At 50.7% G+C, this 52,459-nt stretch overlaps 2 protein-coding genes across 3 annotated transcripts; both read left to right on the top strand.

The window, feature by feature from the left end:
* Positions 1 to 1,865: 1,865 nt before the first annotated feature.
* Positions 1,866 to 28,638, top strand: LOC144723058 (SITS-binding protein-like). Its single transcript, XM_078601600.1, has 10 exons — positions 1,866 to 2,794; positions 4,682 to 4,832; positions 12,686 to 12,947; positions 13,814 to 13,976; positions 16,357 to 16,530; positions 17,141 to 17,415; positions 19,000 to 19,136; positions 21,887 to 22,005; positions 24,226 to 24,405; positions 26,659 to 28,638. The coding sequence occupies exons 1-10, from the start codon at positions 2,030 to 2,032 to the stop codon at positions 26,842 to 26,844; spliced, it is 2,412 nt and encodes an 803-aa protein (XP_078457726.1). The 5' UTR covers positions 1,866 to 2,029; the 3' UTR covers positions 26,845 to 28,638.
* Positions 28,639 to 33,232: 4,594 nt separating this feature from the next.
* Positions 33,233 to 51,968, top strand: LOC144723059 (uncharacterized). Of its 2 annotated transcripts, none has more exons than XM_078601601.1 (4): positions 33,233 to 33,793; positions 48,902 to 49,298; positions 50,076 to 50,255; positions 50,872 to 51,968. In XM_078601601.1, exons 1-4 carry the CDS (start codon positions 33,653 to 33,655, stop codon positions 51,237 to 51,239), a joined length of 1,086 nt encoding a protein of 361 aa, XP_078457727.1. In that variant the 5' UTR covers positions 33,233 to 33,652; the 3' UTR covers positions 51,240 to 51,968. The 2 variants fall into 2 exon arrangements, with proteins under 2 accessions (XP_078457727.1, XP_078457728.1); XM_078601602.1 differs by lacking the exon at positions 33,233 to 33,793 and adding an exon at positions 42,848 to 43,509.
* Positions 51,969 to 52,459: the final 491 nt, after the last annotated feature.

A 52,459-nucleotide genomic window follows, 5' to 3' on the forward strand; every position in this document is an offset into this window, starting at 1 on the left:
GGACCAGGCCCCCACATTACCCCTGAACAACTAGACAAAGGCACAAGCTGGTGCGTTGCATACAGGCACATAGTGAATTCATCCCACTGCACCCCAAATGTACAGCATTACACTTAACACTAAACTGTGGATGAGATACTTCGTCATCACTCTCAGGATCGCAACATAGGCACAAGTCTGACTCGACCTACTAAATCACAAGTAACATCCACAATAAGGAAAGTCACAGGCTTCGTTACTAACTAGGCCTCGTATTTACTACAACAACTTAACGGCACCATAACGGCATTTACATTGCTATAACGGTCATTCCAACATTACAACAGCATTTCCAATATTATAGGAATATAAACAACTTACAGATAATGCTTCTTAAGCTCCCACAATGGACAAGTGCGGCTGTGGTCTCACTGAGATGCAATGCGTGCCGCCATCTTGACTTATCTGTGTAATGGCCGACGCCCGCGTGGTACAGTGGAAATCTAACATCGTCACTTCCTGGTCACGTGACCAACATTAGCATCAAAAAACAGGAACTTCCTGTGAACACACGCTCCACATCTGCCGTGAGGCAAGACATCATCAATATCATCATGCTTGGGGATTCATAGTAGCAGCCAAATCATCTAAACGCACGTTGATTCTAAATGTGGAGGGCGGAAACCGGACGACTCGGAGAAAAATAAACGCGATCACGACGGGGAGCGAGAGAACACACGGACTCGAAATATACAACAGGCATCGTCAGGGTCCGGGATCGAACCCATGGGTACCAGGCGAGGGAGATTGCATCTCCTCGCCACCGCGGAATGAAATGGGAGTCCCCTCCGCACGTTCCTCTTCCCGTCTCTCGGCGTCATTCCAAGCATGCGTCGCTCCACCCTTTTCTGCCTTCGGTGTAGCTAATAACTGCATATATCATATATATTAATATGTTATTATATATGTCCACGATTATAGCCAACGCCGTGCTGCTGATGAGAAGGACTGTGTTTCACCTTGTGCGTCCGCGTGTTTTGTCGCTGTTTTCCGGCGCGCATTCGAAATGCATCCTGCACTGTATCCATGTCGCAGCCTCTGCACCTCCACCCTCTCAAAAGTCTTTCGCACCCAACCGCTCCCTGGCAATAGTCTGGGAAGCGCTTGTGTGTTATAGCGGAGCGTTGTTTGTACCGCGTGTGTGTGTATAGAGAGTAGTCGTTTAGCAGATAGCGCGCTGCGCTACGAACCCAACCACCCGAGTTCGATTCCCGCTCACGGCCAACACCAGTGACGATTATCTTAACCGGTCCTGGGCATCCCCTAGGTCGACTCAGCCTCAAATGAGTACCGGGTGCGATGTGTTGTAAACATCGCCATTAGGGAGACGAAGGCGGCCGGGCGTGGTGCTGGCCACTCACCCCCTCGTGTGCCGTGCCGGCCTTCATATAGATGCTCGCTAACAGCACTTGCCCCAAGATTTTGTTAAAATCTATGGGGGGGGGGAGGGAGTCTTTGCCTTTGTATGCTTGTGCACGTGTGTGCACATGCGCGTGCCTGTGTGCGCGTGAGTACCGATGTGTAAACATAAATACTGGGGAGACAAAGGCCGCCGGGCGTGGTGCTGGTCACCACCCCCTCGTGTAGCCGTTCTGGCCTACATAGGTGCTCGCTAACAGCACTTGCTCCAACAGTCTGTTAAGGCTATACGGGGATCTATGTCTTTGTGTGTATGTGCGTGCTGTGCCCGTATCCTCTTACATAACTGAGAGGCGGGCAGTCAAAAGGTGGTTGAGTGGACAAGACTCTGCGTCACAGAAGGAGTGGTTGACGATGGCGGTGGGCAAGACGTATAAAGCTCTGCGCCACCCGCAGCCGCCACCAGAGCGGAGCAGATACGAACACCCCCCCCACTCACGCACCAATTACCTCCGCACCCTTCTTCCATTCGTCCTCGCCACCTGGATCGTCTCGCAGGCTACACCGCAACTCCATTCACCTGCCCCCCCCCCCCACACCGCCACACACAAAGATCTCACTCCCAACCCAAATGTCTCGGCGCTCTTCTCGCCCCGACACGGCGCTCTACCCGAGCCGCGGCGAGATGCACGAGTCGTGGCGCGGCGGCGTCGCGTGCCTCTGCGTCGCGATCTTCTTCCTCATGACCGTCGCCATCATCTACTGGCAGGTGGTGGACACTCCCGACAGGGCGTGGGCCCTCAAGGCGACGTCCCTGCGCAGCGGCTTGGCCTGGGACGCCCGCGCGCTCCGTCTCGTGCTGGCTCGGCACCACGTTCAGCGCGACGATCGCGATGATGGCGGTGGTGGTGGTGGTGGTGAAGACGCGTCGACAGAGGTGGTGGAGGAGGAGGAAGATGACGATGGCGGCGGAGATGCTCCGATTTCGAGCGCCTCTCAAATTGGAGATCTCCTGGAAATCCGCTGCGCCGCGGTCAAGGTGCCGGACGCAGGAGAGGAGGTGAAGAAGGTTGCGTGGAACTCGAGACGAGCGACTTGTGTCGCCAGGGAAACTGGTCAACAGCAGCATCAGCAACACCAACAACACAATCATATTAATCACCAACATAATCGTCAAGAGCGCGCTTCGCCGTCTTCATCAACGACATCGCAAAAAGCATCATCATCATCATCGTCGGCAACATCGACATCGTCGCCTTCGTCGCCACCCGAGTTCTGTGAGAGGTGGGAGGCTGGGGAGGAGCTGCGCGTGAGGGCGGAGAGCGTGGATGCTGGAGGACACTTGGACTGTTACCACGTGGAGTGGACCTACCCGGACTGTCGCTCCACACTGCAGGTACTGCATGCGGATGGAGCTGTGTGTAAGTGTTTGTCTTTGTGCGTCTACAGGGAGCGGTAGCGTAGTGGTTAGCGCGCTGCGCTACAAACCCGGCGGCCCGAGTTCGATTCCTGCTCACGGCCAACACCGGTGGCGATTATCTGAACCGGTCCCGAGCCTTCCTCCTAGGTCGACTCAGCCTCAAATCGTTACCTGATGCGGTGTCTGAGCACTAGCTATGCTGCCGGGCTTGGTTCAGGTCACACCATCGGAGCTCACTCACAGCCCTGGCGGAAGGGAAATCTTTGTATGTACGTGTGTGCTAAAACTTGACTTAAAGTTTTCGTGACTGCAGGAATTCATTTGAGTCTTTCAAGAATACGTGTGTGCTGTTTATACATATATATGTAAAAACATTTCGATTTAAAGCTTTCGTGACTGCAGGGATTCATCTTATTTCCCTTCTACGTGACTTTACCGAAAGAACCAAGAAGATGTAAAAACATGTTTCCACTCCACTGCTGGATGACGGCCTCTCCGCACCCGTGCTGATCGTGGGGGGAGGGTGCTGTTATTTTTTCACCACACGTCACACCGGTCAGCGCCGATTGGTGATGGGCAGCATCGGCGTGATGGCTATAGAAGGATAGCACAACACTCTTCTGATAACGTAGCCCTGCAGCAGCCTATAACACCTTCTATGCACGGCGGTCGCCCGTCCGGGCACTGTCCAGGCTCAACTCAGCTTGGCTTCTGAGATCGGGCGCATGTATGAGTGGATTATGAAGATGGATGCACTCGGCCCCGCCATAGGAAATGTGTAATTCCCGTCACTGGATAACGTTGGTTTGAGCACAAATCAATAATCACTTGCGTGTGTGTGTGTACGTATGTAGTCCCTGAGCCCAAACAAGATACTACACTTATCGGTACCCACCTGACCGAGCGTGATATTGGTCGTTCCAATTTCTTTATGTGGCCAATAACAGTACATTACGTGAAAACCAATTAGAAATGAGAGTGTTACCAAACAATTAACTTTTATTAGCCATGGAAATGCATCGGTACATACTATGACAAGTGTGTTACCTTGGGTGGTACCAACTTTTGCTGAATAATATTCATTAATGGTACATGGGGCATCTATATCTTCAATGTGTCACTGTTGAAAGGTGTAAGCCTCCTAACCAGTTCATTTGGAATGCACCAGATTTGGTCAGATCTCGGAAGCTACCCTCCTACCGAGGATAAATTAGCTTCAAAAAGTAATGACACGGTGATTTGGGACCAGGACACACCTTCCTGCATTGCATTGTGCCAGCAACATTTGATCGTTTGACTTGGACTAAAATTACTTATTGAGTTTTTAATGGCTTGGCTGGTACTCAACGGTTACTATTTAAAAACTGGTGAACAATAAACATGCTCTAAATGCATTTCTAATTAGGACCCATGGTGTAAAGTTCAGTCGCCAAACCTTATTAACTGCATCTCTCTGGGCTATTTTTACGTGCTATGAAGAAGGGCCCTTGCTCGAAACGTCGCAGATTTGTGGTAGGTGGTGTAATGTGCAAACAGCACCCGTTGGGTGTGGTGCCAACCTTGATATGGGCTCGCTACCAACACTTTCCCTCAACATCGACTCACGATTATCATGATGAAGGCTGTTATTTGTTTTTATGTATTCTTGTAACGGTGACCGATGCTTCTGAACATCAAACCAATGATGACTAAGACACTGGTGGTGGTGATGATAACGTTGTGATGATGATTGATAATGATGATGAGGGTGAATATTAAGTATCCTGTTGCTGCTGCTGCCGCTGCAGATGATGATGTTGCTGCTGATGATGATGTTGCTGCTGATGATGATGTTGTTGCTAATGATGATCATGTGTCTTGTAGAACTGCTTCGTGCTGCCGAACGGCACGTGGTTTGGCTGGTCCCCCGATGGGCACGCGTCCTGGCCCCTTGCGGTCTCGGGCTCACAGCCGGACGGGAGACACAGGCGAGCCCCATGGCACGCGCGGGAGGGGTACTTCTTGGGGTCCACAGGTACCGAACCCCTTATTCTCTCCCCCACCCTCCCCCCCTAGCACCCCAGCTACCACCTCCCCTCGCGCTCTCACGATGCAGCCGCTCCGTGTAGGTGGCTCCTGCACGCGAGCTTATTCCGCCGCTCCACATAAACACACACACACATACACACATCCACAAAGACAAATATCCCCCATATATCCTTAACAAACTGTAGGGGCAAGTGCTGTTAGCGAGCACCTATGAAGGCCCACACATACACATACAAACACATACACACAATGCGAAGTAGTGCTATACAAAACATTAAAAACAATTGCAATAATCAATCACATTTTCTTCTATCAGAGCTTTGAGAATCGAACTTGGGTTTTCCGGGATTCAAGATGAAGCGCTGTTGACCGCTGAATCTCTGTGTGTGTGTGTGCTTTTGTCAACCCCACTGTTAAATTGCTACGGCGCGTACACACAGGCGTGGCCCGCGCGTGTGTGTACACAGTGCAGGCGCGTGCGTGTGTGCGTGTGTGTGTGCGCGCATTGTGTGTTTTGTGTTTCCCCGCATCGCTGCTCCCGCATGCATTCGTGGTTAGAGCGCGATGGGCAAGGGGGGAGGGGGGACGAGGCGAGGGGAGGAGGACCTACAAGTGGGATGTCGTGGTTGGCATGCCCCCTCTCCACCCCCTTTGTAGCCACACGCCTGGGCAGCTCTGGCCCATAGACCACGCTGGATGCAATTGGACCGCCTGTGCACTCGCTAGCTTACGCCACTGGCTCCCAACTCTGTCCTCACCCACGCAAAAAGTGCTCATATCCAACGCCCCACCTTACCTCAAAACTGCCGACCTACAACGAGACCTTGAGCGGTTTGGCAAAGTTGTGTCCCGCATCATTATGCTGCCCTTGTACCCTCGGGACCCAGCACTGGAGCACATCTTGTCGTTTCAGCGACAAACTTTTATGATTTTAAATGCCAACAACACGGAACTGAATGTGAATTTTAAGTACACGACGGAAGGCTATGCCTACACTGTGTACTCGTCCACCGCGTTGCCGCGCTGCTACCTGTGCAGCGGCTTCGGCCATGCCCGTGCAAACTGCATGGGCAAACCAAAATTTAAAAACATGCAGCCTGCAAATAACGTCACGCACCAGCAACAGCGCCAGCAGCAGCAGCAGCCGCCACAGCCTGTGCAGCAGCAGCAGCAGCCACAACAGCAGCAACAGCAGCCACCGCAGCCTCAGCAGCAGCAGCAGCAACCACAGCACAACTGCCAGCTGTTGCAGCAGCAGGACGCTGATTCAGCTTCACCCTCGTCACCTCGCGCAAGCGCAGTGTGAAGCCCGGCCCCAGCAGAGGAGGCCACGCAGCCCCTAACTCTAAGTGCGTGGCCACTGCCAATTACGAGCCCGACCCACAGGTCGTAGAACAGGACGAGCAACGCCCCCCAGCGAGTGCCGTCCTAGACGGCGCTGTGGGGGGTATATATAAATACATGCTCGATGGCGACCTGCCTGAGGACAGCACAGTGGGAAAAGTGCCGCCGCCACCGCTGCACGCCGCCTCAGCAGCCTCCGGGCAAGAGGAACCACCAGCCGGTGCTGCGCCTAAAGACGCGACGCTGCAGGAGGGCGACAAAGGCCGGCTCACCTCACCAGAAAGGAGAGCAACAGAACCTCCACTACAAGAGGGCAGCCACCCTGTTCCCGATGGGGCCCTGCCATCACCAACGGCAAAAGAGGTTTCTGCCGAGCCGCAGTTTGACGAGCTGAAGGACTCTGATGACGAGGTCTCGGAGACCGAAGGAGAGGACAACGTGAGTGAGGTCAGCTACTCACAAGTCAACGGCGAGTGCCAATATTCACCTGGGAAAATCCACCGCTTCCTAGTTCAAACTTTCAGGAAGCGTAAAGTCAGGGTCGAGCCCTTATTCCCTCCCAACAAATTTTCCACAATTGCAACAGGTTTGAGTTCAAGACACAGGAATACTTCTGTCTAAAAGAGTTCATGCGCAAGGCGAAGAGGGAGCTTACTTCTGCTCAGAAGTAACCGGGCCCCCCGCAGTTACTGTTACCACAACCACCACAAAACAACATGATGGCTTCAGCTATTAATGTTGCTAGTCTGAACTGTACCAGCGCTCGTAGCGACAACAGGTGAGACCAGATCTGCCGCTTTGTCGGGAACACAAAGCAGGAAACTCACCTTGATGCCACTCTGGAGGCTCAATGCCAGCCCTTTCTAGGCGGCCGGGCCTTCTTCAGCCACACCGAGGACAACCTCGCCAGCGTGGCGATTGCACCGGAGAATGTCTCCTTCAAAGAAATTGTCAAAGGTCACTTGATTTCTGTTGACGTCATTCTAAATAACTTTGCCTGTGCTCAGGCGAAGATGGCGGTGTACACGATGAGGAAAAAGATGCTGCAAGGTGACACCGACGGCTGTCAGTGTTCAGGGGCCTGCTCAAGGCGCTGCTCCGGCTGCCTTCGTTTGTCGGCAGTGGCGTTTGTCGGCAGTGGCGACTCAGGGGCACGACGGAGAGCTCCGGTGGAGGAGGACCAAGAGCGGCCTCGTCATTCCCGATGCCGATGGGGGGCATTCTCCCCGCTGCCGCTGAGAAGGCCCTCTTGGCTTCGGCCAGGATCCGGGTAGCCACACGGAGCGACTGCAGCTCCATCTTTGCGGCCATCTCGGCCGGTCCGAGCCACTGGCCCCATGTTCCGGGCTCCACCAGATCTCCCATCCTGGTGAGATGCGCATTGGCGAGACGGCCCTCCATGCCGGAGGTGGTGGATGGCAGCTTTGTCTGCGGCTTCCTGAGGATCGGTTCAAAACAAAATCCTCAGCCAATCACGGCTGGCTCAGCCTCCTGATGGCGAGGGAGCTCCATGTCTCCAGGACGCTCCTGTAGAAAGGTGGCAGCTGTCCCAGTGGGAGGCCCTGCAGGTCCATGTAGAATAGTTCTTCGGAGCACTGCAGACCCCCCAGCTGTTTCAGGAGGAAGGAGGCCATGACGCTCTAGACCGGTGCAGGGATGGCGTGCAGGAACTTTTACGCGGCCTGCAGTCGGAAGGTGGCCAGCTGACTCTGCACGCACCCCGGCCCGTGACCGCCCTCGTCCAGTGGCAGGGCCAGGACCCCAGCCGCGACCCGGTGTCCTCCGCTCGACCAGAAGAAGTCGAGGACCCGCTTCTGCAGTGCGTTGACAAGGCTCATGGGTGGGTGCAGGGAGAAGAGTCGGTGACACAGCATGGGCGTCACCTCTCTCCCTCTCTCTCCTCGTCTCTCTCTCTGTCTCTCCTCGTCTCTCTGTGACTCTCTGTGTCTCTCTGTCTCTCTCTCTCTCTCTGTCTCTCCTCATCTCTCTGTCTCTCTGTGTCTCTCTTTCTCTCTCTGCCCCACCAGTACTTACGCTGCCAGCAGCTCAAACCAATGTTCCGCCTTTTGGGGGACATCTTCAGGAAACTGGGGGTGCCCTTATACAACAGCAGCTTCGTATATGGGGTGCCTTACCTGGCTAACAAGCGCCATGACCTTGCCAACTTCGTCTGTGCTCAGGCGAAGATGGTGGTGTACAGAACGAGCAAAAAGATGCTGGAAGGTGACACTGATGGCTGCTCTGTGCTTCCAGTGTTCAGAGGCCTGCTTAAGGCGCGGCTCCGGCTGGAGCAAACATACCACACACATATCGGTGATGTGCACGTCTTTTTAGAACGCTGGGGAGCCGGAAAAGCCCTCTGTACCAGCGTAGACGGCAACCTCATGTTCACCTTCTGAGACGCTCGCTCGTCACCGTGGTGTGCGCAATGACCACCACCACCACTACCACGTGGCTTTTCTTTCGTGTTGTGCGCGCTGCATTTAGCGCCACAACGCGTGGATTTATAGCGATTATTTGTTTGCTGGTGACTTTGTGTATTTCATATCGGAATCGCCTCCAGTGCTGTTGCTGCTAGCGGCAATGAAAGTTTTTTTAAAAGTAAAAAAGTCTCTCTGTCTCTCTCTCTGTGTCTCTCTCTCTGTCTCTCTCTCACAAGTCGCATCGTCTCGCAAGTTGTGCTGTCGCTCACTTAAAATAGGGTGCATCCGCCGAAACGGAAAGATATACCCCACAGCTGTTATATTTTTATAAATAAATAAAAAACCGAGACAATTTTTATTTCAGTTGTGCTACTGGCGTCATGTTACGAGGCGAAGATTCTATTTGGAACTCTCGAAGGGCAGTGCTAGAGAACATCCCGTTGAAAGTGATATCACGTAACGATATTGTGAGATCCCTGCAAGTGACCTTTTCTATTTACGAAAGGGCACAACTCCTCTTTACATGCTGCCACAAACAAATGTTAATCCAAACTGATTATATATATTTTTTTATTATCATAGATTTATTTTATGCCAAATTAAACGAAGAACTAAGTTAGGGGAGGGGTCGGGTTTGGGGATGGTAGTAGTCATTGGGCACTGGGCTGAGACCACTAACTCTGAAATCGAATTTCTTTATAACTGCTTTTTGTTCTTTACCCGCACCTCCGATTAGCACGGTTGGCTACGTACGGTGCAAAAGAAGTGCAACGTACACACATACAGAAGATCAACACACAGGTGGAGAGAAATCCGGATTCAAACTCAGGATTCAGAAGTGCCGGCTCAGTTCTATGATCCATCCAGCTTGCTTGCTCAGTCTCTGTTCATCATCAACAACAACATCATCATTATCAGCCACGATCAATCAACGGTTCGGCAAATACGTCCCCCAAACCTTCGTGTTACCTTTGCTTTTGCTTTACAATTCGTATATCACTTTAAAAAAACTAACTGAAATAACCAAGGTGAATAACATCGCAGTGTTTGGCTTTGGGGTGGGTGGTGCTTGAACAGCCCAAGGAAGGAATTGAAGATACAAGGAGGGACACCCACCAAAGCTATTACAGCCCTGGGCCCCTATCCAAACTTAATCTAATCCTGGATTGGAGATGTTTGTTTTCATTGCTGATATCCATTATCTACCTGCACTGCATCATCCGAGGCTGAAAACCCGAAGTGGATTTTATCCCCCTCTACAATCTCTGCATAGCAGGGGTGGACTCACACAGACGGCTTCCACCACCCTCCCCTCCCACCGCGTGCCCTCCCGCACTTTCCACATTCCCGCCCCCGCCACAAAACTGTGCGCATCTTTGGTCAACGCCAAGATGCGGGCATCGCGTTACCCCCCCAGCGGTGCCTTGATGTAGAGAGAGTGAAAGATAGAGAGAATTCCGAGCCTACTCTACCGCTTACTCACGCTCGGCAGGACCCCCTAAGATACCATCCAGCCGTTGGGATGACATGTTTACGCACACAGAGACGTGAGTTAAGGAACGAAACAGGGAGGATTTCTCCACAAATCTGGCTGCTGCCTGATGATGCCGGTTTTATTGGCAAAACGTCGTACTCAGATTGTAAATGTGGATTTGCTCTCCAGCACACCGGTTTGCTGTGCTAGTAAAAAATTGGCACGTTCTGTTTACGTGACAAACCTTACTAATTGGCTGTGTCGGGTGGTGGCGGGTTTAACGACGCCTATATATTTACGCGATCTAACCCACACAAAACCTATTATGGATGATATTGGTCGCAAAAGCCTACATGTTAAATCCATCGCGTAAACCTCTGTGGGATCGAATCGGCTTCTGTTGCCCAATAATTATTTGGCGTCTGATTTTTGGAGAAATAATGATAATTACAAAAAATAACGACGTGGATAAGATCGTACATTTGCTGTTTGCGCCATTCCCATAGTGCTAAGAAGGAGCCGCTATGTTTCACAGATGGGTAGATTCTGCCAATAAGGGGACCGATGCTGCTATGCGGTTTTACACAATTGACCTCAGTTGGTTTAACACGAAGGCTTTCACGACAAATATCATCCATGATAGAGGGTTTTTTTTATACATTGCGATTTTTTTATACATTGCGATCTAACCCAAAAAAAAAACTGTATTATGAATAACCTAAGTTGATTAACCATGCTTTGTAAGCTTGGGCCAATGAGGTGGCAGTAACAAGAATTGATTATTTAATCCATCTGTGCAGAACTTTGAGTGTTCTCCACTGTCCTTCCAGCACGAAGCCAAAAACCCGTCACTTGGAATTGGCCAAATATCTCAATGTATCAGGACCCTCCTCAATACGTGTTGAGGCTCGGCGAGTTCTAAATTGGCATTAATGAGAAATACGGTGGTGATAGAAAGTATCGGCCAAACCGGGTAATGGCATCACGAGATCGCTCCTCTTTGTGAATTTTAAAGTCTCTTTGTTCTGATGGACGCAGATTCGTACTCATCACAAACAGCCAGAGGACACGCAGGCCAGATGCTTTCATTACTGGAAATGAAGAGCTATTCAGTCCTGGGGTCATTTGTTAAATAAAGGTAACTGCCCTATATTTGGGACGTTAGACGTGTGTTGAAGTCACGTCGTAACGAGATCATGCTGGTTGTATTGGAATGGCGACGCGGTGGATGGCACACGGTGGTCTGAACCCCGGCCAGCCGAGTTTGACCGGCAGCAAGTGACATCCGATCCAAACCGAACCAGTCCTGGGCCAACCCCGACACCAACCCAAGCTGAAGAGCGTGGTGAAGTATGGCCAATTTAACGCCCCTCCCATGGCCGACACGGTGTTGGGAGGCCGTCGTCCAGCAGTGGATCAACAAGGAGACTTTAATATTATCGACCTTGTGGACAAATGTATGAACTCGGCTCACAAGGCCACCAGCTTGCGAATGGCGACATCATTGGGGTCTTTAACGTTAAACATTTCAACAAACACCACACCTAGGGAAGAAAGGAATTCTGTAAACGTTTATGGTGGTGGTTCCCTGGGGGAGGTCCCTGCGCTAATCAGCTGCAAGGCTGGGGGGCGGCGGGGGGGCACAGCTGCCGGTAATACTGCTTCCAGACATTAATACGGACAAGTTCCATTTATTTTTAACTTTCTCTTGCGGCAGCGCACGTCACTCGATCCTCCCTGCACGCGCCGCGCCTCCGCTCTCTCCCTCGTCCGCAAGCGATTGTCCCGTCGCATGAGATGTTTACGCAAAATCGCGGTGCATAACACCCTCAAAACAGCTGTGAGCGACTGAGTGACCGAGTGGGAGATGTTGGGTGACGGTGAGGTGAATAGTGGATGGGACCGGCCATTTCACCTCTCTTCTCGTTTCGCACGTCCGATTAGCACCGTTGGCTACGTACGGTGCGAAATAAGTTCAACGTACACACATCTCCCGCGAATAGTCCAATTCCTTACCCCGCCCCCCCACCCCCCTGCTATCGCTGACCCCTCGTGATCAACCCGACAACTACCTCCGCGACAACCTCCACAAATCTCCCACCTCCAATCAGCGGATGATTCAAAATGCCACTGACAGACTTCTCACCCGCATCCGTGAATGAGACCACATCCGATCCCACGACTGGCACCCTCCCGATCCAGTCCCAGATCAACTTCAAGATCGCTCTCGCCGACTTCCAGATCCTCCTTCCTCTCATCTCACGATCCTAACCTATACCCTCTCGTCTCACTCTACTCCCCTCCCCGCACTCTCCCAACTCCATCTACTCCACTCTCCACACTAACCCAGCGTTCTTCACACATTTTCAGGGGTGGGGTACTTTCGCCGCCACACATTGTAAACCATTGGGTGTTGATAGCACGATGGGATGTTTTCACGTGTTGTGTATTGTCGTGGGCCGCACATCAGCACGAAAGGCCACCAGGGGCTGCCCGTGTCCCGCGGGGCTTGCAATGAAGAACACTGCACCATCCTATGTCTTCCATCTCATCTCACTCTGCTCCCCTCCCCGCCCTTTCTGCTCTTTGATGCTCCAGGTGTGGCTCTGTTTGTCACGGACGGGATCCCCGTCCTCATCCCCACGTCCCCCAACACCAACGGAGGGGACTTCGAGCTGTGCCTGAGAGCGGTGGAGTCCAGGGATACGGAGGTCGAAAGGTCGTCTGTGGGGTCATCCGGAGGTCAACGGAAACTCCTGTACTCGGTGTGTGCGGCTCGCGACGTTCGGGCCGTGCACAGGGGCATGCGGGCCAGGTTCTACGCGGCGCCGGGTTCGACTCCCCTTCCAGACCTCCTCTGGTAACGGGCGCTGCACAGAGCACGATGGAACACGCAGCGTCAGGCCTCGGCAAAACAATGATGTCCAAAGATTGTGAAGGCCTGAAACACTTCTGGCTGCAAAATAAATAGGCAGACATTATATTTCCTTCTTAAATCTGTCCCGTCAACCACAAGGCCTTCTGGGAATGCATCATTTCAGGAGCCTTGGTTAAATGTATTATTTATTTAGTTACTTTTTATGATAATAATTATTTACATTTTAAAATAAATATAAATATATGCTTTGTTACTTACAGTCAACACAAAGATGCTCACGATTATTATTTAACATTTCTGTTAAGCTCACGAGGAGCACGTGGCGAGCCTCTCCCTTCACCTCGTCAGCCCCGCCCACTTTTAACCAGGCCACGCCCATTCAATTACTAGCACATCCCACACAGCGGAGTGGCCCTTTTCTGACACAGGCCCTCACCTATTCCCCTCTCCAAGCTCCCCTCCCAAAAAAAATCCCAATGTTTCCACATAGTGTATACATTTGGACACTGGGACAGACTTTCTGAAACAACAGGACTGTCCCGGCCAAACCAGGAGATGTTTGGTAGATTAAACAGACGAATGTACCGCTGGATGAGGGCCTCCACCATGGCGTATTTTCCCTGGACGCGGTTCCCTCCAGGCAAGGGATGAATGCGCCGTCTGTTGTGCCTTTACAGGATTTGAACCTCTGACCAGCCTCGTGCTTTGTCAAGTCATAGTCATCTGTTCAGAATTTGGCTTAATCTTTGTACACCTGCGACCAGCGCCACCTGTAGCTTGTGCTCCCCCCCCCCCCCCCCCCCGCGACCGACCCCCATGCTGGCGATTCGTGGCCGTGCCGCCCGTAGGAGCCTGCTGTGGCACCTGCCGCGTGCCCCGGCCGACCCTGCCGCGCTCCACCGGGCCGTGCGAGGGCTGGCGAGGAAGCTCCACAAGCACGCCATGGGAGACAGCGTCATCAGCCTGGGGGAGGCGGCCGCACATCTGCCACGAGCGGCGACATCGGCGCCGGTGAGCCACGCGGTGAGCCATCCGCGTGCGGCGGTGCCGCCCTCGATAGGTGCAACGCTGCTAACGGCGCTTGTTGATCTTGCGAATGCTTTTCCACGCGGCTGTCGAACGGTTAGAGCGCCAGATATGCAAGAACAAAAAGAAGAAAAAACACAAACGAGTATGTAAACATGTTCGTCATTGTAATATTGCGTGCGAGCGAGCGGACGAAAGCCCACGTAGCCACAGAGCCACGTGACAGCCTTCCTGCTCCGGCGCGCGCAGGGCAATCCGCCACGGTCTGCCGCTCGCCGCATTCACACGGCGGGCTGTCGCGAAGCAGTGCGGCCCCATCGATGTTCGGAAGCGGCACGCAACCCCCTGGTCACACCAGAAGCGGTTCAACTAACGGCGCTTGGCCCTGCTGGCTCCGGAACCGCGTGCGGCTCTTAGAAATTAGAACAGCAAAATGTCTCTTCTTCTTCTTATTACTTTGGTTGCAGACCCCTGACCATGGAAGTCCGTCCAGTTCACCAGGGGCAGGGGTCGACAACCTGTGGCTCATCAAGGACTGTTTCGTGACGTTATCTATTCAGGACCACCATCTCGTATTCACCACACAGTGCATCGCGGCTCTTGAAATGTAGTTTTTTTTTACCGAATTCCAAAAGAAATGGCTCTTCTTGTTGCGTTTTGGTTGCTGACCCCTGGGCTACACAGTATGGGGGATCGTTGTCGTTGCATATGTCTACAAATGAGGGTCAAAGGAGAGAGTGACTCTCACAACAACGAGCAAAGCGCCGGGGCGACTAAAACATCGCGAGGTGGCACACCGAGCAACGCAGGTGGAGCATCTGACCGTCATCTCGGTCAGTCAACCTGTGACACGCGGGTCTGCTCCTTGACCTGCTGCCAGCGAGGGTGTGACACTTCACACAGCCTCAAAATGCACCTAGCCTGGCACAGGTGTGTGGTGATGTTGCTTTAGTGGCGAACGGCGGTGGCTGTTGTTGTTTTACAGCGACGCCTCTTGGCCGAGTAACCCGAGTAAGTCACAAACTCGCGTGGCAAATCGGACATTCCCTCCGCTGCTAAACGTATTACTTTGCTGGTGTGAAGAGGCTATAAAAAAAAAAACCTCACCTCACTGGGCATAATGACCAGACGGCAATATTGTACCCCTTAAGCGATGAAATATCGTGGTGTACTGGATGGCACGCTGGACTGGCAATCTGGAGGGTCGCCGGTTCGATTCTACCTCCTGGCGCGGCAGGAGGCAGTGTGGTGGACCCCACCACGAAGCCACTGGAGCCGTGCGCTTTTAAATCTAGATAGAAAGCTCATTTCTTTAAAATCGCGTTTTGTCTTTTAGTTTGTTGTCCTTCCCCCGCACCTCCGATGAGCACGGTTGGCTACGTACGGTGCGAAAGAAGTTCAACGTACAGACAGGTCGCGTGTGGGGATGTCAAGTGTGGGTACTCTCACCTCTTCCAGTCAGTGTGGAAGAGTAGGCCAAGCAATCCTCTGGAGGGGCTGTATTAAACTCCCTCTGTTGAGGCCCTTCTGCCAGCAGTGACGTAAGCAGGTAATTGCAGGGCTACACCTTTGCCTTCTAAGCGATGACGAGTTATGTGTGTGTCTATGTCCGACGGCCTCGTGCATTAGCCCACACCACGTTGTAAATAATGAATGCTCGTTTGGCCATAGCATCGCACTTATCATAGGCGAATGCCGTCGATAAAACACGCACAAGTAAATCACGAAATGCGTTATTAAATACCAAGTGTCTATTTTACCAGCGAAAAAATAAAATGAAATTCCATTTACGGCTGTCACCTTATCGGCATATCCGGGAACAATATTTTTCCTCCCCGGCAGCGTTTGTCGAACGGGCCACACTCTGCTGATGAGACTTACAAAGCCGAAGACCAGTCCACAGCGTACCCTCCTGTTTGAACAAACTCTGCTGCAATACGTTGGTCTGGAAGGCTCATACGTTGATGGGACTTAGAACGTTATTTGTTGCTATTCATTGCTTTGACAGGCTATTGATTAATGTTTCTTTATTATCCAAAATCCAACTGGACATCCCATAATACATGTTAATAATGTTAGTGGCGTGCAGGTTAGTGACTGAGTCTTAAAACTCTTGCACAGGGATGTTCGTGGCCAGATCCTCGTCGAGTTGTTGATTTATTTACTAAAGCTGGAGGAAAAACTGAATGCCAGGAACCATTTCCTAATCAAATAAAAATGTACGCCTTGCATTGCTCCCATCCATTTATGGCCCCAAAGCCAGTGAGTGCAAACTCCACATTCGTATCGCGTGGGGAAGCTATCCGCCAGCTTCCGTATTTGCTAAATACGCGTAACTTTATTTGCCGATGTTTTGCCGTGCGAGCTGTTGGCGCAGGCGGTCGACCCGGCGCCCACGCCACTGCCGGCTGGCGTGTCGCTGTGCGTGGCCGCCTCTCCGTTCCTCCGAGCCGACAACCCCGAGTTCGACACCAGCCTGAGGAGCCGCGACGCAGAGCAGCTGTGGGTTTCGGATCCCGCGCCCCACGGAGGAGACGCGGTACTAAAAAAATCTCATTCCCCAGCGCCGGGCTTGTAATTCCACGTTCCTATGGCAGGGGTGGGGGAAAGTATTTCCTGCAGAGGACAACCACTGTTTGTTGAGTTCTCATGAAGTGGTTGCCTACTTATTTTACGATGATGGATATATCTGTAGGTTGCATCATCATCATCTGCTGCACGTTTCTCCATCCCTTTATGTGCATGGTAAGACTGACGCAAAACTTGAACCTGTGCACTTGAGGGCATCAGCCTGCCACGCGTTCTGCAGGAGGCAACCTTGTGCTCTCTCATATTCAGGCGTGATTTTTCGAAAATATTGGAAATATTCAGCCTGACAATTTCAATTATTATCACTTAATATCCCAGCCCCAGGCGAAATAACGTTCACACCCATCGTCTATTCCGATGACAGCGACGTAAATGCAGATGACGACGATGATGACAATCACGACAACGCTGGCGCCGGGATCCACGACCGCAGTGCCGATAACGACGCCGCCTCTACCACCCCGTGCGTCTTACCACGTGCGCCTCGCCACGTGCGTCTCGCCACGTGCGCCTCGCCACGTGCGTCTCGCCACGTGCGTCTCGCTCCGTGCGTCGTGCAGACGCCCCGGCTGGCGCGACGCGACGGCCGCCTGTCCCTCCAGCTGGACGTGACGCGGGAGATGTCGTGGCGCTGGCTGGAGTCGCACGCCGGCGCGGCCCTCTCGTGGACGGGCGCCGGTCGCCTCTCCCTGCTGCTCGCCGGCACCGAGCCCCCGGGCCCCGCCGTGCCGTGCCGCGGTGCGCGCGGAGAGGAGAGGGGCAGTGACGCCATGCGGAGGTTCTCGCGGATCGCCATGACCGTCGGAAACGGGACCGTCGTCTCGGACGCGTGCAGGTGGGACGGTCAGCCATGTGGTGCGAGGGGGGGGGGGGAGCGGTGGCGCCGCGGTTAGTGCGGCGCTATGGACCCGGCGAGCCGAGTTGGGTTCTCGCTCGCGACAGAATTACGGCGGCGAATATTTGAACCGGTCCTGCTGGACCTTGAGTGACTCGACTCGGCCTCAGATGAGTAGGTGGTGTGGTGCGCAAACATCATCACTGGGGAGATAAAGTTAGCAGCTGGACGTGGTGCTGGCCACCCACCCCCTTGTATGCCGTGCTGACCTTCATTGGTGCTCACGAACAGAACTCACCCCAACAGTTTGGTAAAGGCTATACAGAGGATCTTTTTAGTCCTTTTTGTCTTTTTTGTGCGGGTGAATGTTTAGCTCTGCAGTCACAACAACGTTCTGTTTGTAAGAGTGCTTTATTTTGGTGGCGTGCATTGGGGGCGGAACGGTGGTTAGCGCCTTGCATTGTGAACCCAGTGACCCCAGCCAGATTCCCGGCCGGGGAAAATTTTTAAATCATTGCGCGGTTTGATGCGTGTTTTAAAAACTTGAGACATTAGACGGAGGAAACGAAGGCAAGCGTTACGAATGAGACAAACGAGAGAGTTCAGTCGAGACAGACAATTTTGTTTGGGAAGGGTGCAAGCAAGACGGACAATCGAGCCAAGGCAGGCAATGCGAACAAATCACGCAAACACTGCGGAACAATACAAACGAGGCAGGCGGTACGAACCGAACACTACGATCGAGACAAATGAAGTCTTGAGCTTGAATCATGGGGGGGGGGGGGGTTGCAGGGTGATGATAGTGGAGGGGGTGGGGAGGGGGGTACAGAAGGGGTGAATCAATACACCCCTAATCAATACACCCCTAATCGCTCATAAACACTCCACCCTAACGCCCAACTTGGTTGCAAAGTGCTCATCGTCGTCGGCTGAGACGTTAGACAACAGGATATTTGTCTCACTTGCTCGCCCTACCGTAAGTGGCGCTTTGACGTTTATTGACGGTGTTTGCTGAACACTTTGTTATGCTGCACACGGGGTGGTGTGGGGTAGAACTTGACTTCGAGTCTTGAAGCGAGCCCCACTGTAGCACCCATGACAATTCTCAGGACGTTTTATATCGGTGTGTCTGCGGGTATCTCTCATGTTGCCGCGATAATTACAAAACCCCTCAACCTTTCAACTCACTGTGGAACTCACCGCATAGCAGATCAAGTACTGACCACAGGCTCATTAGGGGTGTGTCTCCTTCTTCGGTAGTGACCGCCTGACTCCCTGATTGCTAGCTCGCTATTTGAATGAGTGATTCATTCACCGACTCGCTGATTGCTAGCTCGCTAATTGAATGGGTGATTCATTCACCGACTGAAAGACAGGCTAACCCACTCATCGACTGACAGACTGACGAATTGTTCGAATAGACTGACCCAATTAACTGACTCGCTCTAATACTGACGAACAGACTGACCCCTCAACGAACAAACTCGCAGACTGCCCGAGCATTAACCGAATCACTCGGAGGCAGACTGACTCACTCACGGGTGGCTCAGCCGTCGGCTCAGTCGCCTTGTCTCTCTGCTCCAGGAGTAGCGAGTTCCCGCTATACGTGGCACTACCCGCACTGGAGTCCAACTGGGGTCCTCGAGGTATTGGCGCTCTCATCCCGTCGGCGCTCCTCGCCAGCCTGCACGGATACCGCTACTTCATCCCCGACGCCGCGGGTGAGAGATGACGCAGTCTGTCTCACGCACACATACAACAGGACACAACAACAACAACAACTTTGATGGCGCGTGAAATGTGAAAGGCTCGCTGCTGGCAAGGGGGCCACGGGACACACCCAGGTGTTATGAGTTGACTCAGTGATGTGAGTGGCAGAGATGCACCGTCATTGCCCTACAGCCCCTGCTGTGCCAAGTTGGCATCTATCGCAGCAACAACCACCTCCATTCGCAACTAAGTAGCGGTGACGTCACCACGGCACCCGTGCCAGGCCAGGTGCACTTTGAGGCCACGTGAAGTGTCGAAGGCTCCATGACAGATGACGGGTCAGAGCCAGGTTCCATGGGTTAACTGACTGAGATGACTGGTAGATGCACCATTTGTGCCTCTACTGTGCCAACTTGCTGAGTTTTTGCCGCCCGGCGCTCCGCTCGTTGTTGTGAGCGTCACTCCTCTGCCCTCCGTTGTTGCTGGAGAGCAATTGCTTGCAACAGCCCAGTAGCGTCCTTCACGAACCTCCTCCATAGAGGCCGATCTTGACACCGCTGGTGCCAGTCATCGACACGTCCACTCAGCTCCACATCTTCCCGTACCGCATCAGCTCCATCTCTTCTCCAGCCCGTGTCGTGCCTGTTTAGCCCCCTTTATGCGGCCAAACAGAAGCACCGATCACACGCACAGACACAACTACAAATACCACCACCACCACCCCTCGTATAGGCTTTGTTGAGGCAAGTGATATCAGCGATGGTGGGGTGGCCAACACCACGCGCGGCCGCCTTTGTCTTCCCAGCGCTGATGTTCTCACCCCGCGTAGCAGGCACTCACTGGTACACATGCGCTCCAACACGGAATGCACGGATGGTGTCTGTGGGGGGCAGCACACGGCAAGTCTTTAAATAACCTCAACACTCCCTTAGTCAGTCCGGTGCTGGATTAAGGTCTCTCTTATACCACGCCGTGTCGATCATGGGGCTGGCTTGACCATACTTCACCACGCTGGTCAATTCGGGTTGGTGGTGGCGGTGAAGGAGGGATCACATAAACAATAGCAAGCCCGTACGGCGCTCCATCTGTTGTGGTTTATTATGAGCGGTTTGTTTTTTTCTTTCTCCAGACATTTGGGCTACTCCGACACGCAAAAATATACCAAAAAACATTGCTCGTCAAAATCTACCAGAGGTGACGCACCTGTTCTACATCACCTTGAACAACGTGGGCGATATTTGTCGGTTTGATTGCAAGGAGAGGAAGGTGCGTTAGAAGGTGGCGCCACCTCGCGTGGATGAGCGGCAATTGTAGGAACCTCACAAGTTGTTCTGCAGTGTCAACCTCCGCAGAGCGTTCTCTAACACGTGGAGATTGTTACCCTGTCCTGTGCGAACTCCGCGCGGAATTTCTCCTTTCCTCGACGGTGACAACGAGAGCGCGGATGGAATACAACCGCTATTGCCACAAATAAACCACAATACCTCGCTGATCTCGTCATGGAGCAGAACCCATCACGCGAACTCCGGTTAGGGGCCGTCCATAAATGACGTCACGCACCTGGGGGGGGGGGGGGGGGGTTAGACATTTGTGACGATGTGTGACGAGGGAGGGGGGGGTTTGAGAAATGTGACGTAACATCAAAATGCGCAACTTTAAATAGACAACACGTTCTACTTAATGAAATAGACTTTTTAATAAATGTTTTCTCATACAACTTCAGAGTGCAGCGCCACATTAAATACGCACTACAATGACAATAGTTTTAAGTAATTTGAAGCATGTTTGATTTTTGGGGGGGGGAGGCAGAGCTTTGTGACGTCATATTTGAGGGGGTTCTGACTTTTTGTGACGTCGTGTGACGAGGGGGGGGGTAAAATCGTCCAAAATCGCGTGACGTCATTTATGGACGGCCCCTTATCCTCGCTGCAGCAGCTTTTGGCTGGCCATCAAACAAAAATGGTCACCGCATCGTGTGGCGCTTTCAGATGCGATCCTGCGGCCGTCTGGAACGCTCTTCCTTCCGATATTAGGATGCCACTGGAGCTATGCGCTTTTAAATCGAGATTGAAAACTAATTTTTTTTAAACTGATTTTTGTGTTTAGTTTGTTGTCCTTCCCGCACCTCCGATTAGCACGGTTGGCTACATACCAAATTTTTTTTTTTGTAGATAAGTGGCCTTTTCTGTGGAAATATTTCGTGCTTTATTTAGGAGACATCAACGTGATCCATACTCTTTGGTTCTTTCGGTAAAGTCACGTGGGTATAAAACAAAATAAATTAAATCACGACGTTTCGGGCGCAACACAAGCGTCCGTCATCAGGTGGGACAACCACAGCAAGAACCAATTGCTGAAGTGGGCAAAGGACTGCTGCAACAAGAGGCCATGTAGGTAAGAGAAGGGGGGGAGCAGCCAGCGAGAAGAGCCAGGGAGGGTGGTTGTCCCACCTGATGACGGACGCTTGTGTTGCGCCCGAAACGTCGTGATTTAATTTATTTTATTTTATACCCACGTGACTTTACCGAAAGAACCAAAGAGTATGCATCCCTGCAGTCACGAAAACTTCAAATCTAGATTGAATCAACGTGATCCTCATCAAAATCCTCATTACCATCGCTTTACCTGTTTGCGTGTAGCTATGAACGTACGCACCTCGAACGAGTATACCTGTCCGTTGCTGCGGCTGCTGTTGCGTGCTGAGAGGGAATCGGGGTGGGGGGGGGGTATTGAACTTGGTCCGGCCAACGCGTTTGGGCAGGAGGCACGGCGAGCCGAGGGCCGCCTCCGGAGAAGATGCTGTTTGTTCGGTGGATGCAGATCATGGCCTTCCTGCCCGTGATGTCCTTCCTCACGCCGCCCTGGCACTACGACAACGAGGTGAGGGCGACGTCGATGATGATGATCATGCTAACAAATTTCTGGGAGGCTCAACCGGGACACGTGGTGTGCTGATAGACCCTTCATCGCCACCGCCCACTTTCACTCGGCCATACCCACTCTCAGCACTATCCCCACCCACACGGCGAGTGGATTCGCTCTCTCTGATGTATGCCCCGCCCACTGATCACAGGCCCCACCCACTACTCAGGTAGCCCCGCCCACTACCCAGGCAGCTCTGCCGACTGCCCAATAGCATGAGCCGGATATTACCTGGCCACCTCACGTGCCATTTCATTTGACACCACTCGACCACGACCCATAGCGTCAAGCTACCAAATCTATTAATTTGGCCGAGGCAGTCCTGTTGGTTTCAGACAGTCTGTCCTGGTGTACGGAAGACTTTACGAAAGTCAAGATTTCGTCACAGTTGAAAATGTTCTGGCTGCATGCTCGGCAATGGGTGGGGCTACCTGGGCAGTGGGAGGGGCTGACAGAGGAGTAGGCAGGGCCTATGAGTAGTGGGCATGGAAAACCTGAGGGGGAGTGAATCCACTGTGTGCACGGTGTTAGCAGTTGAGTGGGCGTGACAATGTAAAAGTGGGTGGTACCGACAGAGGGGAAGGGGCTTCCAGCTCACCGTGTGTCCCGCTTTAGTGTCCCATAAATGTGGTACATATTCTTAGGTTTTTTCGGTAAAGTCACATAGGTAAAACATTTAAATTAATACAAGTAAAATAAAAAATAAAATAACGTGGTACAGTAAGCCTAAACCCTCGCCCACGTGTCACCTCAAACTAGTTCTTAATGTCTTACACGATATTTAATGTAACGCTGCTAGGCCACATGGGTGTGGCGTGCCAAAATAACTACGAGAAACAGCATTCCGAATTGTTCCAGATGAAAGTAAACACTGCCCCGAACCGTGATCACGTGTAAAGCGCTCCGCGATGCCAGTGGTCTGATGTATGCTCTAATGAAACGGTGGCTATGAGATGTTAACTACCTCGCCTGGTATACAGGAGGTCGTGGGTTCGATGCCAACCCTGACGCCTGCTGCATATTTGGAGTCTGCAGTGTCTCTCTCCCCGTGGTCGTGTGAATTCTTTTCCGGGTCCTCCAGGTTTTTCCCTCCACATGTAGAATCAACGTGCGTTTAGAGTATTTGGCTGCTATAAATGTATAGATCATCAGCCACTTTGTTCAACTATCGTTTGGGGCCGGGTCGCGTTTGAAAAAGAGCTATATAGCTGAGTGGACCTTACCTGGTAAATAAATAAATAATGATTTAGCTGGTAACGCTACAAACTTGGTGAGAGGCCAACAGCTGTTGTGTGTTTTTATCTTTTTTTATCTCCTAAAGACAGACTGACAGCAGTCATAGGAATGTAGAATTTCCGACACTGGCTCAAGAATGTGGAATTTCCCCCAACGGAGAGAAGTAGGCACGCCAACGTTTGCCTGAGCAAGCAGAAGCCGTGTAGTTTAGAAACCATTATGATTAAAGACTATTATTTTTATTACCCCCCAACCTTAGACGATAGCTGTCAACCCATATGGTTTACCCCGCATTCTTATACGGGGAAATTGAGTTTTCAGGTCCATACGGAGCACAGCCGTTTGAATACGGGCAAAACAAATGTGTAGATTTGTTTGCGTTTCTCCCTTGTGATGGGACTTTGTAGGATGAACGTTGAGATTGATAAGGGCACGGGGTGACCAATAAAAGGCGCTGATAAGGTGTTGACAGGTGTGGATGTCACACCTGATGATGATTGCTTGTGTTTCAGTCGAAACGTCGTGAGAATTTTTATTGTTTTATATTTATATTATTTTATTTTATTATCTCCCTTCTACGTGACTTTAGCGAAAGAACCAAGAATATGTTGACATTTCGATTTAAAGCTTTCGTGATTGCAGGGATTCATCTTCTTGGTTCTTTCGGTAAAGTCACGTAGAAGGGAAATAATAAAATAATAAAAATAAAACGTAATAAAAAATAAAATAATAAAAATAAAACATAATAAAATAATTCTCACGACGTTTCGGCTACAACGCAAGCAGCCGTCCTGCTTGTGTTGTAGCCGAAACGTCGTGATAATTTTTATTGTTTTATATTTATATTATTTTATTATCTCCCTTCTACGTGACTTTTACCGAAAAAACCAAAAATATGTTGACAGGTATGTTAACCCCGCCGACCCCGTACTGTTCCCGCAGACCGCGTCGCTCTCCCTGCGCCTGGCCTCGCTGCACCGCTCCCTCGTGGCGCCTCTGCTGCGCCGCTTGGCCGAGAGCCCCGCGCAGGCGGGGCTGCCCCTCGTGCGTCCCCTGTGGTGGCTCGACCCACGTGACCCCGTCGCGCTGAGCGTCAACGACGAGTTCCTGCTGGGAGACACGGTGAGGGCACCGCACCGCACCAATCCTGCTCGCTCGAGTCCAGGGGTGGCCAACCTGCAACAGAGCAAGTGCCAAAAAGGAGTCGTGAGTTCTGCAAAGAGACAAGTGGATATATTATGAGTGTAAATATACTGACAGTTTTCGGCACAGTACGGGCGACATGCATTATTCTTGTTAGCTGCTACGATAGCATGTGCTACGTTACGCCCCTTCGACAGAGCGGCACGTGGTGGATTAAATAAACAGTTGGCCACCGCTGCGCAAGACGGTGGAGCGATTTTTGCCGATGGACTGCAGGTACAGCCATTCCCTCGTTATTCACGGCGAGGGTTACCTTCCGGAGATCACTCGTGAACAGCACGTTTCGCGGAAAAATATATAAATAAGCGATTAAATATATTACAATTATCATAATACACACAAATGAACGTTGGTTTTAATAAACAAAGGAAATACAAACTAATATTAAACTTTAAATAATAGTTCATGAATTAACTTTACTTAAATTATGATGCCACGCGTCATCACTTTATCTCATCTCTCTCTCGATGCGGCCGTGTAGAGTTCCAGATGCGATTCGCCGATAGCCCAAATCGCGGACAGCAAGCTCGCGAATACCGGTACAGCACTCGCTAAGCCGGTGTGGACTGTGCCGCATCGGGATGATCCTTCTAGCGACCGCGTGTTACGAACCCTGCGGCCCAAGTTCGATTCTCGCTCACGGCCACGAACACCGGTGACGATTATCTAACCCGGTCCTGGCTTTCGCCTAGGTCGACTCAGCCGTAAATGAGTACCTGGTGCGGTGTGTACACACCGCCACGAGGGTGACAAAGGCGGCCGGAGGAAACACCAGCGGGACTTCTCGGACGCGCTGTGAGGGTCATCAACCGGATTCATTACAACTCACACCACGCAGCCACAAGAGGGCGCGATCTCACAAACAAACACATTTGATTCACACGTTTATCCTGAACAGACTGTTGGGGCAAATGCTGCGAACGGGCACCTCTGAAGGCCGGGCACGGCACACGAGGGGGTGGGTGGCCAGCACCACGCCCGGCCGCCTTTGTCTCCCGAGTGGCGATGTTTACACACCGCGTCAGGGGAGACCAAGGAACGGTTCAGATAATCGTCACCAGTGTTGTTCGTGAGCGGGGATCGAACTCGTGTGGTTGGATTCGTAGCGCTGTGCGCTCATCCCTGTGCTACCGTTCCACCCCGAACGGCCTCATCATCGCTATCGACCGTGATTGATCCGCTGCTGAATGAAGGCCTCTCCCCAAGCCCTCACCATCCCACACATTCGCGCGAGGTAACGGCGATCCATCGAGCTCCTGCACACGAGCTGATTTCATCGCTCCATCTCCGCAGGGGACGTCGTCTCGGGTCGCATTCTCGCTCCTTTCTTTGCCTGCCGCTCTGTGGTTTGTCTCGACCGCCCGGCCATCGCCCCATCTTGCCGTGACAGATCCTGCCTCAACGGGACATTTTAAATTCTTGTAGGCCCTAGACACTTATGTTTCGCCGGCCCTCAGTGAAAACGATCTGCAGTTGGTGCTGCTGATGCTGCCCCATGTTACTACCGCCGCTGTCACTCCGCTTGTTTCACGCGGCACTTCGTCCAGCCTCTGCACCGATGTCGTTACCGCTCCGTCCACTATTTAGGCCGTGACATCATCCAATGGGAGCACGCTGTGTTCCGCAGAGAAGCAGAATTTGTTTGAATTTATTGCACATGTTTTTTTTTGCAATGAAAAAACATGGGAAAATTTCATGTCCGGTGTTAATTTCTCTCTCACCTTATGAAGAAAAAAAACCACATTAACACTGACACGACTCTGCATCTTTGTACATGCACCGTGCCTATCCTTACTCTGTACATATTTATTCAAGAAGATGTCTTGGTTACATTTTTTATGTTGTCACATTTTTTTCGTAGGCGCGAAGCACATTGCCTCCTGTGCCTATTGGATAATACGCCCATGTATCCGCGGACAGTTTCACCGCTGGCCTCTGTTTTTGTGGCTGCTGCTGCTGCTTGTGATATTGATGCAAGTCCCCACTAGCCGTTGCTGCTGCTGCTAATCTTGACGGCGATGTTGTTCCCACCGCTGCAGCTTCTGCTTAACGATCGCAACAACGTTGTTTGACGTTGGCGCTGACGTTTCTGCCGCTGCTGCTGCTGCTGCCGCTGTCGCTGCTGCTGCTGCCGCCACCACTGCACCCGCCACCACTGCACCCGCCACACAGTTGCTGGTGGCTCCGGTGACCCGCTGGGGCGCCGTGCACCGCGACGTCTACCTGCCGTGCCCGCGGTGCCGCTGGAGGGACGCCGACTCGGGCTCCGTGCACCGCGGCGCCACGTGGCTGCGCTCGCACCCGGCGCCCCTGCAGCGCGTGCCGCACTTCACGCGCGTGGCCGGCCGGGCCGCGTGACTCGACGATGGAGGGGGGGGGCGGTTGGCGTGGGGGAGCGGTGGTATAGCGGTCAGCGCGCTGGGCTACGGATCTGACGAGCGGGGTTCGATTCCCGCTCACGGCCAACAACCAGCGACGATTGTTTGAGCCGGTCCTGGGCCTCCCCTAAGTCGACTCGGCCCCAAATGAGTGCCTGGTGCGGTGTGTAAACATCGCAACTGGGGAGACAAAGGCGGCCGGGCGTGATTGGCCACCCACCCCGTCGTGTGCTGTGCCGGCCTTCATAGGTGCTCGCTAACAGCACTTACCCCTACAGTCTGTTACAGGCTATACGGGGGATCTTTGTCTTTGTTGTTGGCGGGGGGGGGGGAGTCGAACGCAGGAGTCGGGTCGTTGGAGATCGCTGCGCTCGTTGGTGTCTTCATTGTTACGCGTGTCACCCGCCCGCTCCCACCGGTGACGCCCCGCAACAGAGTTGTGGTGCAGTGGCAAGGCATGGGTGGCATGGGTGGCATTGGGTGCCCCTAGCCTAGAGACTCACGTAGCCGTAGTAGCACCTATAGGACTCGCACAGAGAACCCGTAGACTTACATAGACACCCATAGTAGCCTCGCGTGCTTCACGTGCCCCCCCCCCCCTGTGCAATTCATTAAATGGGTGTCCCCATCTCAAATTCACCCCCTGCCACCCACTCCTTCATAGCCCGGTGGCTCTGCCAGTCCGCAGGCTTTGGTGCAGTTGCACCGCCTACACACCGGAGGGATAATCCCGATGGAGGCCGCTAAACACGCCAGAAGCAGACTCGTCGCGATAGATGTTTGTGGGGAGGGGAGTAACTGAGAGAGCCCATGCTGAACCTACTTGCTGTAACTACCATTTAATATCTGCTTGTGCTGGATGTTGGGGGTATGGATCAGTTAATGATCTTCTTGCAGTCCACCAATCCCTACCTAGAATTAGTTTTAAAAAATAGTACAATTGTTTACTGAGGAAAGCCTCGCTGAGTCTCACGACTCATTTCCAGGAAGGTCCTGCGAAAATTGGAATGTTGGGCTAATCCCATTCATGAGGGTTTGCTTTTCATGTGGCAAGAAATCTGAGAACCCGTAAAAAAACACACCACGTATGATGGAAAGGGGATCTTACGTATGAGTTGACAAGCCCACTTGCTGTACTGTTATCTCCTGACCACATCGCGGTCCAGCGAGTTTGGGAGTTTCACAAATCTCTACGTGATCCGCCAACCCCTTCCCTCCGAAGCACCGAATCACAGGCATATGTATGCATGCTTGTCGAGTTGTGTGAATCTAATGTATATCGGGCTCTTTGTATATATTTGCTATTCGAACTTGAGAGTCTCACCTAAGTTGACTCAGCCTAAAATGAGTACCTGGCATTTGGGTGTTGTGTGGTGCTGGCCACAGCCCCCCCCCCCTCCCCCCCTCGTGTGAAAAAGAGCTTTATAGCTCATCGGATTCCTCCAGGATAAATACAGATTCTTGATTCTGTGATGTTGGCAGCCTTAATAGGTGCTCGCTAACAGCACTTGCTTAAACAGTATTAGCTGGCAGTGGGCCTACATGATATTCGTAAATGTTTATACACAGTAGTGTACGTCAAATGTAGAACGTAAATGATATTGCCTTAGCTGCACTGCCAAAGTGAGCGGTAGTCTATTTACAACATGTACTGACTGATGCTTAATGTTAATTTCGAAAGGTCGAGAGTTTCCTATCATGCTGTGTGTCTTTGTTGAATTGAAATGCACTGCTCGTTTGGTGTACGTGCTCGAATTATATTTAATAGCTCAGAGTCTAAACGAATTATGTCCACTCAAAATATTTACGAACTGTTTTGATTAATTCGGTGGGTCATCATCATCATCATTACCATCAGCCACGATCAATCGACCGCTTCGGTGAAGGCCTCCTCCTCCCCGAGATGTTGCCATCTCTCACACGGCGCTGCGACGGATGCCACCACGTGACACGTCTTTAGCTCCTTCACACGAGGAACTGGTGATGTCAACGCCCAATCTCAGCAGCAGCAGCAGCAAGCGGACGTCCTCTGCTTTTGCTTGTCGTCATCTGGAATTTCCTCCGCCCCTCCGGCAATCCGTGCTGTCGACTCCCTTGTCCCCTGGTCGCTGCCCGATAACTGATTGTCTCTTCAACCAGTGATGTGCATATCCACTGGTCACGTGCAACCGGGACTGTACAGAACGTTGTTATTTTCTAGCCCAGGTGTTGGCAACCTGCAGGCTCTTTCAGGACTACTTTGTGACGTCTCGGATTCACATCCGTGAAACGACTAGACGCCTGTGAAATAGAGCGTCATAGCTCATGGGATTTTTCCAGGATAAATAAATATTCTGATTCTGAAATGCGTCAAAAACCCAGACAGGTCGCGTGACCTTCGCCGTGGCTGAAATTAAACCCTTGGCGTGCAAGCGCGTACACTAGCGAAGGAATGCGCATGCAAATGTGAAAAGGACAAATCATAACCGATGGGTTTACTTTATTAAACACACATTGATAGTAAATAATAAGCGCCGAACAAACGATTATTGTTTTCATGTTTTAACGAGGACATGATGAATAATTCGATCGTGATGTTCTAAATATGCGACTTTTTAGAGGCTGTGTGCCATGGGTGTCGAAGCGTGTGGGCCCATTCTCGAATGAGTTTCGGACCAATGGAAAAGTCGAGATTCTTGCGATAAGTAACCACAACAGCTATTGGCGTCTCGTGAATGCGGCACTCATTTTATTGACCCAATTTAATAACGGTGCCTCATTAATGTGGTCGAGACGTGCGTGTGCCCACTGCGTAGAATGCGCCATTGTCGAGATTACCATGTTCTCCAGATTATTAGACGCACTTTCGCCCTTTTTCCCCCAATGTTTTCAAGTAAAAGTTGGCGCTGCATCTCATCCGGTGGGCAGGTGTTATGAGACCAGATTTGGGGAGCTGTAGTGTTGCTATTAGCGGCCTTGTGTTACGAACCTGGCGATTCCCCCTTACGCGCCACGCCAGTGCCTACAACTGGTGCAAGAGTATAATAATCAAGTGTAAGCTGGTGACTTGCAACAACGTGTCCGGCTGAGTGATTTTACAAGACACTACACATACATTGATAGATGTCACAATGTCCCCCCCCCCACCTCCTCCCCACACCGTTGCCATCCCTCGACCTCACATGGATATTGATCGCCTCTCATTGCATCTGTACCAGATGTGAATCCTTCTGGTACAACCATGGGCGGCTTGTCGAACTCCGGTACTGTATGTGGTCAAAACACTGTGAAAGTGCGTGGGGGTGGAGGATATTCCCTGTTGCACCAGAAGGTGAACAGGGATATGGCTCGGACTCCTCGCCACGGCGGCTTTACCCGAAGCCTGCCCACAATAATCAATGTCCGTGATGATCGCGAACAGAGGGTCTGGGACCCAAAAGTACGACGAATAATTACAACACTAACACACGGCCGCGCGCACACACACACGTCCACATACTGCGGTCACGTACACCAAACCACATTCAGGCGGAAATACAAAAGGCAAAGATCCCCCGTGTAGCCTTTGGAGCATGTGCTGCCATCGGGTAACTGCGAAGCTCAGGTACGCACGCAAAGACAAAGATCCCCCGTGTAGCATTAACAAACTGTTGGGGCAAGTGCTGTTCGCGAACACCTATGAAGGCCGGAACGGCACACGAGGGGGTAGGTGGCCAGCCAGAGGCGTAGCTAGGGGGGGCAGGGGGGTACATATGTCCCCGGGCGCCAAGGTAAAGGGGCGCCAAAATGAGGCTTACAACGTTACATTATAACTTATTGCGACGGGCGCGGCATCCTGAAGCTACTGCACAAATATACACCTCAACCTAAAGTTTATATATCCTGCCACACACAGCCTACATGTCATGTAACTACATTTTGGTACGCGCGCCTATTAAGAACTTACATGGAAGAACGTCCCAAACAACAGACAGGCGCAATCTTTCAGCCTTAGTCACTAGCCTGTTTTTTTGGTGGCGGAAACTACGACGGCCTGAAACACGCTGGAGTGCACGATAATAATCTTTTAAAGCTATCTATGAAGGACTGGATTAACTAGTAGGGCTGCTAGACAAATTATCGGAGGACGTAACTATGACGCCTGAAACCAGAAGTGATGCAGAACAGTTACAGGCATGCATATTAAATTTTTACTTCATAGTTTTATTACATTTCTGGAATGTCATTCTTGGAAAAATGTATCGTGTTCAGAAGCGCTTACAGGATCCTACTACGAATTTCAAGGAAGCAGCAACTGATCTTGAATCTTTGGAGCATGAATTTGTCAAGCTTCGTGATGATTTGAGCCAAGTTGCTGTAGAAAACGTCAAAACAAGATGCACAGCCTGGGGGATCGATGTGGACAGAATAATTAGGCGACGTCAGAAGATGCCAGGAGAACTGGCAAGAGATGCAGGACTTTCATCAGAAGAAGAAATTGTGCGCGTTATGAAGAGCGTATTTTATCGACTTCGACAGGAGATGTCTTAACGGTTTTTACGACTAAAAGACCTGAACACAAAATTTGGATTTCTGATGGACGTCAAAACTCTTCTATCCGACACAGATGTCGATGCAATTCGTCGAAATTGCACAGATTTTGGAAATTTCTATGACACCGACATCAATGGCCACGAACTTTTCACAGAAATTGGAGATTGCAAAATGCTGCTCAGTAACCAGAATGAAGTTCTACCAGAAACTCCTTTGGATCTTCTTGGTTTTATTGTGTTTTATGGAGACGACATTTCAGAATTTGCGAATTTCACTGCAAATTTTATTAACAATAGCAGTTTCAATTGCAAGCTGTGAGCGGTCGTTCAGCAAATTGAAACTTATTTTGTCGTATTTGCGGCTTCAATGGGACAAGATCGTCTCAGCGATCTTGCTCTTCTTAGCGTTGAAAGAGAAACATTGGAAAAAACAGATTTTGATTACGTGATTGACCAGTTTGCGACAGTGAAATCAAGAAAAAATTATCTTTTGTAGACTATGTCAACCAGTCTACGACAGTGACTGAGTGAGCCATGTAATATAATTTCTATAAATTTGCTTCTTTAAATACAATGTTTCATAAAAATTTAAAGTGTTATTCCTTGTTCGATGTAATAGGAAAATGTGATTAAACGGGGGGGGGGGGGGGGGCGCCAATTTTATAGTTCGTCCCCGGGCGCAAAATATCCTAGCTACGCCTCTGTGGCCAGCGCCATGTCTCCCTAGTGGCGATGTTTTTACGCACCACACCAGATACTCATTTGAGGCCGAGTCGACCGAGGGGGGAGGGGGAGGCCCAGGACCGGTTCAGATAATCGTCACCGGTGGTGTTGGCCGCGAGCGGGAATCGAACCCTGGTCGCTGGATTCATAGCGCAGCGCGCTAACCGCTACACCGCCGCTCACACACAACCACAAGCCTACAACAACCACATAACACGCACGACACCTAACACGTGGTCGAGGTGGAGGGTGGGTGGGGTGAGTGGGGTGGGTGATCACATTTCCAATTGCAATCTTTCCCCACCGCCACGCCACCTCTCAACTTACCCCAACCCCCAACAGCCCCCTCCATCCCCATTACCCCCCCCCCAACTCCTGTTCCCAGCCCAGCGTCTCCACCTTGCCAGCCGCCTTCATGTCCGCTCACGCGATGCGTCGTTGCCGTTCACTCCCTGCCAATCGCGGCGCCACGACCTCTACCCAAGCGTGGTGCTGCTGGCCACCCACCCCCTCGTGTATCGTTCCGGCCTTCATAGGTGCTCGCTAACAGCACTTGCCCCTACAGTCTGTTATAGGCTATACGGGGGAACTTTGTTTTTTGTCTGGGTCAGTGTGTGTGTGTGCCGTGTGTGCGAGTAGGTGCTCGCTAACAGCACTTGCCCCAACAGTCTGCTGAGGCTATACGGGGGACCTTTGTCTGTGTATGTGTGCGTCTGGGTCAGTGTGTGTGAGTGTGTGCCGTGTGTTAAGTAGGTGCTTGCTAACAGCACTTGCCCCAACAGTCTGTCGAGGCTATACGGGGGACCTTTGTCTGTGTATGTGTGTGCGTCTGGGTCAGTGTGTGTGAATGTGTCTGTGTGTGACGTGTGTGTTGAGTAGGTGCTCGCTCACAGCACTTGCCCCAACAGTTTGTTGAGGCTATACGGGGGACCTTTGTCTGTGTATGCGTGTGCGAGTCTGGGTCACTGTGTGTGTGTGTCTGTGTGTGACGTGTGTGTTGAGTAGGTGCTCGCCAACAGCACTTGCCCCATCAGTCTGCTGAGGCTATACGGGGGACCTTTGTCTTTGTCGACGTGTGGGTGTGCGCATGTACTGTATGAGTGCGCGTGGTGAAGAAGGCGGTGCGCCAAGGCGGTGCGCCAATGCGGCACGGCCGGGATCGCATTCAGGGCCATGCGCTTGACGCCACAGACGGACTTGTAGACGCGCAGACAGGCGAACACTCAGGACACGTCGACTAATAGACGAATACATTGATCAATACATAGCTTGACAAATAGACAGATATACCATCGGGCGACAGAGAAGAGCACAATCAAATAGACAAAACATTAGTCAATTACTGCAGTATATAAACACAACAAATGCATAGGCACGCAAATAGCTGGACAAACCAAATTCAATTAGGCATTTCGATACATAGACATACACTGCGGATACATAGACACAAAACGGCAAATATAGCCCAAATCATCAGCAGACACGGACAACTCGGCCGGCAATCTTCCACTGCGCTTCCTCCACCCAAGGTCACGGCTACTCGGAGCGAGGTCGATGCGGCGGCACGAGGCGATGGTGCCGTGGGAGCGGCTGACGATCGCCCTCTCGGCTCTCCTGGCCATGGCTCACCTGACGCTCGCCACCTTGGCCAAGCCCATCCGTGCACTGTGCAGCGTGGTGATGGGTGGACACGAGGTGAGGAGGGAGGGGGGGTGAGTGGGCAGGTAGACGAGCGAGTTGGTGAGTGGGTGGGTGAGTGAGTGGATGAGTGAGAGAGAGTGTGGATGACACTTTAGGTGAGTGGACAGGTGAGTGGGCAGGTGAGTGGACAGGTGAGTGAGAAGGCAGCAGATTAGAGAGTGGCTGAGTGGTTCGCAGGGAAGAAAGGGTGAGCGAGTGAGAGGTGGTGGGTGAGTGGATGCGTAGATGAGTGGATGTTGAGTGAGTGATTACTCACTCAGTGATTACACACTCAACATCAGTGGGTGAGTGATTGTGTGTGAGTGAGTGGCTGGGTGATTAGCTTGCTGTACTGCTTTCTTCTGGCGAGGCCAGACAATCGAATCTCACTGCACGTGGCCCTCATTAAAGAGCAAGTCTACGACCACATGCAACTCGTTCTTACAGCGTTTGCTTTTATTAATCTCATCGTAGTTTAGATTGACCTCGTTATATTTGATAACGATAGACATCTGTATTCCCGGGTCACTCGCGATCATCAGTATTGACCTCATTGATTCTTTAAGTGCTGCCACCATCGGCTGCAGCACATGACTACCGTGTTCCCGACGTCGCAAAGCTCGATTTCCATATCAGTTTATTTGTTTAAGCAATTAGCATATTTGCTACATTGTCAACTATGGTATTGTTTAATTCGTGCTTATTTGTGTTCACAGCACCATCAGTATCCCTGTTATATTGTATTCGTCCTCTTCGGATAATTCCTTTAAAAAAATGTCATTGCTTTGGCAAATTTGTGGCATTTTTACTCGTTTCCTTGCTCAGAGACATAATGTAGGTCACAGTAGCGATGTGTTCCCGTTATTCGAATTGATAGAAAAATACAGGAAATAAAATTTGCCACGACTGTTGTTAGCACGAGGATATTTCAGGATCTGAAATTGTCCTTTAAATGCGAAATTGTGATATCCTGAATGTTTAAATCTGAAACTCATTGCTTCGCCTGAGTTTTTATGAACAATTAATGCTGTTCTGAAATTCGAGAGCAACCACGGGGCTAGAGTTGGGGCTTTGCAGATGGGTTACATTGTGTACAGCATTACCATGTTCTCTTGCATGTGATTAACGATAGGTTGTCTATTACTGCTATTTATAGAGACGCAGTTTTAAAAGCGTTTCATGTAGCCTATATCAACTTAATTAAATCCATTCACATATAATAAACATTTAATTCATGTGTTCGCCACAGTCACCCAGCCTAACTTGGTCGACGTTTTCCTTGCCTAAGATTGTATTTTTAACAATGAAGCTTTTAGTTCAGCAACCGTGTCATCAGTCTGTGTATGTACGATGTTGAACTTCTTTCGCACCGTACGTAGCCAACCGTGCTAATCAGAGGTGCGGGGGGAGGACAACAAACGAAACACAAAGGGATTAAATTAAAATATATTTTTTGGCTCAAACAATTTTGCCGATCATTCAAGTAATCGAAAGCACGCCGGGTGTATCTCCCGGCGCGGCACTTACAAAGCCCTCTCACGTGAGTTCACCACGGTTCGTCTATGATAGGCGGGTCGAGTGTGTGGTAGGGTAAAATGTGGGTCCTCTCAACTCTTCCAAGACGCCAGTGTGGAAGATGAGGCCAAAATACCCCCCAGAGGGGCCTCTCTAGAGCAGTGGTCCTCCACCGGGGCTACGTGGACCCCTGGAGGTACGTGGCAATGGGCACGTGAGTTAATTTACAACTGCGTGGACTTACTGTTTACCGTGCATGAGAGTCGTCGGTGAGTAATCGTGTATGGATCTGCAAATATAAAATAACTACGATAGCTTTTAAATGTACATTTTTAGCATAGGGCGATATTAAAGACCTTTCTAAACTCTTTGATCGTAAACGACGTGGGTTTCCAAGAGTAACCGGATCGGCTTCGTTGTAACTTTTTCACTCTGTTCATTAACGCAAATGCCATACACGTTTGTTCCTCAAAGGTTGACCAACCGACCTTCCGAAATTAGACCACATTTGTCTATATTGGTTCATTCTCGGTGTGGCATAACGTGCTCGTGACGACGAGCTGTCAACTAGACGGCCCAGGACAGTATGGTATGTGATGACTTCATTCATGAGGCTGATCGACTTTGAGAACAGGATGGTTGTGTATAGGTCAGTCGAGGTGTGAGGGTAAAGTGACCTTGGGCAGGACACGTTGCCGAAAGGGATGATGGGCGGTGGTCGAGACTAGCCATGGTGTGGCAGCCAAATTACGGAACACACCAGGGAGGATGTCTACTCTGGTGGGAGAGGGGGGGGCTAAATAAACCATCAGGAAATTGACAATGTACACGGGTATGATCACTGTAGTGCCAACATTAATTTCTTGCATACACATCCCAACGGAGCCTGACACCACCCACACGTCATTGCCAGAGGCGGTTATCGTGATTTATTATGAATTTGATGGCAAGGATTTAAAGAATTCTGCGACCTTTACAACAAGCGCTTTCAGATCCGCTTCTGCGGCCGTGTAAAACGATTTTCCTTCCGATATTAAGAAGCCACTGGAGCTATATACGTTTATATCTATATTGAATGTTTAGTTCTTTAGAACTGCCTTATGTGTTTAGGTTTATTGTCCTTCCTCCCGCACCTCCGATTAGTACGGTTGGCTACGTACCGTGCGAAAGAAGTTCAACATACATCCATACAAACACGCTTCCTTGTGGGAGGATGCTCGTTTTCCTCTGCAGTCTCGGAAAGTCAATGCTCTTGGTTGGTCAAGCTAAACAATAAAGTAAGGGCCTCTCCTCGCCATACGGGTCGTGGAGGCTTACTCGATCAAACTTCCAACACTACTGGCTAGTGGGGGTTGGTGAGGGCAGGGGGCATCTACGAGTAGGACCATAGAACTCAGAAGCACAGCAGCGACTATTTATTTTGCTGCACTGCCATCTGCTGACAAAGTAGCCACACGACGGGTTAAAACACACGCGCGACTCATGGGCGCTCGCTCATCCAAGCACTGTCCAGGCTCAAGATTGCTTAAGCTTCTGACATCTGACGCGATCGGGCACATTCAGGGTGATTGAGTCGTAAGCTTTGATTTGAACAAGTCCATTAATTTATCCTACTGTTGATCGCAAACATATTGGATTTCTAAGTCTACAACATCACACATGTGCAAACAGTTTTACCAGACAGAACACTCACTTGCCAATTTACTTTTTTTATATATATCAGATGTCTCTTCATGCAGTGCGTTTGCTAATAGAATCTGGCAACTCAGCAGCATTTATTTTACAAGCCTGAATGCTGATGAGATCCATACGTTCTAAACAAGTGCAGAGTTCGATTGCTTTAAAAAAATGCTGCAGGATAATATTGGTCTGGAAAGCCAATTAAATAGGCTGATGGATGTGGAGATTCATTACCGAGTTCTATATAAATATATGTATACTCATCTCTTTACGGGTGGTCTCAACAGTTCTTTGTGTTGTGCAAGTGTTACATAATTTACATCACTCGTGGATGGCAATATCAACAGATCTCATTGTCTCCAATTGTAAGTAAAATTATATTTTAGTCAGTCAGCCTGTTGGCTTTTCAGACAAAGGTTATCCAGCAGCCGTTGTTGTGCAAGTGTTACATAATTTACATCACTCGTGGATGGCAATATCAACAGATCTCATTGTCTCCAATTGTAAGTAAAATTATATTTTAGTCAGTCAGCCTGTTGGCTTTTCAGACAAAGGTTATCCAGCAGCCGTTGTTGTGCAAGTGTTACATAATTTATGTCACTCGTGGATGGCAATATCAACAGAACTCATTGTCTCCAATTGTAAATAAATTATATTTTAGTCAATCAGCCTGTTGGCTTTTTAGACAGAGGCTATCCAGCAGCCGTTGTTTAAATACACAAACTCTGGAGCAGTTTCAACGTCCATTGTCTTAGAAGCAGGCAGGCTTTTTAAAAACATACAGCTGAGTTTCTTGGCAATACTAACTTGTTTATCCAGGAAAGCCACACTGAAACCAAGGACTGTTTTGCACGAAGATCCAGCTACATTGAAATTTTTTTATTTTCATGTTTTTCAGCCAATTGATCTCGAATGTTTATACACATTGAAGGAAACAAGAGCATCCGGAGAAACCCCACATGGATGGACACGAGTTCACTTGCTCAGTTTAACACGTAGTGGAGAAGTCACGAGCCACCACTGCTTTCTGGACTCATTTCTTGCACACCGGCGAATTAGCAGATGCACGTGGGGGCAGTGTAGCCACGCTTTGTACGCAGGGCCGGATTAAAATTTTGTAGGCCCCTGGGCGACAGGTACTTTGAGCACCCCCCCCCCCCCCCATAATATTTTCAAAAGGAAAACAAAGTTAAAGAAAAAGAAAGTTTATTTTTACAAGGCTAACAACAAATAAAATTCAGCATTCACAAGTGAAATAACTTTTCACTTAATCTCTGGATGCCCTCCAGCTGGCAGAGGCCCCTGGGCTGCAGCACCTAAAGGCCCCGTGCCTTAATCCGGCCCTGCTTGTACACCAACCGCGAATTTAATTGGCGCGACATATTTCTCCGGAATTCGCTGTTTCGTTGCTTGTGCGGAGGCAGACGCTGCCTGCGCTGCTACGTGTGCCTCCCGTAAATGCGATTGGGGAGTGACGAAAGGACTCTGGCTAAGACGGGGCTTGGGACGGAATTTGTGCCAAATGGTGTGTTCAATAGGCGGCACGGGGTCTCGCTCATACATAATAATAAGAAGAAAAAGTAGAAAATCCTGTGGACACGCTGGGAGCAACTCTGTATGCCGTCAGTTATGTTCAGATTCGAATCAGTCTGCTCCTCTCCTGTGGCGTGGCTTAGCAAGGCTTAGGAAGTACGATTTGGTTGTTTCACCATCTCATCAGTCTGCTGGTGATTGGGGAGATGCGCAGCTTCTTTGTCCCCATGATGTTACAGACATCCAGCAGCAATTGAGAAGGTCAATGTCGACCCTGATCTGTTAGTAATAGCTCAGGAGGCCCCTTTTTAATCACGTACCCATTGATTGAAAGCTTTCGCTATGATCTGTGCAGTTTGATCTGCTATCGGGCAGTAAGTAAAATACTCAATGCCAAATAGCAACAAAGATTTCCTCCTCGGAGTGCAGGGAAAACGTCCAAGAAAATCCAGGGCGACCAGCTCATTTACCCCAGACCCTGTAATGGACTGCAGGGGCATCACAACATGAAAGGACACATTTACGACCGTGTGGGGTGGAGTGATGCTAAATAACTGTGTCCCAGGGGTGCTGAGCATGCCAAGTTATGGAGGAAATTGAACAATCGATCAGCTTCTTTGTGCGAGCCGCCAGTCCGTGGGTGTCAACCGTCGATCAACAAACAGCATTGAGGATGTGTCAGTATTGTCAAGACGGGAGCTGTTGCCTGTCTTGGATAACGGTTTTACAAAAACACTGCGCATGCACAGGCAGCGGTGGCCTACAGGCATGACAGCAAGTCTGCTCGTCGTAATCCCTTTCCGTGCCCTTACCCGCGCCTCCCACTCACTATCCACTCATCCGGTGATCGATCAGTAGCGGCCAATTGCGTAAAGCCACTGACCAGGATTTCACTTTGACGGCCACTGCAGCCTGACAGCTGAACTAAACCTAAACTATTTTTATTTTACCAGGTAATTTTTATTTAACCAGAAGCGACCTGGCCATATATTTGCTAACTATTCTAAACGCATGTTTCTAAAAGAGGGCCCAGAGAATTATCCACACGACCACAAGGAAAACATGCAAACTCCAAATATAGAAGCATCTGGTTTGGGATCGAACCCACGACCTCCTGTATACTAGGCGAGAGAGTTAACATCTTGCCACCACGGCACCTAGGTGACACGGAACTGCAGGTCCCATCGTAACGTTAGGGCTGTCGGTGCATGCTGCGTATGGCGAGTTATCTTGACAGGTACGCAAAAAAACGTGTCTTTGGCGGGGGTTGTGTTCTTGCAAATAGCCACAATCGGCAAATCCGCGATCCGCAAATTCAAATGCATCATGGGGCAAATAGGGTTTGGTTCACGGTTCATAAAACGACACCCCCTCCTTTTGTTAGGGGTGGGGCTGGGTGGGGAGGGGCTGGGTGGGGAGGGGCTGGGTGGGGAGGGTGGGGAGGGTGGGAGGGGTGGGGCTGACTGGGGAGGTGCTAGTCACCCCGTGGTGCCCTTATAAAACTCAACGTTTAACCTACTCACGCCGGCTTGTGCCCGCTCTCACAGTCGAGCATATTTGCGGAATACACCACGCCGCCGTTGACCCTGGCCATTGACCGAGCAACCCAACGTTCCTACCAGCTCCCTCCGCAGGAATGTGTTAAAGTGCGGAGTTACTAGCCAACTCGACACTAACCCTGACCCCAACCACACTAGCCAATCAAAAACTAGCCTTAATTCTAATCATATTAACCCTCGCCACACGAGCCAGCCAGACACCCGTCCGAACTCTATGCAACCAGATTCTAGTCCGACCTCTTGTTCACACGAGAACCTTCCACTCACCATACGAGCCAGACACTGGCCCTAACCATAAACTCGCCAAGAAAGGGGTCGTCCATAAATGACGTCACGCACATAGGGGGGGGGGGGGGGGGTCAGACATTTGTGACGATGTGTGACGAAGGGAGGGGGTTTAGAAATGTGACGTCACATCAAAATGCGCAACTTTAAATAAATATAGACAACACGTTCTACTTAAATAGACTTTTTGATAAATGTTTTATCCTCCAACATCAGAGTGCAGCGCCACATTAAATACGCACTACAACGATAATAATTTAAAGCGATTTGAAACATGTTTTATTTGGGGGGGGGGCAGAGCTTTGTGACGTCATATTTGAGGGGGGGGGGGGGGTCTGATTTTTTGTGACGCCGTGTGACGAAGTCACACTGCGTCAAAAATCGTCCCAAATCGCGTGACGTCATTTATGGACGGCCCCAAACCGACGAGTATACTCGCGCAATCTCTAACCACACGAGCCAACCACATCCTAACTCTAACCCCAGGCAACCAGCTGGCCCTAACCCTTGCCTCGTGATAGGCATCGGGTGGCAGGGATCAGTGCCACAAAGTGGTACGTATTTTATTCACCCCAGAAGAGATGATAGGCTGCGCCGTCGGACTACAAAAACACATCTATAGATCTTAATTCAGTTGTATGATTTAGAAAAGGGAAATTTGCGAGCATCTATTAAGGCTGGTGTGGCACGAAGGTGATTTGTATGTGTCCAGAAGCGCCTCTCCGTAGCCACCTTTGTCTGCCCGGTGCTGATTCCAACACAGACACACACACACATCCTCTGCTTCACAGTGTTCCGTAAACATTGAGACGCAAATATTAAAAGCGTGGCTTCAGGCAATGCAATTACACACAGATTACACACAGTACTGTACACAGTGTTTCAGGTCAATATATATAACAGTGTGTGCCAACCACGAACACGACCTTGCATCAAGGTCGTAATTATAACAGAAATTGGGAGGGACACATCCCCCCCCCTCCAACATTCAAACATGCTCAAAATGTCCCCCCCAATATATTTCTACAAAAAATATTTTACAAAAATTGTTATGCTATGTCAATAAAAACAACAATTTGCTAAACCTTGGCCACAATATCTGGACTTGTCTTCATATAACAATGCATAGATTTCTGTTTATATGATCGTGGTTATGGTTGTACTTTATTAATCCCTAATCTCTGCCATTACATACAATGAAACAAGAAAAGGGAAAAATTAAAAACAGAGCAATGTAATACAATACACTATTAGACGTTATTGTTTTTAAAAAAAATCCATCCCATGTGGTAGTGATTTTTTAATATTTTAGGCAGGAAATTAGTTTTCAAATTTAGATTTTTTTTTCTGGGGGGCGGGGACCCCTAGACCCTCTGGACGATTTGGTCCCCCCCAATGTTGACTCCATGGCTACGGCCTTGGTTTGCATATATTTCTCAAATATGTCCTGGACTTCTTGGGTTTTATGCGCAACATTCAAAGAGCCTCCCAAGGCGATTCCATTAAACGTCACATCCAGTTACAAACTATTATTTTTCGTCGCCTAAGAAGTGCTCAACATCCCTGAATTGAAAAAAAACATTTGGTCTCCCAACATACGCTTAGGTAATGGCATCCATTGCGGCTCTTCAAGGACCGCTCCGTGATGTTATTTATTAAGGAGAACCACGCCGTCTCGTGTTCACCACAGTGCCATTGCAGCTCTTGAAATACTGACGCTTTTTGTTTTGACCGAATTCGAACAAAAAAATTATTGTTATTTAGATTGCCAAAACCTCTGTCCATTGCCATACCTGTCAACCTCTGATCAGTGCCCTACCTAATTACAGACCAATTCAGACCTTATTGGTCACCCAGTGCCCTTATACATCTCAACGTTCATCCTACAAAGTCCCATCACATGGGAGAAACTCAAACAAATAGACAAAAAAATGTTGCCCATATTGAAACGTCTGTACACACCGTATGGACCTGAAAACGCAATTTCCCTTGACAAGAATACGTGGTATAAACCGTATAGTACTCTTGGTTCTTTCGGTAAAGTCACGTAGGTAAAAATAATAATAAATACAAAATAAAAGATGAAAATAAATAAAATTAATAAACCGTATAGGTTGACAGCGATGCATTGATGTATTCTCCCGATTTTCTGACGCACTTTTCCCCACCTGTATTTTCAATAAATTAAAACGTTGGTGGTGCGTCTTATAATCCGGTAGGGTGTGTGTATGAGACCAGATTTTATATAATTATATTGACCAGGTACTATTACATGGGGATGCGTCTTACTTTTCAGTGCGTCTTATAATCCGGTTCGTATGCCCGGGGTGTGTTTCACTTTTTTTGACCACGGGGTCACAAGATTTGGGGTGCGTTTTATTATCCGGCGCGTGTGTCTAGATGTGACCAGATTTGTACAACTTTATTGATCCCCGGAATTTATTACATTTGGGGTGTGCGTCTTATAATCCGGTAAGTTGTACGTGCGTTCATGAGACCAGATTTAATTGCTTTTAATCGACCACCGGAGGCACGATTGCATTTGAGGTGCGTCTTATAATCCGGTGCGTCTTATAATCCGGACTAAAGGCGTTGTTTTGAATTCAACTCAACACACGTGCGGTTATTCGCAGCGAGCGATAACCGCCCACGGCCACCCAGCACCACCCAACGTGGGCGGGGTGATGCCACCGACTCGGCCAATAACACAACGGGATTATGGCTCTGCAGATATTCAGCTTCTGTCTTTGTTACCAGCGCCAGAAATAAGAAAGTAAAATTTCAACGACCACTCGTGTTAGCGAGACCAGCCGCCGCCCTTCGGTACACTGGCCTCGTTTTTGTTACGCAGTTACACACGGTCTCGCCTCCGCAGCGATGAGAAACTATCATGATCGTAATCAATGAGTGCACACCGATTCGTAACTCCAGTCAGTTGCTGTTGTGGTACACGCGCGTTAACGTTGCAGTGGTAGTACACACTCCGCTGATACTGAACAAGGGATATTCCGACAAGCAAGCCGTAAACAACACACAACAACACCAACCAGGGAGGATCTTGTGTGGAAGGTGATGGTGGTGGTGTTGCAACTTGCTTCGCTCTCAAAGCCCACGGCAACATATTGTCGACCCTGGATGGTCATGACCCACGCAATCAAGGTGAGAAGATTTCGATTTAAAGCTTTCGTGACTGCAGGGATTCGTCTTCTTGGTTCTTGCGGTAAAGTCACGTAGAAGGGAAGTAATAAAATAATAATAAAAATAAAACATAATAAAATTATTATCACGACGTTTCGGCCACAACGCAAGCAGCCGTCCTCAGGTGAAGAACAGGTCTGTCGGAAAGACAGTGTCTAAAATGTCTTTCCGACAGACCTGTTCTTCACCTGAGGACGGCTGCTTGCGTTGTGGCCGGAACGTCGTGAGAATTATTTTATCATGTTTTATTTGTATTATTGTATTATTTCCCTTCTACGTGACTTTACCGAAAGAACCAAGAAGAAGGTGAGAAGAGACGATAGGTAATTTCTCCTCGTGGTTGGTGGTGGTGCTGGCGGTGGGGAGTTCCTCCTCTGCGTTCGCAGGTCTCTTTCAGCCAGAGGCCAGACGCTCATTCACCGATGGAATTGGCCAAACGCTCCAACGTGGCAGGAAACATCCTGCAACTTAGTATTGAGGCTCAAATGAGGGCTTTCTCAGTTCAAAGGCATTTGCTGTACTGTCGTAGATTGCTGCTTAGGCTTGTTGTCACTGGAAGTTGTGGCACTTGATAATTCGTACGGGGAAAATGTATGCGCCTCCACGTGGAGTGGGTGTCGCTTGAGAACGTTGTGTGGATTTCACTGATTTAAGGGATGTTGTGGTTACGTGTGCAGGGGTGGAAGCCTCCAATTGGAAGAAGGTTCCAACAATGTGTAGAGAAATGTCGGACGTGATGTTTGTCCCATTGCTGTGTTTCTCCGGCATTGGGAGCTTGTTATAAAGCAGAATTGGACAAACATTCCGATGCAGGATCTTCATGTAAGAAAGGTCCAGAAACTCAGAAAGGGTCTCCTGGGTAAATAAACTTATTTAAAAACAAACTTTAGGTTTTTTTAGGTTTACACTATTGTTTCAATCAGTGTTCTTTATTCCATTGGTTCGTTAAAAAAATACTTTGGAAATGTGCGACTCCCCCAAACAAGACAAGATGTTTCTCTGCTTCCTATTTTGTCTAATCAATACGTGTAGGTCGCACGACTGCAACTTGGTCCCAATGTTGAAAACGATCCCAATATTACAAAATTACATGCAAATTACTCACTCAAATGGGACCGCGTATAACAATATGGGCCCCTACTGTGAATACTTGGTAGGACCCTGCTGAAAAAAGTATTTTGAGACTCAGTGAGGCTTTCCTTGGGTAAACAAGCGTAGTAATAACAATGCCGTACAATTAAATACGTTTAATACAGGTAGAAACAACAGGTTCCACACTGCCCACCAGGGATTATTTGTCTGTCTGTCGTGCATATTTGTCTGTCGTGCACGAATGCGCTGTCCAACCAAGTTTCTACCTGCCCACTCCGAAGGAACGTGTTTTGAAATCAGCTCCACGAGACAGATTTCATACGCTCACAAACGGCTGTAACGAAAGACGCCACTAAACACAGCATAATCATAATAGAATACATCAAGTTATTTCCACTACATCGCACGTCACCGGGAAACTTGTTGAATGTTATTTTCTTTTAACGAGTTAATCTCTGTGGTTCGTTTCAGCCCTTCAAACTTGTGCGCGTCGAGTTTCAAAACAGCTTAACATAGCCCAGGGGCTGGCAGCTGCCCTTCGGATACGGTTATATGTGTCCTCAAATAAATGTAATGTGTGTCGCTGTGACCCAGTTATTGGTTGGAAACCCACCAAGCGAGGCTTTTATTGTACACAAATTCCATCGTAGAGTAACATCGCTCGTTATGTTCAAGATAATGATTATGGATTTTGGAGAATTTAGTTAAAAAATAATTTTAAATGGTTATTATTTATGGCCCTTTGTCAAGCCACTGCCACACAAAGCGCCTCCCCGCCCATTATCGGTCGTGGGGGTTGTTCGCCCATACTTCACCACGCTGGACAGAGAGCTCTTTGGTGATGGGCCGAAGACCGGATCGGACATCACACACGGCTAGATGATGATGATGATGATTTCGGCTCACCGGGTTTAGAGTTCACTGTGAGAACCACAGCGGCAAAACAGCTCCACACCCCTTGCACTGTAAATGCACATCCGTCTTTTTTTTATAGCTGACTACTCCTGCCCGCGAGCTCTGGCTTGTGACAGATCGTTGATGATTCTTGCAATGCGGTGGTTCTCAAACTCGTTGTTATGGAACCAACCCGCCTACCCCCACCCCCCTCCAGTTAAGAACCTGGTCCACGTGACCCCCTCCCCGCCCGCAATAACGCAGCTAAGCTTAACCGAGCTAAAATACAAAGATGTAATAACATGTTCACGTCTGTAGCCAACGCAGCAAAAACACGCTTTGTGTTTGAGGGTGTTCGTGGGCCACGATCCAGACAGCGTACTGTGTGGCCACGCTTGTGTTTGTGTTTGAGGATTGTTAGTGGGCCATGATTAAGACAGCGTACTGTGTGGACACGCTTGTGTTTGTGGTGAGGGTGTGAGTTGGCCACGATCCAGACAGCGTACTGTGTGGACACGCTTGTGTTTGTGTTTGAGGATTGTTAGTGGGCCATGATTAAGACAGCGTACTGTGTGGACACGCTTGTGTTTGTGGTGAGGGTGTGGGTGGGCCACGATCCAGACAGCGTACTGTGTGGACACGCTTGTGTTTGTGGTGAGGGTGTGAGTGGGCCACGATCCAGACAGCGTACTGTGTGGACACGCTTTGTGTTTGTGGTGAGGGTGTGAGTGGGCCACGATCCAGACAGCGTACTGTGTGGACACGCTTGTGTTTATGGTGAGGGTGTGAGTGGGCCACGATCCAGACAGCGTACTGTGTGGACACGCTTGTGTTTGTGGTGAGGGTGTGAGTGGGCCACGATCCAGACAGCGTACTGTGTGGACACGCTTGTGTTTGTGGTGAGGGTGTGAGTGGGCCACGATCCAGACAGCGTACTGTGTGGGCACGCTTGTGTTTATGGTGAGGGTGTGAGTGGGCCACGATCCAGACAGCGTACTGTGTGGACACGCTTGTGTTTGTGGTGAGGGTGTGAGTGGGCCACGATCCAGACAGCGTACTGTGTGGACACGCTTGTGTTTGTGGTGAGGGTGTGAGTTGGCCACGATCCAGACAGCGTACTGTGTGGACACGCTTGTGTTTGTGGTGAGGGTGTGAGTGGGCCACGATCCAGACAGCGTACTGTGTGGGCACGCTTGTGTTTGTGGTGAGGGTGTGAGTGGGCCACGATCCAGACAGCGTACTGTGTGGACACGCTTGTGTTTGTGGTGAGGGTGTGGGTGGGCCACGATCCAGACAGCGTACTATGTGGACACGCTTTGTGTTTGTGGTGAGGGTGTGAGTGGGCCACGATCCAGACAGCGTACTGTGTGGACACGCTTGTGTTTGTGGTGAGGGTGTGAGTGGGCCACGATCCAGACAGCGTACTGTGTGGACACGCTTGTGTTTGTGGTGAGGGTGTGAGTGGGCCACGATCCAGACAGCGTACTGTGTGGACACGCTTGTGTTTGTGGTGAGGGTGTGAGTGGGCCACGATCCAGACAGCGTACTGTGTGGACACGCTTGTGTTTGTGGTGAGGGTGTGAGTGGGCCACGATCCAGACAGCGTACTGTGTGGGCACGCTTGTGTTTTATAGCGTGTGCATAGTCAGCCAGTCAGCCTACTACTCCCTTAACCTGTAGAGCCTGGCTGGATCTACCCCATGAATTTCCTGCCCACAGGGCTTCAATGTGCAACGGGTCTGCCAGCAAGCGCCGTGGAATCCCATCATCGTCGTTACCAGCTCCCCTGCGTGCTTTTTGCCGATGACGGCCCCCTCTGTTTTGTCATGTACAGCGAGCACCCCGCTCGATGACTTGGTGGCTTGACAAAGAGGGTGGATTGACCCACCGTTGCGAGCCCACGGAGGGCTATGGGCCATACTTCACCATGCCTCTCAGTGCTCGTAGTCGTGGGCAGCGTTTAGAGAGTACCGTGCAACAATTTGATTATTGCCTTCACCCGCCCGACGAAAGCCATGCTAACCCCCCCCCGTCCGCCCACCGTCGTCGAATTGAAAAACAGTGATGATCAACATTGACTGACTTGGACGCTTGCCAAGTGGGTCAAAGCCACAGACGTGAAACATAGAAAGTCGCGCCCGACTAACACCGAGCCATCGCCAAACGTTTGCTGCCGCCTGTGGACACCTGGTAAACAGGGAGACACCTGGTAAACAGGGACACACCTGGTAAACAGGGACACACCTGGTAAACAGGGACACCTGGTAAACAGGGAGACACCTGGTAAACAGGGACACCTGGTAAACAGGGACACCTGGTAAACAGGGACACCTGGTAAACAGGGACACACCTGGTAAACAGGGACACACCTGGTAAACAGGGACACCTGGTAAACAGAGAGACACCTGGTAAACAGGGACACACCTGGTAAACAGGGACACACCTGGTAAACAGGGACACCTGGTAAACAGGGAGACACCTGGCAAACAGGGAGACACCTGGTAAACAGGGACACCTGGTAAACAGGGACACCTGGTAAACAGGGAGACACCTGGTAAACAGGGAGACACCTGGTAAACAGGGAGACACCTGGTAAACAGAGACACCTGGTAAACAGGAAGACACCTGGTAAACAGGGAGACACCTGGTAAACAGGGAGACACCTGGTAAACAGGGAGACACCTGGTAAACAGGGAGACACCTGGTAAACAGGGAGACACCTGGTAAACAGGGAGACACCTGGTAAACAGGGACACACCTGGTAAACAGGGAGACACCTGGTAAACAGAGACACCTGGTAAACAGGAAGACACCTGGTAAACAGAGACACCTGGCAAACAGGGAGACACCTGGTAAACAGGGAGACACCTGGTAAACAGGGACACACCTGGCAAACAGGGACACACCTGGTAAACAGGGAAACTTTTCATAAACTTTGCTTGCTGCCGTGGTCCTTATCCTTTCCTCGTGATCTTCGTGAACAATTGATAACTGCGCAGCACAGATGGCTGGGGAAAGGAAGTCCCAGACTATGGATGCAACAGAGGAGAATGAGTGACCTCCTTACTGATCGAAGGCTCAATGGGCCTTCTGCCTACAACCTTGTATATTCACAGTATATGTTTAATTATATTGACGGTGGAGCGTCGACACAGTGGCTGCACTCTGTGCTGTGGACCTATCAACCCGCGGTGTATTCCCGCCCGCAGATAACTGATATCGGTGATTTCGCGACGAAAATGACAAACGAGGCGTAACCGCCGAACCAAACGCACGCTCCAACCAAACCGAGGAGCTGCCACTCATCACCGATGTCCCCACCGTAATCCGTGGCCTCCCCTCCTTCCCATCCGATTTCGATTTGCAGCGCCGAGCGATGAGCGGCACTCGCGGCGACGGTGACAGCAACTCGGCGAAGTCGAACGTCTTCTTGCACGCGCTGGACAACGGCTTCACGCTGCACGCGCTCCCCGGCGAGGACGCCAACGGCGGCGTCGTCTTGGGGGCCGGCGATCCGACGGCGCCGGCGGCGATGCCGCGGCAAGCGCGCCCGTCGGCGCGGCCGCTCGCCGTGTTCCTGCCGTGGCTCGGCGCGCGTCCGCAAGCCGCGCAGCGCTACCGCGACCTGTACCATGCCCTGGGCATGGACGTGTTCACCGTGGAGAGCCACGTCAGCCACTTCCTGTGGCCGCGCTCGGGGATTGTGCGAGCGCGGCGCGCGCTGGAGCTGCTCGCGACGGAGCCGCGGCTAACGGGAGGCGACGGTACGCGGGCACGACGGTGACGGGCACACGCGTGTGCGTGCGTGCTCGTGTGTGTGGGTGCTGTCGTGATTAGGCGTCGTACTCCTGCGTGGGACGCGTCTGCTGCGCTGCGATGGTCGGCACACCTCGACTTGTAAATCTAGAGGTCGCCGGTTCGGTTCGGTTCGATTCTCGCTGCTCGACAGTTGAAGCAATGCTCAGGATTCTTTCCGTCAATGAGTACGTTTGAGAACCTGGTTTAATATACGGCTTAAGTAAAATAAACCTGGATTTTTATATGTATCGTAGCTTAATAATTATATATATCTCAGGAAATAAAAACATCGAATGGGTTAGGTTGGATGACAGCAGCACAGTCTAGTGTGATAAACATTACAGTCAATGTCAACTACATCCCTGTGTTGCTATTGCGCAGCACACGGTGACACAGCACTGGCTTGCAAGTGTGCATGGGCCTGTCAGCATTCGTGTGAAATCCAAATTGGGTGATGCCAATAGTCGTATTAACGCAGCCGCAGTATTAACCGGGGCGACCGGTGCTTTGAACCGCAAAACCTCTGCAAGAAGTAGCAAACCTGCTACCGCTTGGCCTCATCACCGCCCATCTTCCACATCTGCAAGGTTTTTTTTGTTTGTTTATTCCAGGATGGCCACCGCACACCCCCTCCCCCCACCACCCGACCCCATCCCTCGTCACCCCGGATGACGCTGGTTGAACTTCTTTCGCACCGTGCGTAGCCAACCATGCTAATGGGTTGTTCCCGCGTTGCTCCGCAGGCTCGCCGGAGGGCGGCCGCCCCCTCTACGTGCACGCCATGTCGGTGGGCGCCTACATGTTCAGCCTCATGCTGCTCGTCGCCCAAGGCGAGCCCGGGCGCTACGGCGCCATCATCGGCCGCGTCCGCGCCCAGGTGTTTGACAGCATGGTCGCCGGCAGCCTCGAACACATGGCCAAAGGTGCGTGAGTGAGCCCGGCTCTCCAATCGTGAATGTGAGGGATGGTGGATGACACAGATTCGTGAAACTCCCTACCTACCCGCAGGCATCGAGGTGAGCCAACATCTGCAACAAGTAGCAAACGCGAACATTGAAACGACATGAATCTAAGCAATTTATAGGGTAAGTAGGTGGAGGCGAAGGCTGAGAGGCGATGGATACGCGAAAGAACAGATGATGCTGTTGTGGCGATAGAAGAGTGATGAGGATCGACTTAACCCCTTTCCCGCTCCAAGATATCTGCAAATTGCAGGGTGGTGTCCCATTCACCGCTGAATCTCGGAACGCGCAAGCGGCTGAGCGTTGATTGTATTTAGAGAACTGTAGCGACACGACCGCACTCCACGATAGCTGGTGCCAAACTGTGCCACACGCCCCTCCCGCATGGCCTTGTGGGAGACACAGTACCGCTAAAGTAATTTTATTTTTAGTTTTTATTCCGGTTTCGTTTTGATAATGTACACATACGTCATCGAAACGGGCAAGGGTTAAAGATGGCTGTGCACGCACATCGCCCCCGTCAGAGCCTCGCGCAATCCGCGGCCTCTTTCCTGTCCCTCGCACGCGTTCGTCGCAGGCGTCTCGGTGACCTCCATGCCCTCCTACCTCAGCGGCCTCACCTACCGCTCGACGCTGGCCTACTTCAGCCTGCTGCGGCCCTACACGGTGGCCTACTACGAGGAGGCCCTGGCGGCGTTCAAGAGGGGGCCCTGCTACGCGCCCGCCCTCGTCTACTACTCGCTGGACGACAGGTTGAGCGACGCGGCCGTGGTGGACGACACGGTGGACGGCTGGCGCGGCCGCGGCCAGGAGGTGTCGTCGGTGTGCTGGGACAAGTCCCGGCACGCGGCGCACATGCGCACGCACGAGAGCGAGTACCTGGAGGCGCTGCACAGCTTCATGGCGGCGCGCGGGGTACGCCCACTGGCGCCCGCCAAGCTGTGAGCCGGAGGAGGGAGACGAAAGCGGTGGGAGATTGCGCGCGGACGAATGGTCAGCGGGATGGTGTGGTTGATCGATTCGGTCGTTTCGACCGCTAGGTTTATTTTTGAATGCGTTCCGAGTGTCCGTTTGAGTGTTCGTACGATTGTTTGAGTGTCCGATTTGATCAATTCAGTCGTTAGATGGGCAGTTCAATCGGTCGTTTGAGCCGCTCTCTTGTCATTAGTTTTGATCGTGTTCCTGATCACTTGCGTGACATTGATGTTCGATTTTTTGCTCGGTTGTCGTTTGGTTGTCATTCAAATCGGCATCTTTTGATTGCTCGATTGTTTCAAATCGCTCGTTTGATGGTCGTCCATTCGATTTGCGCGATCGTCATTATTTACTCTGCTTATGTTCGATTGCTGGATAGTTGCATAATCATAAATGGAGCATTCGTTCAATCGGCATTCCGTTGATTGCCTCATTGTTCGCTTAATTTATCACTCACCTTCTTGATCACCGTTTCGCTCACTCGATCGAGCGTCGTTAAGCGGAAACAACTTTCCCATAAATAATTTAACGATGAAATTAGTCTCGATATGATGTACTACTACTACGCACACACAGTGAGATGGCGGGACAAATAACTGAGGGTACGCCACCGCGTTACTGTATCATTCCGTGGACTGTCTCGCTGGAGCACTCAGCCGCGCATCTCAATAAAGTAGTTCGTCATCAACTGCTCAGAAACCGCGTTATAACGGGCGTGTTCCGTGTTATAACGAAGCGTATTCCGCGTTATAACGGGCACATTCCGCGTTCTGCGAAAAGTGTTCCCGAATGGAAGAACCGTGTTACAGTCAGAACACGTTATAGTGTGAACGCAAACTCGTTAAGCGAGGACTTACCGTACTTCACACTGATCAGTGCGGGCTGGTACAGGAGTTAAAGATTGGGGCAAAACAGAGTACATTGTCCCGTGATGCACTGCCCCCTGCTGACAACGAAATCGAAGAGGCGTTTAAAAAAAAGAAATTCCCTGGGTCGTTGGCCGAGTCTCAGTCGGTCAGCTACCGCGTCTCCCGGTTGTTCACTTCATGCATTCATCTGCGAGCAATGGGAATAACTGCGGTCATGGGGTGACCAGGTCAACTCGCGGTAGGTTTTTTTTGTCTCATAAATTATTTATTGACGACAGGTACCCGCGTCAGTCAAGTGGTTGAAGCACCGGCCGCCACTAA

Source organism: Lampetra planeri, chromosome 16 (assembly GCF_965212315.1).
Source record: "Lampetra planeri chromosome 16, kcLamPlan1.2.h2, whole genome shotgun sequence".
NCBI lineage: Eukaryota > Metazoa > Chordata > Hyperoartia > Petromyzontiformes > Petromyzontidae > Lampetra > Lampetra planeri.

What these genes read in the sequence shown, in the direction of transcription:
- LOC144723059 (XM_078601601.1), top strand. Translation starts at nt 33,653, where the DNA reads ATGCGGCGGCACGAGGCGATGGTGCCGTGGGAGCGGCTGACGATCGCC. An exon ending in GCGGCTAACGGGAGGCGACG is followed by an intron (nt 49,299 to 50,075) that starts GTACGCGGGCAC and finishes GTTGCTCCGCAG; the next exon opens with GCTCGCCGGAGGGCGGCCGC. An exon ending in CCTCGAACACATGGCCAAAG is followed by an intron (nt 50,256 to 50,871) that starts GTGCGTGAGTGA and finishes CGTTCGTCGCAG; the next exon opens with GCGTCTCGGTGACCTCCATG.
- LOC144723058 (XM_078601600.1), top strand. Translation starts at nt 2,030, where the DNA reads ATGTCTCGGCGCTCTTCTCGCCCCGACACGGCGCTCTACCCGAGCCGC. An exon ending in GTACTTCTTGGGGTCCACAG is followed by an intron (nt 4,833 to 12,685) that starts GTACCGAACCCC and finishes TTGATGCTCCAG; the next exon opens with GTGTGGCTCTGTTTGTCACG. An exon ending in CCTGGCACTACGACAACGAG is followed by an intron (nt 22,006 to 24,225) that starts GTGAGGGCGACG and finishes CTGTTCCCGCAG; the next exon opens with ACCGCGTCGCTCTCCCTGCG.